Source organism: Diplotaxodon limnothrissa, linkage group LG11 (assembly GCF_057381915.1).
Source record: "Diplotaxodon limnothrissa isolate DT_005_m linkage group LG11, D_limnothrissa_male_GT1.1, whole genome shotgun sequence".
Lineage (NCBI taxonomy): Eukaryota > Metazoa > Chordata > Actinopteri > Cichliformes > Cichlidae > Diplotaxodon > Diplotaxodon limnothrissa.
Genome location: NC_140606.1, coordinates 27,726,652 through 27,791,523, shown reverse-complemented (window position 1 = coordinate 27,791,523; position 64,872 = coordinate 27,726,652). Strand labels below are relative to the sequence as shown.

General features: G+C 40.8%; 4 protein-coding genes across 5 annotated transcripts; all 4 read left to right on the top strand.

Annotated features, from left to right (window-relative positions):
• The first annotated feature begins 8,972 nt into the window (after positions 1-8,972).
• Positions 8,973-12,231, top strand: LOC146623000 (uncharacterized). Its single transcript, XM_085365600.1, has 5 exons — positions 8,973-9,451; positions 9,600-9,675; positions 10,029-10,107; positions 10,460-10,643; positions 10,772-12,231. Exons 1-5 carry the CDS (start codon positions 9,101-9,103, stop codon positions 11,342-11,344), a joined length of 1,263 nt encoding a protein of 420 aa, XP_085221726.1. The 5' UTR covers positions 8,973-9,100; the 3' UTR covers positions 11,345-12,231.
• Positions 12,232-22,566: 10,335 nt separating this feature from the next.
• Positions 22,567-33,207, top strand: prpf3 (PRP3 pre-mRNA processing factor 3 homolog (yeast)). Of its 2 annotated transcripts, none has more exons than XM_085365599.1 (17): positions 22,567-22,712; positions 23,138-23,291; positions 23,886-24,016; positions 24,436-24,603; positions 24,718-24,804; positions 24,934-25,196; positions 25,316-25,434; positions 25,536-25,723; positions 25,821-25,987; positions 26,087-26,169; positions 28,411-28,554; positions 28,646-28,745; positions 28,840-28,953; positions 29,073-29,191; positions 32,159-32,236; positions 32,330-32,385; positions 32,484-33,207. In XM_085365599.1, exons 2-17 carry the CDS (start codon positions 23,147-23,149, stop codon positions 32,631-32,633), a joined length of 2,112 nt encoding a protein of 703 aa, XP_085221725.1. In that variant the 5' UTR covers positions 22,567-22,712; positions 23,138-23,146; the 3' UTR covers positions 32,634-33,207. The 2 variants fall into 2 exon arrangements, with proteins under 2 accessions (XP_085221725.1, XP_085221724.1); XM_085365598.1 differs by having other exon boundaries at positions 24,910-25,196.
• Positions 33,208-33,419: 212 nt separating this feature from the next.
• rprd2b (regulation of nuclear pre-mRNA domain containing 2b) lies at positions 33,420-49,995 on the top strand. Its single transcript, XM_085366511.1, has 10 exons — positions 33,420-33,615; positions 41,963-42,092; positions 42,222-42,409; positions 43,545-43,597; positions 43,731-43,857; positions 45,148-45,323; positions 45,505-45,790; positions 45,933-46,190; positions 47,703-47,867; positions 47,960-49,995. The coding sequence occupies exons 1-10, from the start codon at positions 33,420-33,422 to the stop codon at positions 49,993-49,995; spliced, it is 3,615 nt and encodes a 1,204-aa protein (XP_085222637.1).
• Positions 49,996-54,606: 4,611 nt separating this feature from the next.
• tars2 (threonyl-tRNA synthetase 2, mitochondrial) lies at positions 54,607-64,541 on the top strand. The gene is made up of 18 exons (XM_085366512.1): positions 54,607-54,813; positions 56,144-56,325; positions 56,406-56,520; positions 56,854-56,975; positions 57,337-57,445; positions 57,862-57,926; positions 58,011-58,089; positions 58,645-58,791; positions 58,874-58,972; positions 59,670-59,839; positions 59,912-60,074; positions 60,542-60,679; positions 61,118-61,195; positions 63,047-63,147; positions 63,649-63,750; positions 63,853-63,925; positions 64,071-64,185; positions 64,289-64,541. Exons 1-18 carry the CDS (start codon positions 54,730-54,732, stop codon positions 64,429-64,431), a joined length of 2,085 nt encoding a protein of 694 aa, XP_085222638.1. The 5' UTR covers positions 54,607-54,729; the 3' UTR covers positions 64,432-64,541.
• The last annotated feature ends 331 nt before the right edge of the window (positions 64,542-64,872 follow it).

The following is a 64,872-nucleotide window of genomic DNA, read 5'->3' as shown; positions in this document are numbered from 1 at the left end:
AGCACAGTGTTTCTCTGAGCATGAAAAAACATGAAGTTCGATGATTTCTTCATAGAAGAATGCCTATCACAAACTGAATCAACAACAAATCCATTACAAAACTAAATTACAAACAACGAAAAAACTGGTTCTTTCACCTGCTGCAGCAAAATTATGGGAAAATTACAGATTTTTTTTGGTTTGCAAGGCCTCTCTTTGAATGCAATCTACTCTCAACACTGTCAGTTCTTTGGAACTGATACTCTGACTTTTGTTATGAAATAATAATAATAATGCCCTTTTTTAAAATAACTTACTCGTGCTTCACTACAAACAATATTTGTTATTGAGGTGCAATTGATGCAACTCTGCTTTGTACTTTTATCAGTCACATCTTGGAGGTCATTCACAGTGCAGGTGACATTGGGGGCCATTGATTTTCAAATGTTCGTCCAATATATAACCGACAGCTGTTTCCTGTTCTTGGCAGACAGGAGTGGCCTCCACTGTGCTCTTCTGTTGCTGTAGCAGATCTGCTTCAAAGTCAGATGTGTTATGATTTGAGAGATGCGCTCCTGCACAACCACTCATGTTTGTAACGAGTGGTTGACTGACTTACTGTTGCTGTTCTGCTTAAAATCTTCTGGCCGTTCTTCTCTGACCTCTGACATCAACAAGATATTTTCACCCAGCTGCTGCTCGCTTGATATTTTCTCATTTCAGACCATTCCCAATGCCAGCAGGCCAGCAGTATTCGAAACAATTAGACCAGTAGCTGTGTCACTTTTATTCCCCTTTCTTCTTGATGCTTGGTTTGAACTTGATCACTCTACTGACCATGTCTACATGCCTGAATTTGAATTTCTGACCTGTGATTGGTTGATTAGGTATTTGCATTAATGAGTATAAAGTGGCTGCTGACTGTATGTGGTGTGACTGCAATGGACCATACAGTGGCTGCTGCTATGTTCATGGATTCTACATATTTTCTTTGTCTATTTTCTGATGCATATAGTTTCACGAGTATCATTTTGCTTTTCTCCATTTAAGCAATTTTGTAAAATTTCAAGTACATTGTTCACATTTCATTTTTTGTGCCTAAAATGTTTTTACTCTACATTAGGGCTACATTTTTGCTGCACTCCATCCAAAGTCAGTAAGGTGCAGATAAAAGTAAAGAAAACTTTTGTTTATTGTTTCGTCATAAATGCCACAGCAACCCAGTATGTCAGTGGACACACTTTGAGTAGATCGGCTACTTTGAAAAAAAATGACCAGTAAAATTTCTTAAACCAGAAACAGATTCAATGTTACTGCAAAGAAAATATATGTATAAAAGAGTTATCTCTATGTCCCACATGAAAAGATAACCAAGCTAAAAGCATCCCAGTGCGATCTTTACTTTTAAAGATATTAAAGTTATACACATTTTGGAACTAAAAAAAAAAGTTTCAAGGCTTGTCTGTGTTTCCATATCTGCCGATCTGGTTACAAGCCCCTAATAAACTTGAAGAGACCACTCAAGGCCCACATGACTGCTTTGTTATGGTCAATAAACTTAACCCCCGGAGGTCTCCTGGATCCATTTCCAAGCATTAACTTCAAGGTTAAGTAATTTATTTGTGGTTCTCTCATGGATTCTAATTTTAAATAGAAAAACATCTTTTAAAAACCAGAACACAAAATTCCCATTTCTCATCTGGGGTCTTTCTGACTTTACTGTGTTTCTTCATCACGTTGGTGTAAGTCTCACATCAGGAGTGTCACTGTCACCACATCTCATATCACAGTCTCATCTGTGCAAGTCAGTAAAACAGTCTAAACAAAGGATGTCAAACTCCTTTTACAATGAGGGCCACATACAGCCCACTTGGATCTTCAGTGGGGCAGATGAGTGAAACTACTCTTTCTGTCAGTGTAAACATCTTTAATTATACATTTAATCCCTGAGATCTTTTAGTATAAGATAAATAAGTGCAGTATCTACAGCAGGTCTTGGTTTATCTTCATGACAAATGTGTAAATGTATGAAATGTAAACTACTATCCTGTAGCTTTAAAAGAACAAGTTTTCGTTGATTGATGAACATTTTCTCTTTTTTATACTGACATTTTTATATTAGACAGTAAAAAACTGGACCTTTTCCTGTTTATCTTTTAGGTAACTATTTTGGTGTAGTATCTTTATCAGCAGGAAAAGCTGTCAAATTTATAGAAAAATACAAAATTTAATGCAACCCATCATATCAACCTAGACACCTCTAGTTTTTTCTAAGAGTAACATCATATTAGTCACTGCAATTTTTAAAAAATCATCCCTTTTTTGTTGTAAATCAGTCCTGATACTATGTGCATCAGAAAATAAACAAAGACAAAAATATACTATATACACAGAAACAATTACTGAATAGTATGACAAAGTCACACTACATATGTGTGTAGTTCATGCTTGCATGTAATAACAGTGTCATAACCTGCACGTGTGACACAAGACTGAGAATATGTGTTTGTAGCTGCTTCGACTGAACCTCTTCTGAGACCGCGTTTATATTTGCTTTCAACTGAAGAGCATATTCACTGCTACCACTGACAGCATTTAACGGCCTTGCTGTTTCATGCATATTTTAAAAACTTGAGAAGTGATTTGATTGAAAACACTAATGCAATGCTTCACAGCGTTGTTTCATAAGCGAGAGATCTGTATTTCTTTCTGGAAAATAACAATTTGATCAGTTGTGCCATTCAAATGAGAAACACATCACACAATGACTATCACCTTTAGCAGTGAAGTATGTGTAAAACCAATAGCAGTGTGTACAAATACTATGAGAAAGCCTGATGTGGGTTCTCACTGGTGTGAGATTGATGTGAGAATGGCGTCAAAATGATCAATAAAAACTGTCATTAAATAAAGATCTTCGGTGTGAACACCAGGGGGAGCCCTATCCATGTGACATATTTTGGGCTTAACGAGCAGAAAATACACCCTAAAAGTAAATGTTATCGTCACTTCTTCCTGCAACACTGGAAAGATCGTTACAATCTTGGAACTGCTCCAAAGATGCCGAATAAGGAAACATCGACATTTATTTAGGTGAAAAATAGCGAATCACAAAAATAAATAAATAAACTAGTGAAAACAGAAAGACTGAGCCCACGTGAATCCACTGCTTCACTGTGAACCGCAAGCGCCACCAATTAAAGTCTCCACGCACTGATTAGCTGCGCAACTACTTTTAAACTGGATATAAATCGCCCTTTAGGGAACAGTTCCCTTTAAAACCTCAGAGTCAATCCAAGCAAGAGTCTTTTGATCTAGATTACATCACATTGTGGATTCAAGGATAAACTTCAAAGATAAAACTGAAAAGGTTACATCACTTACTGCATCAAGCATAGAAACAACAGGATATAGAATTTAATTAATAAAATCACTGATTGCAACTATTTATCCCTTAAGATAAACAAAAGTGTGGGGGGAAAAATCCCACCAGGTCTGCTCATAAGTGTTTGAATTATTTGCTATTTATGTTTGTTGTTGTTTTTTCGTGAAACTCTGATCTGTTCTCTTCCTCGGGTTGTTGACAGCGGTTTGTGTGACTCGTGACTATTGTTTCTAACATCTCTGGCACTGATCTCGCGATTTTAGTTTTCTCCACCTCCTCTGTCTGTCTCTCAGCTCCATCCTTTCACACAGTGCACCGGAGCGCTCAAACGTGAAGCACTTCAGCCAAATTATGCAACACTGGTAACACTTGCCGCTCTCCCATTGGCTGTTGAGTCTTCCACTTGGAGGTGTGGCTAAAGTGCTTCCACCTGCCATTTGCCAAGTCTGTGCCGAGGGCGTGTCTGCCGGTTTCATTCACAAATCTAGCAGCGGAGCGTCTCTCCGACATGTGAAGATCCCTCTGCTTATTCTGTGGCACACATGTCTGCTCCGCAGATGTACGCCTGCAGCCTGAACAGAAGATGGATTCTGACTAGTTCAGAATGAAACTGTAATGTTTGTGGTAACAGCAACAAATATTACTACCATAATGGTGTCCTTTAGCACTTGTGTGATAGTAACATATGAAAAGGAGTCTAGAGAAATGTCCGTGTTAAAGGCAGGAGGCTTAAAATAACTGTTGGATGTCGGTGATCTTTGAGCCCTCGGGGAGCAATTCATTAAAAACAGGTGTGATCCTTTCACAGAAATTACTGCATCAGCTCAGGAACACTTCCACAAATTATTGTCTGTTCACATCCACAAATTTTCTTTTTTTCTTTAAAAAAACCCCCACATATGGCTTATATGTGAACATAATCCAGAAACACTGCTATCTTCTCTGTGCTAACCCTCATTTAAAATGTACTCAGGCAAGGATGTTGGACAAATCAAAATTTGAAGTTCTGTTTGGAAAAATGAACACAGCATCCCACAACTAAAGAGGAGAGAGAACATCCAGTTCGTTATCAGCAGTCAGTCAAAAAATCCTGCATCTCTGATGGTGGGTGCATTGGTGCCTATGGAATTGAGAGCTTGCAAATCTGGAAAGGCACCATCAATGCTGAAAGACATATAAAGGTTTTAGAGCACCATATACTTCCATCCAGACCACATCTACTCCAGAGAAGGAGAAGCAACGTGACTTTGTAGTAGAAGACTCTAGTTTTTAAACTTGCCTGCCTGCAGTCCTGCCTTCTACAAATAGTCAATACATCATGAAATTAAAAGTACAACAAAGAAGATCCAGGACTTTTTGAGCAGCTAGAATCCTATATCAGACGAGAAAGGGACGTTATTCCTCTCCCAGAAGTCCAAAAACTGGTCTCCTTAGTTCCCAGAGGTTTACACACTGTTGTAAACATGGCACCCCATCCCAACTTTTTTGAGACATGTTGCTGCTATCAAATTCAAAATGAGCTGATATTATTCTTGGGTTGAAATATTTGATATGTTTTCTGTGTTCCACTGTGAATAGAACAAGGGTTCATGAGATTTGTGAATCACTGCATCCTGTTTTTATTTACATTTTACTCAGTGTGCCAGTGTTTTTGAAACTGACATTGGAAGCTGTAATCGCACTGTAGTTGCAAAATACATTGTGAAAGAGTTTGCGTGATACTTTGGAACTGATTCCAAAAAGCATGTCTGATTTGCCCAAAGGTGAGTGCACTATCACTGAGGAGCAGATGTAGTAGTTAATAATTGTGAGGCAGGCGCTAAAGTACCAGGCTTCAAACCAAATAGTAACTTATTTAAAATTTGAAACAAAGTTTAGTAGTACTAAGCAGTTTCTGCCTGTTCTGCAATGAAAAGAAATATACTGTTTAGACACTCAGGTACGTGCACCCAAACACATAATAATTACAAGAGGGATGTACAGTGTGTTTCATCAAGTTCCTTTATGGATATTATTTCATTGTGATATGGCAACATGATCGACATTTCCTCTAAATCAGAGGAAGCTGAAGGAGAAGGTAGGGCAGGGTAAAGCAGCAGTGTGTAGTAGTTTCCCAGCTATCCTGACATGGTCTGAATCTTTGTCTTTCTGATGGAGGACAAAGATACAAAGAGCACAAAGAGTGTATACTGCAAACTGTCTCCACTTTATATTGCAGCTCTTTGTGTCTTTGTCTTCCATTAGACCAATGACTTTTCAGTCCTAGTGTCTGATTCTCACCTCACCAAACAGGAACTTCAACTTTCACTACCTAAACATTTAAATGCTTTCACACTGAGTAAGAATGTATGTAGAAATGTCTTCTACGTAAAGTAATCGTGTAAATGTTTAATTTAGCTTCTATAATTAAGCGCTCTCACATCCCTCTTTGTTTCCCTCTAAATCATCTGCTGAATCCTTTTTATTACATTCATGCAATAGTCAGTTTTTACTACAATCAACCCAATGGAGCAATGCTCTGATTTCCACCTCAGGGACCGGTTTGACACACTGAACTTTGACCCACTTAATTGACAAACACATCTTCCATAAATGATACTTCAGCTTGTCAATACAAGGACTGATAATGAGAAAAGAGAAAAAAAAAACATGGAAGCCAAGTGGAGGATGGGATTTGAAGGGGATGGTCTTCAGCAAGCATGAACTCAAAGTAGGTTCAGTGAGTTCATGTGCTGTAGAGGAATGCTCACGTAGCACACATACGACCTTTCCCCTGGTTTATTTTTTGCCAAAGTTCACCTGTTATTGTATCCTGACAATAAGAGGGTCCTGTTTGCGCACCTGATGTTAAGGTTACTAAATACTGAGGGACTTGACATAGTTGCAGGCCTCGAAGATGGTAATTGTCAATCTAACAAGGACACAGCCTGTTGTGTACGTTGAGGAGGGTCAGTGGGTTCATGTGTATGTTAAGCATGGGAGTGGGGGAAGGGTAGGCCGTTTATCATAGGCTGAAACATGCTGGGGATTTCGGATCTAAAAATACTAGTCAAAGCCAGTAAAATCGTGGCCTTACAATAAAGCCCAATGAGGAGAGAGACCAGCAATAAGATAAGTATGTAGCATGTGACAAGATCATGTGTATGATCCATGTACGTTGGTATAATGCATTGCAAGTTTCAGAGGGAGGGTCAGTGAGTTCGCTGCTGTAAGGCTATATATCATGGTACTGGGAGGTGATTTGTTATCTGTATGATTGCATGCAGCAGTGTGTGTTTTTAACTTAAACATGAAATGACACTGACACAAAGCAGGCAATCACACTTTAAATACGATATTTCATTGTTTGGAAAATTTATCACCTCAGCTCTCCTTCCTACTTTCATCCTCTGAATTCCAGTTTGTGACACTAGACAAACGAGTTGGTAAGCTTTAAACTGAGGAAAATACAAAAATGTTCACATGAGATTATGTAAAACTGCAAGAAATTTAGCAAATAAACAATATCCGTCTAATACTGCAAGTTATGTAACCCAAGATAACTCAGGGTGAAAGAATTGCAAAGCCTTGTCCAGGCAGAGTGACCATCATTATAAGAAATGTGATTTTCTAGTCTGTTCTGGGCAATATAATGAAAAACGTCGCCCACTGTTTATTTAGTTATTATTTTACCTTTGAGAGGCCTTATTTGTAAGCGGTTTTCGTGCTCCATGCGTGCCTTCTGCTAAACCTCTCAAGTCCCTTGTTATATTTATTTATCAACGTGCGTTCTTACGCTCTCGGTATGAGTAATTTTTGCGCACATCTCGTGCATAGAACATACTGTGCACATCTCGGGCCGACGTGCGTGCCTGCGTGTGTTTACACCCGCTCGCTATAGTAGAGCAGCCCAGCCCAGACGCCACACTCACGGGCGACACATGAGTGGGCAGGACCGTGAGTGCCGGGGCCGCCGTCCAGTCAGCGGAGATCACTGCGATCACTGGCTGAAAGGTTCAGCCAATGGCGCGCGCCGCCGTCGACACGGCAGCCAATGGAGTGCGCGCAGAGCGTGGGCACGTGGATTTGCGCACATGTTGACGCTTGTAAACTGCCGAGAGAAAGAGGCAGCACAGGCACAGACCGATGAACGGCAGGCCGGGTGGTGTGTGTGTGTGTGTATATGTGTGTGTGACAGAGAGGTGATGCTCGGCGTCCCGATGCTGCTCCAGCCTCGGAGTGTGGACTGACGGACCAAAAGTAGAAGACAGAGCCATCCTCCACTATTATTAGAATCAGCTGTTATTTTTAAAAGCGCTTTACTGAAGGTAAGAATTTTCAAAAGCATTTTTATCTTTTTTGTTTGCCGAAGTTGGCAGCTTAGCCTGAAGGAATTTCCTGTCCTGTGCGTACCATCCCGGTATAATTTTAATATATCCTAAAGCTGTGTTGCCTAACGATAAATTGCTTTTAAACGTTATAATGATTGCTCAGATTTTCCTTCATGTTTAAGACAAGTAACTGCTATGGATTTATGTTAGTGTCTGATAGACTGAACGGCTTTAGATGGCCTGAATGTACAGTTCTATTAGTTTCTCTTGCTGGCGTGGTGGTGGTGGGCACAGACACAGGCCGGCAGAAAACACCTGAGTCGCAGCCTCATGGTCTACCTGTGCAGGCTGTGGCAACACATCCACCAATCCAATCCTACCGCATCTCCATCCAGCTGGGGCTATAAACTAAGTAAGGGGTTGTACATAAACAGAAATAGCATCAGATTGCCTCACAGTATTTGAAGCTGTTGACTCTTTCACGTTAACAACGTGCCATTTGGTTTGACAGCCACCAGACATAAAATGTAAATGGCAAAGCACGCTGTCTGAGCGTTTCTTTCTCCTTTTGCGTTTGTGTCAGTCTCCTTCATTTGTGAGTGACTTTTGACTTTATTTTTCTGACGCTGATAAAGAGTTCTGTTGGTGTATTTCATTGCTGAGCATTTCTCAGTTTCCCCTGAAATCTCCCCCTCAGTATTGGTGGGATCAGAGATTGAACAAGCTGAGAAAGAAAGGGGGAGAAAAACAAACAGATGAGAGAAAGGCACATGGCCAGAAATGCAGAATGTGAAAATGTGAGAAAAAGGAGGAGGAAGAGGGCTTGGTTTGGAGAGGAAAGGAAGAGGGGGCACCGGGCTTGTGTGCATAACGAACAGGATGAGCTGAAGGCAGAGCGGAGAGGGATGAGAAGCATACAGAAATACAGCCGAGAGGAAAGAGAGTGGTTTGCATGTGTGTGTGTGTGTGTGTGTGTGTGTGTGTGTGTGTGTGTGTGTGTGTGTGAATCCAAGGGGGGATGGAGCGCAAGCCTGAGACGGAGAGGAGGGGCTAGAGAGAGCACTGGAGGCTGTGGCAAAGAGAGAGAGCAGGCCTATTCCGATTTCACTACTCTACAAGCTCCCATCCCCCTCACACATTTTACTCTCCTACAGCCTCCAATCTCCTCAATGGAAGCCAGACATGCACTACTATTGTGTGCCTACTGCCTACCCCCAGTCCCAAACTAGGGCAGTGCTATACCCACCATTTTGAGTAATAGGGGTTATAATTTTTGGTAGCGAGGTAGGAAAATGGAGTATTGCCAAATGCTAAGAACTGAACTTCCTCTCACTTCAGATGTGTTGGTTTTCAATGTTCCCTTAAGCCACACTTGTGTTTCTTTCCGTCATCCTAATCTTTGAGCTTTCTTTCTGTCCCGATAGGGATGCAGTCGCAGGGCAGCACCTCCTCTCAGCCCTCCTTTGATTCCCTGAGCTCCAGTGACAGCCTCTTGTTCAGCGATTCAGAGCAGGCAGAGGACGACACAGACGTCTTCCTGACAGACAGCTCTCCATCTGTCATCATCGGGGGGTCGGGCAGCGCGTCAGCAAGTGGAAATGGGGGGTCAGACAGTCCCGGGTCACAGTGGACGTGTGACGGCTTCACCGACAAAGAGGAAGAGGAGGACTCGTACAGGTCACAGAGTGGCGGCAAAGCGGCTCACGTCAGCCTGGGGAAGACTGATCCGGCGAGGCAGACTGCAAAATCACAAGGAGATCTGCTGTTTGCTCAGAAGGTAAGAAAGGTGATGGGCAGAAAAGGAGAGTGATGAGAAGAGGGCTGACATAGCAGTGTGCGTGCAAAGGAAAGCCCAGCAGATAGCCTCAGACAGCCAAGCCTAACCAAAACCAACTCGTAATCTGTCTTCCCTCCTCCTCTGTCAGTGTGCTGAGCTGCAGGGTTTCATCGGGCCCCTGCTAGAGCTGCTGAATGGACTGAAGAGGGGCCGATTCGACCGGGGTAAGCATCCTTTCTTCACTGTCTTCTGGGAGGCAAGTGTGTGTGTGCGCTCGCTGGCTTCTGCAGTTGTTGAGGCTGAACACAGGTTTACATGATCTAAGTGGCCTCAGTCCATTGAAATAGTAAGTTTTCCTTCAAGCAGTAGTCTGTATTGATGTAGCCTATCAATGCAGTCCACAGTGCTGTGTGTGTGTGTATGTGTGAAGCGAGTCTTCTCGCTGACTCAGTAGCTTGCAAGAGTTTACCGATATCATGAGTTAGAGCGTGTGTGCATGTGTGAGACCGTGCATGCCCACATATGCATTCATTCAGTGTGAATGCTGACTGAAGGATTATGTTCTTTTGATTGACAGGCTTGAGTAGTTTCCAGCAGAGCGTGGCGATGGATCGTATCCAGAGGATTGTGGGGGTTTTACAGAGACCTGACTGCGGGTAGGATGTCATCCAAATTGTCCCACCATCCATCAGCCCTCTTTTTCTCACTCTTATCAAGTCCTGCCATCATGAGATGTTTTAGCTGCATTTAAGAATTATTATCTTTATTAAACTGTGAGTTGATCTTAGATATGCAGTGCATGGTGAGGCAGGATGTTTTATTGAACAGTCCTCAGGCAGGTAGAGTTACAGCTTTCACTGTCAGTGCAGAGAAACACCAAACTTCAGATGAAATTTTACCTAGATCTCTGTGCAGGATCATAAATATCCACGCCTGTTCCTACTCAGCAGCAAAGTCGTATTCCTATCTGCTCCTCACCTAAATTTTGTTCCTCTTTCTACATCATAGGGAGAAGTATCTGAACACTCTGCTCCAGGTGGAGATGATGCTAAAACTTTGGTTTCCCCAAATTCTCACTCAGCCTGTGTCTACAGCCTCCAGTGTCACCACATCCCCTGCCCGATCCCTCCAGGAAGCTTTCGGCTCCACCCCGCCGCACAAACACAGGGATCAGTTACATATTCCCGTTAAGGTGAGGACATACATTCCTGACTTCTTGCTGCTAATACACATAAACATTTCTCCACCCCACCAGCACCACAAATTTTACAAAAACCTCCCGTTCATATTCTGAAAATTACTCTCCTGTTTATTTTCCAGAAGCGCAGACTCAGCTGGACGGGTACAGACTCTCCCACGCCTTCCCCTGTACCTCTCAAGTCCCCCCATATCAGCACAGGAGAAAACAGGGTGAAGTCTGATTGCAGAGAAGGTGGACCTTCTTCCTCCCCATCACTAGCAGCTGATGCAAATCAGAGTTTGGCACATGCAGCCAGCAGCAGTCAGCTAACTGATGACAAAAATGACGGAAAAGACGGAGACGGCAAGGAACCAGTGAAGGTGTCGAAGTACCAAGCGGGTCAGAGCTCTAAGCCGAGCCTCACGTGGGTTCATGTTGCGCCCATCCTGTCCCCACGAAATACCTGCCTCTCACACGATGCCCTCACAGCCAGCAGGAGGTTGAGCCCGGCTACACAAGACAGCTCCATCTCCTCCACCACACCTTACAAGCACCCCAAAAATGTGAAGAAGCCAATCCGGTGCCAAAGCCAGCCTGTTGCTGGACAGCAGAGTGAGAGGGGGACCACCGAGGCAACTCCGGGTGAGAGCCAGTCTCCTCCTGTTACACTTAAGCCTTTGCCTGGGGCGTGTCCCACCAGCTTGAAGACCTGATGTACTGAATCAGCAAAAGAACTGGCAGCCTTGCTTTGTTACACCACTGGGCTAAAAGCTGCTGCGACAGGAAGAAGGGAAGAGGCTGAAGGCCTGTGATTATACTTGCATTAATGAGAGGAAGTGAGGAAAGAATTGTTGGTGATAGATGTTGAAAACAATGACGGATAAAAACATAACCTATCATCCAGACCACAGTTAAAACAGACATTTCAAACAACAGGACATAAACAAGAACCGTTATCACACTTATAATCGAAACTCGTGCGGAAAGGTGGTTGTCAAGGTTCAAAAGCAATGTACAGGTAACGAGAGACATTCTAGAGTATTTAGAGGAGTAAATGATCGCTCCTCTTCAGCATGAAGGCAATCAATACAAAAAGAAGAAATATTTATGTAGGTGACTGTTTCAACAGACATCTAACTTGAAAGAAACTGTTCGAAAATGGAACAGCCGATGTCAGTAATCAAAATAAAACCTTCCAGTGTTTATTTTGATGTGGTTGATGAGTGAGCTGATTCTAGTCTTGCAGCAGAAGACACATTTTTCTCTACATTCTTTTGAATGGTTTGAAGAGGAAAAAGCGACACTGGGGGTAACTAAAAAAATCTTGTTGCTAGTGATGTGAGAAATGAGGTGTAGTGTGCGCCGTGTCGGAGCCATTGGAGACGGTGGAAAAATGACATCACAACTCACGAATGTAATCCAAGAATTGTTTAGACACTCGGCTGGCAGATCATCAGCATCGAGCAGGAGTGACATCGCAGCGACCGGTGGTCACATAACTTTTCCTGTCGTGCCGTGGATCAGATGTTTCCGACGGCAAACCGACTGGCAATCAGTCTCATTACAATCCGAGACTTTTAATAGACCAGCGTATGGAGTTAACAAGGACCACTAAAAGACATGTCTATTGATTCAATTACACAGTTAATTTATTCATGTGTTGATCTGATACTGCATCTATTTATTGTTTGTATTTATTGGGCAGCTTATCACCTGCTGTGCGCTTGCATAGTTTGGCCTACAGTTCTTTTGAGGTGACTGGGAAGATGCTGTTGACATTTTTTTTGTGGTTTTTATTGCTATCGTGAGGAGGGCAAAACAAAAAGGACGTGAAATCTTATGATTGGTCTCTTGGACTACTGTGCCTTTTTTACCAAATAGGATGTGTTTTTCAAAAAAAAAAGCATTCTGTGCTCTCAGTGCATTCATACTGTGTTTTGATTGTTTGCATGTGTTTCACAAAACCAGTGCACAGTCAAACGCGAAAGCCAACGTGTAGTCACCCTTCTTCTAAAATCGCACACAGCTTAAAAACCAACATCATCAACTGTGATTCTTTAAAACAAAAACAAAAAAAAATGGCATCCAGCTCTTATATCCCAACATCTACAGCTCACCTGAATGGCCTGCATCTCTGACTAATACACACACCAACAGCAGTGGCTACTATTTGTCATGTAGTATTTAAGTGTCTAGCCTTCCTTTGGGGCTTTTCTTTAGGTTCTGATCAGGAGAGAAACAGACTGAACGGCACTTAAAGATGGTGCTCTTGAAAACTTGAAAACATGGTGAAAATATAAATGTAAGGGAAGAAATCTTTCTTTGCACCACTCTCTACCGCTGCTATCATCGTGCTGATTTACATGTATCATTGAAGGCTTGCTCTTTAATTGGAAGTCCACTCACAGCATTCATTTAAATGTTGAAGGGGTTCTTAGTAACCCGACTGGATTAATCTATATTGTAAATATTTGGACTGATATTTTTGAATTGGTGTGAGAGGTTCATATGTTATTTACATAACTACAAATGGGGTGGGGGGATTTGCATTACTAGACTCCTCCAAAAAGCACCACACGTGAACACAGAGCCACCGGCAGCCAACATGTTACTGCCTGTTTGTTTTTGTTGTTTTTCTCAGTACGGAGTGTACAAACCCTCAGTCACTCTTATCCTGCTACAATACGCCAGATGTTGACTCTTGATCAGAGGCTGGGGGTGTCTTCCACCACACTCCTGTTTTGGTTTTTGGGTTCTTTTTTTTATACATTTGTGGTATGACAGAGAAGCCAATTGCACTTATTTTTCATTATGTCCTTTTTCATGTGTTTTCTACTGCAGCGACCACTGCTTATTGGTCAGAAATAATGTCTTGTTTATTTCAGCTGCCTTCTTCTTTTACTACTACAACTACTTATTACATTTTAAAAGCTGACTGTAGTTCCACCTCGCCTCCCTTCCCCCACTCTGCTGCACTCGTCTGCCCCTGCCCTCTCCTCTCCTTTATCTCCCTCAATCCCGTAGTATATTTTCTTTCTAAACTAAACTCTGTCTTTCACTCAACCCAATTCTATGTGATATTACACTCCTTTTTTTTTTAAATATTGATACAATCAAAGATTAAAAAAAATAAAATAAAAAAAAAACTTTTAATAAATGAAACCAATTTTTGAAAGATGAAACTGCCTGTGTGCTTGTTTACGCAAATCTTCATGCATTTATTTTGTTTTCTTTTGATTATGCAGCTCCCGATTTGGAAAGCAGCTTTTAATAAACAGATGTGTGACTCGATGGGGTGCAGATTTACAGACTGTATATTCTGAAGGCTGCGTGAGTGCACGAGTGAGTGGGGGTGAGGCGGAGACGATGAAGGCAGGAAGAAGAGGAGGGGCAGTGGGGTGGTGAGACTACAGCCTCTGTAATCTGACTGAGAGAGGTAGGGGGGCTGGCTGATCCTCCAACCAGCTGCTACATCAGAGTCCAAACACTACTTTAGCTTATATGTGTGCTCATGTGAGAGTGTTATAATGAGTAAATACCTTCTGGAGGTTAGCAGAGAAAAGTTGGTGGTCTCTGTAGCGCGGTCCTGCATTTCACACGAAAACAATTACCCACAGGCTAAAGTCTGATCTCTGCAGGCGACCACCGAGAATTTTAATTCCCTCTAGAAAAAAAAAATCAAAAGGTGAGAATGAAAAATTGAGTGGCGCGGCGCTGCATCACCCACACCGAACGTGATGAAAGAAAATGAAAAAAATTCTGATAACCCAAACACACACTGGGAGGTTGCTAGGAGTAATGTTATGTAACAAAATGTGAGTTTTACTTCAAAATAAAGAGAAAGTAAAAACTTTAAAGTTATGAAGCTGTGTACTAATTTAACTTCAATCTGTCTTTTTTGTTGTTTTCAAAAAACATTGCTTCTTTTATCCTTTAATATTTAAATCTGGAAGTTCTGATTCTGTTAATTTCACCAATTCTCAAAGAAAAATCTATGACCAGAAAATCAGACGCAACAATAGATGTTACACTGCACAAGGAGCACAACTGTTAATTTCATGTATTAACCATCATTGCACTCTCGTTCTCCTTCGCCCAGCATCATATCCTTAGATACTGCATGCACACCAGGATGAGAGTGGCAAATTTTGGGAGGGTGTGGTTTTGACTTCTCTCTCATGCCATGCGGCACGTATGCATGCATGCATGCGCTGCTCCCCCCCCCCGTCGCACGCTCTGACACACTGACTGGCTGATTTGGTGATGGGCTTGTCTCTGACACAGTGACTATGCTACGTTACAACAACACAGACAGCCCTCCCTGCCTCCACCCTCCCTCCCCCTCGGCCCCCCCTTGTATCCATGCAGTTTTTAGCAGAAAAAGCCCTTGCCCTCCATCTCCCCACCGCTGCTATTCTCCCCCCCTCTTTCTACTCCGGAGGATGGAAACGAGGGGCAAGAGGAAAAGGACGAGAAGAGGATGTGTGGAGGGCACAGGGACGAAACTTGACCTCGCTACAGTTTTGAGAACATTTTTTTTAACAAACAAAATATGTATAATTGTTCTTTTTCTCCCCAAAAAAGCTACATTTGTTTTTTGTTTAATCATTCAGTTGGATTATAATATTCTGTTTGCGCAGTATATTTTCACATAATTAACATTACAGCACTGTTCACATTCAAGTTGTTTTCACTTCTCCGAGCATGTGTTGGCTTAATTTAGCATGTGTGTGTCCATCAATAGGATTGCACATAATGAACTTACTGCGGCTCTTATCCCTTGCTGTGTAGGTTTTAATTGTGGGCCCACATCCTGTTACTGGTTTTAACAAGTTGATGATTTAATGGTGTCCTTCCAGTTCTGCTCTGTGCACATAATGAAGGGAACGACACAATGAGGTGCTTATTCACTTATTCTAAACACCCCTCCCCCATAATTTCACTCCAGTACGACTCGCGTGAGGTGAAGTCACTCTCTGACTTTACAACTACATACACAGCCTCTTACTCACCATAAGTCCACAGGGTTTTTTTTAGTGCAGACTTGACCAAAAAAACAGCCTGAATGCTCAATAAACCTGCCCAATCCTGAAATGGAAATCAGAGACATTTCGAAGTCCCTGCTTCGCCGGAGATCACAGCGGTGACGGGCCCTTGGTGTGCCAGGTTGAAGGGGTTGCTCTGCGCGCCATCTGTGGTCTCCATCTCTGTGAACAACGTAAAGACAGAGACACAAGGACTAAATTTTCAAGGGCGCACGTGTGTCTCATCATGACATTGTGTGTGTGTGTGTGTGTGTGTGTGTGTGTGGTATTTGGGGCACGGCTCAGCTACAGGCAAATAACATCCTCATCAGTTTCTCTGGCCTGAATGTGTTCTCGGGAGTCTGCTCGCGATGACACCATCCCACACGGCTGCTTAATTATTCAAGTACACTGAGTGAAAGGGAATCACCAGGTTCAGTATACTCATGAGGGGGGAAAGAAAGACACAGATGGCAAGCAAAGAGGGCTATAAATGAGACAAAAGTGAGAGATTAAAGCTTACTCCCTCTGAGTTAGAATGAACCACCTGCACATAAACTGAGATCCTAGCAGCGTATGCTCGAAGTCAAGACAGCTGAGCCCCCTGAGAGTGTATCTTCCAAGATGATTTACAACCCCTGTCAGACACAATGAAATAAAACTGGGTCAGCATGATAAAATATACCATAACCATACAGTTGATGAATCAAAAAGCTTTGTGTGAGAACAGGGGGGATAACTTAACTAAAGTCTTAAACTTTGCTCTGTAGTTAATTTTTGGAGAAAAGCAATAATATACATTAATAGCTGATATCAAGTTCAAAGGCTGTTAAGACTGAAAGGAAACACTTAAGATTCAGCAATAAAAGCTTTGCAGATACCGGACTAGGATTACAAACTAAATACCTGACATTCCAGTAATATAACAGATTAATTCATACAGCTCCCATCGCATGCCCCCATGATGCATTACTCTTGTTTTAGCTGCACAGGCAAATTGAAATCACTGTGTTTGCCAGTGTGGGGTCAGGGCATGCGTGTGCGCATGTGATGCTGTGTGCGTTTTTGTTTTTCCTGTGTGCACTTGTATAGAAATATCTGTGGTATTGTCATATTATGTGCTGAGGTGTCATTACATAATAGAGCTGGCTGGAGAGAGGGAACGGGGGGCGGGGGCTGTGGGGTGTGCAGGGCAGACGGCTCATGGGAGGGATTCAGGTTGGCCACGGGTGGTCGTAGCAGAGTGGGTAAATGTGAGAGACAGTGGTGTGTGAGGTGTTTACTGTCAGGCTCATCATTTGATTATCCACAGATTAAGGTAGCATTATTGTAAATTTAATGAAAATAATTACCCATGTTGGGTTTTTTGTTTTGTTTTTAGCCAAAATCAGAGTTAAAACCGAGAGAAGAGCTTTATATGTAAACCTGGCATTTAGCAACTCATGTACTACTTTTAGGCTGATCAGTGAGAAAGTGAAGCCCAACAATTTAAATTTTTTTTAAAACATATTATTTGGAGTCATGTTAATAAGTAAGTCATGTTTGCTTATTTGTCTCACTTTCCTATCAGAGACGGTACCATAATTACAAAAAAACTCAATAGTTTTGGAGTCTTTTAGCTCATCTATCTTCATCAGACTTTTTTAAGCCTCATGACGTTCGAAACTGCACGTCTTACACTGTGTAAAAAGCTGGATGGATAAAATGTTTTCTTAACTTAATGAGGAAAAAAATGAAATTCTTGTTTGTGCTCCAGAAAAGCATATAACTCTAGGAAACTCTTAGTGCATTAGACTCTTAGTTGATTAGACTATTCCAAGCCTTCCATCAGGAACCTCTGGGCAAATTTAGATTCTGGTTTTACTTTACTTTGGTCATGTTCAGTCATTGGTTCGTTTATGTTTTTATCACTAACGAAATATTGCCAAATAGTACTATCTCACAAACAGAACTGGAAACTATTATTCATGCTTTTGTTTCTTTGAGACTGGATTAGTGTAAATCATCACCACTTATTTAGTGTATATCTGTGTGTACATAGTGTATATATTAGTGTAACTCGTTATTGACCAGCCTACACAAAGCATCATTGGACCGTTTGTAGATGCTGCCAGACTTCTGAACAAATCACCAAAGTTTTCTCATGTCACACTGCTACTTTCCCAGCTCCATTGGCATCCCATTGACTCGAGAATACATGTCAAGATTTTGGTTCTCACTCATAGGGCTCTGAATGGTCAAGCACAAGCATACATCTAAGAACTTTTACATCTGTATGTCCTTAGCAGATCCCTAAGGTCATCTGACTGAAGCCTGCTGTGCCACATGCAAGGGTAAAAACTAAAACTTAAAAACTAAAGGTGACAGAGCCTTCTCTCAGTTGTAGCACCAGGACTCTGGAACTTTCTCCCTTTTAGTTTTAGGTCTGCAAACTCTGTTCAGCTTTTTTAAAAGCAACTAAAAATCTTTTACAACTGCTTATAATTAACTATTTTGATATACTAATGTCTGATGTTTTTGTTTTCTTTTGTTCAGCACTTTGTAATCAATATCTTTAAAGGTGCTACATAAATAAAGTTTTTACTTTGTGTGGAAGTGGGGAGTGTGGGGAAGTGGCAGTGGGGAAAACAATTATTTGATCATCTGCTGAATTTGAAGGTTTGCTCACTTACAAAGAAATTAACAGTCTCTAATTTTTATCGTAGTTTTATTTAAATGGACAGAGACAGAATATCAATCAAAAATCCAGTAAAAAAAAACAAACACATAAAAGTTATAAATTGATTTGCATGTCACTGAGTGAAGTGAGTATTTGATCCCCAAGCAAAAAATGTGTTACTGTTGGCAAGCACAGTGGGAAGATATTTTTTGTAATAGGTCACCAGGTTTGCACACATCTCAGGAGGGATTTTGGCCCATTCCTCTTTACAGAAACTCCAAATCATTTAGGTTTCTTGGCTGCCACTTGGCAACTTGCACCTTCAGCTCCCTCCTCATATTTTCTCTAGGACTGAGGTCTGGAGGCTGGTTAGGCTACAAAATTACACCATAATCACACCAATATTTGTCACCTTCTCAACAAGCTTCTTGCTGATGGTCTTGTGTAGATCTACAATCTTGTCCTTGATGTCATTTGACAGCTTTTTTGGTACTGGTAGCCAAAGTTGGATAGAAAAAAACCGATTCTGTGTGCAGGTGTGCTTTCTAAACATAGCGAGTTAAGTTCAGGAGTATCTGTAATTGACTGAATGTAATTTGTGTGCCACATGGACACGCAGGCAATTTGTGGGAGGCAGAATTCTGAGTGGCACTTATTTCAGTCAATGGCATGCAAATCAATGCATAACTTTTATGTGATGTGTTTTTCTGGATTTGTGGTTGATATTCTGTCTCCCTCTATTAAGATGAAAATGACCATAAAAATTAGCAACCATGCATTTTTTTGTAACTCAAAGCAAAATGTACAAATTCAGCAGGAGAATCAAATTTTCCCTACGGTACATTTAGTTGACTCTTTGACAACTGAATTCTTCTCTGTTTAACCACGCTTTCTATTGAAATTCTATTATTAATTCTATTTTTATTGTCTTTTTTTATTTTTGTGTCTTCTACCATACTTTTATATTGCTAGCACTTTATACATAAACATCACTTACTTTGTATTTTGTCACTCCGTGAGGGACAACTTCATTTTTATTGAATGACTTTCTTTTTTGTCTTTAGGTTTGTTTAAAAAGAATGTGAAACACTTGTCTGGTTCCCCCTTAGCGAGGTCAGGCCTCTCCTAGTGTCACTGCAAACTTTGCTCATTGCAACTGCTGTAGTTTGAAGTTTGTTTGGCCTGGCATGCCTGGTGGAAAGCATTGCCTCTGTCTGTCAGGTCCAGCTGCCTGTGTCAGTCAAAGAGTCCATGAACCTAACTCCAGCATCCAGGTGGCTCTATACGATAGTTGCCTGATAGATATTGTTAGAAAAGGGCCAAAACATCCCTCGGGATTAACTTCTTTTTGGAGTGGGCCTAAAGTGGCCACTGGAGGAACTACTGCAGTTTTTGGCACTTCCATGCTGGCATCAGTTTTCAACTCCAGAGGCAGCTACATTTGTACAACACATACAGTGGAACGATAGTCACTGCTACTTGCAAATGTCACTAAATAACTGACAGCCAACAAGGTCAGCAGCAGTTATTCTTGGGCAATATATCAGTGAATACCTTAGTCTAAGGAGCTTGGAAAGAACTTCTTTAAGTTGCTTGAAGACATTTCACCTGTCATCCGAGAAGCTTCTTCAGTTCTAAGGTCAAATGGCGGAGAGTCCCAGATTTAAACCCAGTGGGAGTTTCCCCCCAAAGAGGGACAAAAGGACCCCCTGATGATCCTCTACCTAATCACATGAGCCAAGGTGTGAAAATGGGTGTGGGTCACAATCAGCCAGAGTTTCGGGTGAGCTCATTGTGAAACCTGGCCCCACCCTATCATGTGATTTCCTGAGGTCAAATGGCCCAGGGTGTGAGTGGGCGTTAAGGCGTCTGGGAAGGGAACTCAAAACTGATATTATAGATGGCAGACAGCTGGTGTCGTAAGCCATCGCCTCTGTTCAAAGATGGTCGCTCACAGTGGACATAAATGGCTTCTTTCACTCCTCTTTCAAACCACCTGTCTTCTCTGTCCAAAATGTGAACATTGGCATCCTCGAAAGAATGACCTTTGTCCTTTAGATGCAGATGAACTGCTGAGTCTTGTCCCGTGGAGGTGGCTCTTCTATGTTGTGCCATGCGCTTGTGAAGTGGCTGTTTGGTCTCTCCAATGTGTCCCACACCTGTTTTCACACCTTGGCTCATGTGTTAAACTATCTTGCTTAAATGATGGTAAAATACATTTAATTTTCAATTGAAGTAGTTGCTGAATATTTTTCTGAAATTCAGCTAATATATAAATCATTAGACTGTTTCAGATCAAAACATTGCATTGCAACTTGCGTTCAGCAATTTAAACAAAGAATAATTTACGACACTCAATAACCAAAACAAGTGATCAGTAAGACCTTGTTTTTGGGAAAACTAAATATATGACATTCTGATTTTCCTCAAGGTCACGGAGAAAAATGGTATCAAAGTGAAAACAACAAAAGGCGTTTGTTGTGGTGGAAAAAGCATGTAATCAAAATGCCTCAGATTTCCATGTATTATTCTGTGGTCCTAATTAGAGGCTTCCTTTACACTACTTCCATATTCACACAACTTGGGTTGTAGTGTGCTTGTAAACATGGACCTAAATATTAAGTACATGGGTGATGAATCGGCAGATGATGACGATGGAGGTGTGCTGTTTGGTAGGAGTAAATGAATACACCCGTAATGACTAGCTGACATTTTGGTGATAGAGAAAGAGCATGCGTTGTAACTAAAGCATGCTGCATATGCACCTCTTCCTGATGGTTGCACGTAGCATTAGCACTGTGAGCGAAAGCGTGGATGTGGCTTGCTGTAGAGAGAGCGAGTCATTTGGCAGCCTGGTATAGCCTCGGGCTCTCTGCAACTGATTCATGCTCACACTACTATAAGTGCACGCAGTTGACCCACATCATGCAAAGGGAGGGAAAAAAGTCAGGAGGCAGGCGTTCAGGGGAAGGAAATGGAGATCATCTGATAATCTCATGTTTTTACCAGGGGACTGGGTTCACGACTGAGCTGCGGTTAATAATTAGGCAATATTTATGACTAGTTTGAGTTCTGTGAAAATCATTGAAACACTGCGCTTTTAATATGAAGACAAAGCCCTATCATGAACCTTGTAAAGGAGAAGAATGTGAATACTCTCTGCCAAAGCTCTTCTTCAGCTATTCAATTTGGATTTTTATTTGCAATTCAGATCACTCTCTTAGTTCCCAGAATGTAAAACATTAGTTTTAATCCAGCCTTAACTAGTTTTGGTATTTGAAGTTGCCAGGGGAAAGATTTAACCTCTTAACAACCACCAAGTCACTGCTGATCCACTTAGTGGTAGGCTTATGCTGAATTTTACCAGCAAGATAAAGAAGCATAGTCTCAGAAACTAGAAGACATAACCTTCTAAAGCTGGCATCTCACACACATTTAGACTTTACAACTGCTTTGCTATAAGACTTCAATTTGAATGTGTAAACTAGAAGCGTAGAACTGAACCTAACCATAACCCCATTATTCCAGTACCTAATTATTCCTATTACACCTAATGTTCAGCTAGAATTTCTATAAATATATTGCTCTGCAATTACATGATGCCAAAAACTTGAAAGTCATTTAGCTTAGTTTGATTTAAATGGACAAAAGACTGCGTGTATCACCAGACAAATCTGCTAAAATAAATAAATAAATAAATAAATAAATTGTAAGAACTTTTTCTATATATGTTTTACTTCTTCTACCATCATTTTGTGCTGTTGGAGAATTTTCCCTTAAATTTAAATCCAGGATCCAAAGACTGCCGTGCCTCTTATAATATGACCCAAGCTAAATAGGCAGATTCATTAATGTGTTTTCGCTGGTGAAAATGAAAACTGATTGGGGCTTGTGTAAGGTTAGTTGAAGTAAAATGGGCTTGAAAGTGAACACGTCAGGACTGTGATAAAATGCAGTGTGCATAGTCACACCCACAGGACAGTTTTAATTCTAGAAAAACCCTGAGCTATGGGCATAATGCTATAACGACACAATGTTAACGTAGTCAAGGACGAACTTTAACGGATAAATAAATTTCCTTAATCCTCAGATTTTCAAAACTATTTGGGAGAAATACGTTTTACCTTGTGGAGAACATGGCTATTTCCATACATGTGCAGCTAGGTGGAAACACCGCACACTTGAAACGAAACGACTCTGCGAAAAAGTCCACGAAGAAGAAGCTGTATCCATTTCCTGTTCCGGGGCTTGAAACAAACGTCGTGCGGACGCGCGTCTAAACAGAAAGTTTTGCAGAAAACTTGGCACGTTGAGTGTTTTACGCGTCTAAGTCTTCATCGGTTTTCTTTTTACCTCCACGGCTTAAACGGGCTGACTACGACAGAAGAGTAATCTAAGGTTTGTAAGCCTCATGAAGTAGTTATTCCCCGGTGATGGTAGCTCGCGTACAGCGGTGTGCTAACGTTAGTTAGCATCTAACCAGGGAGGTTTGGCGGATGTGATTGATTTAGCAATGTATGTTGCTACGGGCTGGCGCTTTAATTTAATCAGTCTGACTTAACACTCATCAACTAACAAAGTGCAGCAAGGTCGGAGTGACTGACTGTTGATGTGGGAGTTTTTATTAGTTGGAAGCTGGTGAACGTCTGTGTCAGAGCAGCTGTAGCTATGTGGATAAAGGACGGCGGGTTTTGGAGCTCATGTTTGGGACTATCACATTTGTGTGATATATGACTAATTAAGGCCAGAAATCACGAAGATATTTAAGTGATAACCATGCTCAGTAGCGATAATCCATGACATAAGTATTTGATGTTCTGCAGGATTGGAGGATGTCTCTTCCAAAGCGGGAGGTGGAGGAGTTGAGGCCATGGGTAGAACGCACTGTGAAGAAGGTGCTGGGTTTCTCGGAGCCCACTGTGGTGACTGCAGCATTGCACTGTGTGGGAAAGGGACTAGACAAAAGGAAGACCATAGGTAAGTACGGTGAAATATCTCTTATGTACTTAGAGATCTGGTGACGATTCAGTTCAGCCAAAAGTGCCTCTGACATCAGAGGCATATCCCAGGGTGATTTGTTTTACCGGGTTACAAAATGCACCCATCACTGAAGAGAAACGAGTCCAACAGCTGTCTGAAAACCTATCTGGCCTTCTTAGGAGTATTTGGCATGACTACCAAGCTGTGGGTTCTTAACATAGTGCAGACAGCCAGCCCAAAAAATGATGGTGTGAAGATCTGCGATGTAGCTATCAGCAGGGCTTGTTTGCAAAGGTAATAGATTTGCTGTCCAGTTAAAATACTCATGTCATTTGTTCATTCAAATGAAAGATTGTGAGTACAAAGAAAGCTGCCTATTGCTTTTATTTGTTTGGTTGTTTATTTATTTATTTATTTCATCTGTCTGGGAAATAATTGCTCGGTCTGTTAGACTGACTTCTGCAGGTGCTGTAGTTTAAATGTCAGTATTGGGTTTTCATAGTGTGTATTTTTATGTGGGTATTTAAGCCATTCTGTGGTAACATTATTTTCTTTTCAGAGTGTTAATTATTTCATATTTATCATTCTCAGACCAGCTGCGTCCTTTTCTCGATGACTCTGCTGGAGGTTTTGTAGAGCGACTTTTTGAAGCCCTCGAGGAGAGCCGCAGCACACGTGGGAACAAAGGATCTGGAGAAAAAAACCGCAAGAGAGAACTTAAGGTAGCCTAACATCATAGCAAATGTTTATGCTTTATATTATCATTATATAACTGAATAACTAGATCTGAAGGTGTGGAGTTTTCTGACAAGAAAACTGACTATATTAACACGCTCACATGCAAAAGTGACCTGTGTTAAAGAAAAATAAATACATTACATTCAATGCATGCAGTGATTAGACTGATTGTGTTAAGCCTCAGTTTGATTAACTTAAACCTCAATGTAAACATCCCCTTACACTTGATTTACTCCTACATTAAGCTTAATTGAGGTTTCACTCAGATGGCACTTAACTTTAGTTCTACATGGACTGCACTGACACAATACTGATTATTCTTACGTAAACTTTAATTGCTGCATAAGATATTTATTTTATTTTTATTTTTATTGGTGTTTGTGTGTTTGCCGGCTGTACTCAGGATGTGTTTGGTGAAGAGGCTGACACAGGCGCAGCGCGAGAAACTCCCGAGCCAACAGATGGCACAACGGCAAAGAGGAAACGAGTCCCCCGTTTTGAGGAGGTGGAGCAACCTGAGGTGATACCAGGACCTCCATCAGAGAGCCCCGGCATGCTCACCAAAATACAGGTACATAATACTTGGTGCAATAGACAATATATATATATATGTGTGTGTATATGTAAGTATAGTCGGTTTATTTTCTTCGTCAGTCACCTCTGAATCCTTTTGCTGTCCTAACAGATCAAACAGATGATGGAAGCAGCCACAAAACAGATCGAAGAAAGGAAGAAACAACTAAGCTTTACTGCTCCAGCTCCTGCTACAACAGTAATGAGATTTCTTTCCCATAAAAATACATACTGAATAAAGAACTGTAGTCTTTTCAGGTTTTAAATTCTATTTAAAACCTTTCTAACTTCTTTCTGACTCTAGCGGTTGCCTGTTCCCACTTCACAGTCACAGCTGGATGGCCCTCCACTCTCTCGACTTCTTGGCACTGCTGGTGCTGCAGCAGCTGGTGGTGGGTCATCCATCGCTCCCTACCAGGCTGCCAGCTTCATGAATGATGCAATTGAGAAGGCCCGTAAAGCTGCTGAGCTACAGGCTCGCATTCAGTCCCAGTTAGCTATGAAACCTGGCATCCTCGGGGTTTTGGGGAACACTGGGCCACAAAACTTTGTGGCACTAGCTAATCTACATGCCATGGGGATTGCTCCACCGTAAGTGATGTCAGACTATAAATATACAATTTTAAAATGTGCACAAGACATGAAAAAAGTAGGTGATGTCTTTGTGCTCAATTGACATTGAACTGCTTTCTCTTTATGTGTAACTACAGCAAAGTAGAACCCAAGGAGGTGAACAAACCGACACCTCTTATCCTGGATGAGAAGGGAAGAACTGTAGATGCCAGTGGCAAAGAGGTTGAACTCACACACCGCATGCCTACGCTCAAAGGTACATACATGGATACACTGATCCAGTATTTGTACACAAACATACACAATGTGTTTTCTTTGTTTTGATATTCCACAAAACATGTTTCTTTCCCTGTGTAGCTAACATTCGAGCAGTAAAGAGAGAGCAGTTCCGCCAGCAGCTGAAGGAGAAGCCCGGAGATGACTTGGAGTCCACATCCTACTTCGACCAGCGTGTGCCTGTTCCTCCAGCTCAGCGTGCACGCAGGACTTTCAAATTCCATGACCAGGGACGCTTTGAGAAGATTGCTCAGAGAATCAGAACTAAGGTTGGTACAACCCTGTCCCAGTTGTTTGAAAGAGAATATTTAGAATTTAAGAAAAAGAAAGTCATCATATGTCTCTTGTCTCTCTTGTATGGATCAGGCCCAGTTGGAAAGGTTGCAGAATGAGATTGCCCAGGCAGCAAAGAAGACAGGAATCCAGGCTTCAACCAAGCTAGCACTGATTGCTCCTAAAAAGGAGATTGGAGAGGGACAGGTTCCCAATATTGAGTGGTGGGACTCTTTCATCCTGCCTTCCAACATAGACATGTAAGAAATCAAAATTTGATCTTAAACATTGAGTTTGCTATCAGGAATGTGTGGAATACATGGCAATAATAATGTTTTTTTTTTATTTTTAATTTTAAGAAATTCAGACACAAAATTTGAAGCGTTAGAGCTGTTTGGTGTGACCAGCCTGGTGGAACATCCTGCCCAAATGAGCCCACCAGGTAAGTCTATAGGAGGTAAAATGTGTAAGTTAAAAGAGATTTTGTCCTACAAAATCATTATTAACTGTTAAAAATGTCCTTATGCCGTAATGTGCAGAAGTCTTGAGCCACCACTCAGTTTAATTAATTAATATTAATATATTTAGCTATTAAAATGGTAAATGGGTACAGTGAGTTATTGAAACTTGTGCAACCATACATACAAATACAGTATATTAGGGCTAAACAGAGGCTTTACAATTCTAATAGGCTTGAAGGTCAATATGTGGTATGAGCAACATGCAACTAGTCTTCAGGAAAAGTTCTCCAGGGTTCTTGAAGGATATTCAAAGCTCTTCTTTGGATGTTGGCTGTTTTTGTTCTGCTCTCTTGTCAAGATGATCCCACACTGCTCCGATAATGTTGAGGATGGGGCTTTGGGGAGTCCAGTCCATGACTGATGGTGTTCCACTGTGTCTTTTTCTGTCCAGCTTTTGCTGCATCGGCAGCGTGTTTGTCAGCATTGTCATGCTGAAAAATAAAGCTGTTGTCAGTAACATGCTTTCCAGATGGCACATTCATAGTCTATCAAAATCTCAGCAATTTTCTGTGTTCGTAATTCCATCAGTTTTGAAAAGCTTTCCAGCACCACAGACTGAAATACAGCTTGAAACCATAACAGAGCCTCCACCGTGTTTTACAGATGGATGTAGACACCACCAATGTTCCCTCTAAGCTGCACGCGTGCGCATTTGCGCACTGCTGGCACGGTCTCTGCGCACAGAAAATCTGCATTGCGCACAAAAAAATAATCTAACCTGAATTGAAATTAAAATTAATACTTTAACAATTCTGTTTTGCAGTGTTAGTCAGTAAGTGACTGGCTGCTCCCGTATGGGATTAGAACGATGCCACCTTCTCCCATAGTCCAGCCAACGATGCGATTCACATTCGTATATACGCAGCTAATCAACGTCGTTGACAGGCTATGACAGCGTCCTTATGTGCCGACACCGGTGTTTTAGCTAGCAAAGCGGCTGATGTGGAGTGAAGCCACGTTAAAGACAACATGTACAACCATTGGAGATGTGAGCAGGGCAGACGGAACAATTGACGGTTTGGTTTTCTTCCTGAATACTATCGTTGTTTATATTTACTGCGGGAAGAAACTCTACAAACTGCGTTTTATGAGGAAAATGCTCGAAAGCACTCTCCGCCTGTGAGCAAAGACAAAACCAAAAAAAACCCACCCTTTCCTATTGGTCGAAAAATGTACCACGTCGACCAATCAAAAAATGATATGGCAACATGGCATTTAGTTGTTTAGGAAGGGGGAAGTTTTAGGAATGACGGCGGTGTTTTGAGATGTGAGAGATTTGCAACATTTAGCGCAAATCTTGTGTAGTTAGTGTGTAGTGTAGTCAATAGTTTTGTTGTGTGTGTCAGAACAGTGAGGCGACTGCTGAATGTTACAGGAGTGATAAATCTCCTGTTGTCAGGCCTGCAGGTATCAGGCTGTTGTTCTCCTTTATCTCATAGTGGATAGAAATTATTTTTGGAGTGGCACAAATAATTTGTGTGGCATCAAATTTGATGCAGAAAATGCCTTGGCTGCATTTTTAGGTAAACAGCTGCAAAAAACTTTGTTTGCATAACTCAGTTACTTTTTTGAAGAAGTAACTATATAATTAAATTGCCCAACATTGGTCATTATATACTGTATTTTGCAGACAGAGAGTTACATGACTCCATGTAACTTGGATGGATTTGATGCTGGTGTGACCACAAGGCACACGTCTACTGTTGCTCACAGTGGTCCAAGGGACCGTTCAAGGAGTTTGTGTTCGCTCAGACATATGAAAAATTAGAGGGAACATTGGACACCACCTCTCCCCTGATCTTCTCTGTGCATATAGATGTTGATATGACCTAGTCATTTCAAATTTGGATTCATCACGCCATAAGATCTGTTGCTGATTTTCAGTTCAGTTCGTGTGTAATTTGGCATACTTCAGCCTATCCCTGTTTTCATTCCTTATGAATCGCTTCTTGACAGTTTGTTCATCTGCTGTAGGTTTTTAGGTTATTTTTATTTCATTGTATTTTTTTAAGAACATACTTGAAAAAAAAAAAGAATACATAATAAATTAAATAATAATTAAAAAATAACAATTCTTAACATAATCACACACCCTTTCAAATATCTTAGTGGTGTTTATGTATCACTAGCTGTTATATATTCCTTTCTTTTTTCCCCTTTAGTTGACACAGATAAGCCAGTAACTCTAGGTGTATACTTGACGAAGAAAGAACAAAAGAAACTTAGACGGCAGACACGGAGGGAAGGACAGAAAGAATTGCAAGAGAAGGTTCGTCTAGGACTGATGCCTCCACCAGAGCCCAAAGGTACGCATGTGCAAATCACCACAATAAATAAAAGTTATTATAATGAAAGATTAAACAGAATTCAACTGATGTTTGCTTTGATTATTTTCAGTGCGGATCTCCAACCTGATGAGAGTCTTGGGGACGGAGGCGGTTCAGGACCCCACAAAAGTAGAAGCACATGTTAGAGCGCAGATGGCCAAGAGGCAAAAGTCAGTAACACAGATAATTTCCATATTTATCCTTTTGTTTATGTTTGTAGAGGCTTTCCCTAGGTTTTGTCTAACATTGCCCTCTGCATTTCAGGGCCCACGAGGAGGCCAATGCAGCTCGCAAGCTCACAGCAGAGCAAAGAAAAGAGAAGAAGGTCAAGAAGTTAAAAGAAGACCTCACTAATGGTGTTCACATCGCAGTGTACAGGTGTGTGTTTAAAGGGAGCAGCGAGCTCATAAGTAAAATACAGTAGTTAATAGTAAAATGTATAATGCTAAGTATGTTTGTTAGGAAGTGTGACTGATTTAAGCATCTTCCCTACTCAGGATTCGAAACCTGCAAAATCCTTCTAAGAAGTTTAAAGTGGAAGCCAATGCCAACCAGCTATACCTGACAGGCACAGTTGTTCTGCACAAAGATGTCAACATTGTTGTGGTGGAAGGAGGTAAGTGATGACACCGACAGATGCCAAGACATGTTTTATTGCTTATTACCCTTAATGTAATAAACAATTTTCAAGTTTCCCTATTCCTCACAGAGTGTTTAGCAAGCGTTTGCAGACAAGTTGGCTTCTTCCATGCAAACTACAGGCAACTGCAGCAGCCTGTTAGTAACCAAAGCAGTCACAAGAATGTTTTTGCTGCTGCACAGTATACCTTTTTGTAACCAGAGCCCCCTTGTGACTCCCAGCAACTGCTGGTGAGTCTCCAATTGTTCTAAGCCTGTGTCACTTAGCCCTTAATGAACAGATTCTTGTATCTATAGATACATGTCTGATTCTGCATTGGTTAGCTCTCATGAACGATCTCTAGGGCTAGGTGATATGGCTTAAAATCCATATTGCGGTATAATTTGAAGCATGTAGCGATATATATCGCGATATATATTCTTTTCTTCTGTATAACATATTTTACACACTATAAGGCACACTTAAAATCCTTTAATTATCTCAAAAATTGACAGTGTGCCTTATGTATGAATTCTGGTTGTGCTTACGGACCTCGAACCGATTTTATGTGTTACACGGTGCGCAGAAATCTGTCAAAAATGTTTTAGTACGACTTTGGTAAGCTATGAAGGCGCACTGCTTGATGGATTGCCGGAGTATTACGGCTACCGTAGTCAGGAGCCTTGCAGAGTAATCTGGGTCCAAAACTCCCTCTCTTCAGGTCCCAAAGTCAAAAGAACACTGCGGCATCACTGAGAATTAAAAACTGTCTAAATTATTTCATCTTTAATAAAATGATCAGTGTTGCTGCTTTATCAGGTGTAACAATTAAGTTCAACATCCAGGCATCCATGAAAACAGAATTTATTAAACTGAACGGAGTTAGAAGTTAGCAGGAAGTTAGCTTGCTAGTTTCCACCTAAACATGATATGCCATGTTCTGACTGAGAGATTAATAAAAAAAATTAAAACGTACAGCTCTTCTATCACTTCCAACATAAATGAAGACAGAAAAGTAAACAGCAGTCACTTTTGTAGGGTTACTGAAATCGGACTAGCTGGTATATAATGATGTCCTACGTGATCGCTAGCAAAACAGCTACATTAGCATAACATTAGCACAGTGAAGCTGAAGGATGAACGCTAACTTTTCCCCACTTGATAAAAGTTAACGTGAGGGATTCTGGTGGTTAGGGACAAATGCAATTGCATGGCAGGATGCTATAAACGGACCAAACTTCAGTCAGGAGAACAACTGAGATAATCCATCCACAATACGAGGTTAGTCATTAATATACTGCAACAACATGGGAATAGAGCAGCGGCGAGAGAATTCAGCATTAATGAATCAACGGTATGGAAGTGGAGGAAGCGCAGTAATTTGCAAATGATGTTGTTTGTAGCCACTGCAATGCTTTCGACCAAAACAGGTGCAGCTCGATGACACCCTTAACATGCGCTATAGCGGTAGAGGGGTGAAGTCAAAATCTCTACCGTTGGCCAAATTTATATCGTCTCTACCATATACCGTTTATACTGCCCATCTCCATAAAAATTGTACAGCTATATGTATTTCTTTTTATGAAAAGGTTTTTGACTAGAATTCTATTTGTTAAGCTATGCAAATTTCCAGACATTTACTATCTACTTTTGCATGTGCAAATATAGATGTTAGAATATAGAATGAGAACCAGAAATGCAAATAAAAATTGTCTATTCTGCACCTGAAGTTTCTGCAAAGCTCTTTTTAAAAGTAATCTGTAGATGATTTTTTATAAAGCTGCTCGTGAGCCCTTAATCACAAGCTTTTCCCCACTGCTAATTTGCCTAACTGCTAGGGTGTGAAATGTTAGTGAGAGCCCAGTGTATGAATGTAATCATTTAATTCTTGGAGTTGTTCCCTTTGGTTCTAAACTACTGAAATCATGTAGAAGGCAATTAATTGGGTTCTACAAAATTTCTTTCCTGGTACTGCTTCAGAAATTAAAGCAATGGGATAAACACAGTCAGAGTTTAAGGTCTGTTCTATCCACTACTCGGTGTATTACATTTGGGGCTGCTAAAGGATTTCATAATGAAGGTTTGGGATAGACAGCTGCACGCTTTGTGCTTCTCCTCCTCCTCATCTTTTTGGTTGCTCCCTTTTGGGGTCTCCACACCAGATCATCTGCCTCTATCCCTGTCCTAGGGGTCCTCCTCTGTCATACCAACCCTTGCATGTCCTCCTTCATTACATCCATAAATTGTCTCTGTGGGTCCTTCTTTTCCTTCTGTTTGGCCGTGTCATCTTCAACATACTACAGTTAGATTGTTAAGGTCATAAAAAGTTGTCTGAATTGTTTTATGATGTAAGCTACAAGTCAAAAACACGTCAGTCAAGCAATAAAGTTTTTCTTTATGTATTGCTTCTTACCCTCTTCTACATGCATTTTGCTAGTCCATGTCCACAACCTCTTAAGTTTGCATTCATATCCATAGTTTACCTCTTAATTTTTGACATTCGTATCTCTTTTAAAATTATTATTATTCACTATTAGCATTTTAATGATGTATCCAAGTCAAAGTAATGTAAGGGCCTATCTCTGCTAACACAGGGTGGGAGGTGGTGTACAAAGGACAGTTTGCCAGTGCATCATCACAACAAAAATAAAAACAATGAATAAATTAGGAAGCGCTTTCATAAAATATATATAAAGTGATGTACAAATTTACCAGAAGAGCTATTTACTTTGACACTGTCATGGAATTAGTGGCTCCATAGTGTTGGGGTTTATGCGTTTGCCCCACAAATGAAAGATCTGCAGCTTAATCCCAGGAGGAGAGACAAATCTCTTTGGGATTTACAAGTAGTTGGCTTAAAATAGTGCTTTAATGTATTAGACCCTTCATTTCAAAACAATGAATAGAATAAGAAGAGGACTGGATTGGAATTGGGCCTAAGTCTACATTTCTCCTTCCTTTTAGGGCCCAAATCGCAGAAAAAGTTCAAGAGGCTGATGATGCACAGAATCAAATGGGAGGAACACAACAGCAAGAGAGATGGTGAGATTGTTTTGAATTTTGATTCTTTATGCAAATGCAAGCATATACAGTATTTTAGTGAGATGAAAATCTCTCCCTTTTATTCCTAATTAGATCCAGATGGTGATGATGATACGAAGAGGAACAACAAGTGTTGGTTGATTTGGGAGGTGAGTGAATATTTTGCCTTCTGTTGCGTACTCACTTTTAATTACAATTTGTTTTTTGTGATGTTGCTCAAGTGTAATGATTCCTTTTGGTTCTTTAGGGAACAGCTAAAGAGCGTAGCTATGGAGAGATTAAGTTCAAGCAGTGCCCCACAGAGAGCATGGCCAGAGAACACTTCAAGAAGCACGGCACTGAACACTACTGGGACCTAGCGCTGAGCCAGAGTGTGTTGGAGACCACAGACGACTGAAACTTGTCAGCGGAGTATCTAGTTTCAGTCAGGGCTCTCTTCCTACAAACCTCCAGATCAACAGCCTCACAGCTAGCCAGCCTTCACTGCTGACTGCTGCAGGGGAAAGAGGCGATATCAAGAGACTTGAACATTGAAAACAAGGAACAGTGACCCTGTGTGGATATTTTTGTGAGAATGTGTGACCGATCAGGATGTGTGTAGGAACAGTATGTATGTAGGTCTGCATCAGTGTTCATCTTTTTGGCTAGTAGACTCTTCTGTTAGATATTTCCTGTATTATTAAATACAGTCTGGCAGATTGCATTATGTTATGGAAATCATTACATGAGACATGTGATGAGATGACGAGAAACTGTCAGGTTATGTAAAGATTGAAGTTTGGTGAAAATAAAACTGCTTTGACTAAAGCACTTCAATAAAGAGATGCCCCACACATTTAGAGAAAACTATCTTTCACAGTTTAAAATGCCTCAATGTGTTTAGTTTTTTTGTTTAGGTAAAAGGAGGAGTTTGACTCAGTTGTTGCTATAGTTCTCTGTACAGTGACCATCTCAAATAAACCAACTTTAAGCGCCGCCTCCACCATATTTTCTGTAACTGAATTATTTTATTAATATATAAACTATATATTAGGTTTTGGTAGTGCACTGTTTTCTTTTGCGCTTGTGCTTGTAGCTCTAGTTTTGCTCTCCTAATAAAGTAAAACAGGGGGGCGTGTTTTACCCCCAGCAGTCCTCATTAGTTTAGCTCCTCCATCCCCAGCAGCACCACAGAGTTGGAAAGATGGCGGCCGGTTCAGGGGCTGCAAGTGGTCACGGCTCACGCAGCTCCACCGCTGCTCTGGAAGCGTCTTTGGACCGGCGTTTTCAGGGAGTTTCAAACACTATGGAGTCAATACAAGGACTTTCAGCTTGGTGCATTGAAAACAAGAGACATCACAGCCTTATCGTCCGCTACTGGATGAAGTGGCTCAAGAAATGTGAGTAGCTTGTCACTGAAGCTAATCCGCTAGCTAGCGCATTTTAGCCATTTTTCAAATGCATTTCTGTCTGGACCAGCTACCAGTTTGCAAAACTCGGCTGCAGTTTATTGCGTTAGGGACAAAGTTGTTTAGTGCACAAAAGAGCAATAATTTACCCCCTGAACGAAGTTCAAGTTTTTTGATATGCAGCATATTTATAAGCTAACGCTGCCGTTGCTTGAAATTAGCTGCTAATGTTAGCAAAGCTACTGCTAGCGATGTTTACAGTCGGGCCTCCCGGGGTTCACGGCACTGCGCTTTTAAGCCGAAGAGCAAACATGATAAAAATATTATTTTTAGACTGATTTAATCAGCTGCATGTTAGCTTTAGTTGGTGCATGGTGGTTTGAGTTGTTCCTGACGGCTGGTCGTATCGAGCATAGTTTATTTAGAGGACGCGTGAAGCGATAAAGGAGCGATCCACTTAAATTAAACTCGTATGTCCCTTTCATTGTTATTATATTATTAATTTTTACCGACAAGCTCATTTAACATTTATACTAAAAATGCAAAATTAACTAGACTAGCTGTAGTTCCAAACTTTCCAAACAAACGGTGATAACGTCGTTTAAACTATCTACACTTCATTTATCTCCTGTCAGATTAGTATTAACGATAATGCCATATAGTGGGTATGTGCAGTGTAGATATCGTGTAATACACTTTAATTACAGCACCTCACCCTTTACTATTGGCTTCTGTTTAAAATGTGTTAGATAGTTATTATTTTGTTCTGACGTGTTATAATCCCCGTTGACATTCCCATAACGTGTTTAGACTGGTTTCTAATTAAATATATCTTAAGTAGCAGAGTACACGTGCGCAACAGTTCTTACATTAGAAGTAGAAGTTACGTTGTTTGATATTAAATCCTGTCTAGTTAGGTTAAACTTTTATCTAGTAAGGATGTAATTTTGTGCCTTTCAACCTCAATGCTAGATATCTGAAATGCACTTTTAAATAATAAAATTTTATATCTGTACCAGTAATTCCGATTTAAGATGTTGAGTGTAAAGAGGTCTCATAAGAGGCATGAGTCTTATCATTGTAGCTTTCTTAAATCAACATATACTAATATTTTGCTACATCAGAAATATTTTGTTAATATGTCAGATATATTGGAAACACAATTGCTCATAGATCTTGCTTTTTATGTCTTATGCTTTTTATTAACTTTGTATGTTCCCCTTGTGGATGCGTTGGTTCTCTGTCGGTACTAAAACTTCCTCCCACAGTCCAAAGACATACATGCTGGGTTAACTTGTGGTTTTAAACTGGATGTGTGTGTGGATGGGTTTTGTCTCTGTGTGTTTGTCCTGTTATGGACTGGCAACCTGTCAAGGACTCACATTATTAAGGTCTAGTGACATCTGGTGTAGGCTTCAGCACTCCCCAAAACCCTAAATTGGATGTAGTTCTAGATCCCAAAACATGTCATGGCCAAATAATAAAAAATAAATAGCTGCTAGTTAGTTGTGTTGGTTAAATGCTAAAAGAGCCCTCCATAATAGAACAAGTTATCAAGAGGGAGTTATGAAGAGTTGTAGCCTTGAAAGCATTTCCTTAGTCACTACAGTCATCTCTGCTTTTGCACTCTAACACTATGTTGACATTTCAAGGCGGCACTCTTATCTCTACTCCCTCCATGTACTTGTATCTTATGAGTTTTTATGAATCCTCCTGCATAATAAATCTAATAAGACCAGCCGGGATCGCAGTGTGGAGCAATTCAGTGGAAGGGCAGTTAATCAGCACACTTGTCTGCCAATGCCAAACCGTGCGTTTTTAAAGAAACGAATTCAGATCAACACTAAATGTAATGGCTTCTTCCTTTTCCTATTCTCCACCTTGGCCTGGTAGTTTGTTTGCGTAATCTTGCTAACAAAAAGACAGCTCACCCAAAAGCCGAGGAGGATTATGCATTTTGGTCAGTTGCTAGGTGAGCTTTTTGTGACAGATTCTCATGGATGATGATGAGATGTGTTTGAAAACTTTGATTCTTTGCTTAAAAAAAAAACCCCCAAACAAACAAACCGAATCATGTTTTGAAAATGTAGTAATGCTGTTTTTAAAAGTTTCCCTCAAGTCCATATAAATTTGCACCTGTTTGTATTATTTAGAGCTAGTCAAAGTCTCTGCAATATACTTTAGTTTTTTCACTCCCGTTTCTTTAATTTGTGCCCCTTAAGTGTCTACAGTACATTTGATAAGTCTCTCCCTCCTTATCCGTTGCTATTAGAAATACATTTGCTGCCTTTATCTTTATTTGTATAGGTTTTGATGGGTTATGGGCTGATTGTTATTTTTAAGCCTGCAGTAAATAAATTTCATCAGCTTTGTAGAGTTGTGTGGGAAGAACAAGGCAGGCCAACTGCCCTACATATTCTGTGCTTCTTTATTTATGTTGGTGCATGCATGATTAAATGAAATAGATGCTTGAAGTGCTGGTAAAGTCATATTGAAATAGTGCTTCTGTGTTGTTGTTTCTGTTGTAGATTGTTCAGATTCACAAACCAAATTTGGTTCCTGGTTGATGACTTTCCTGATCCTTTCAGGAATGTTCACTGCACCTTTCAGGAATGTTTTAATGAGCTACTGTCATTGTAGTAGCAGCATTATAGCCAGTGACACAGCATAAGTAACATGTAAACCCGTATGTACCCTGGGTAGTGTTTTTCCTGGAAACTGTAAGTAACATAACTACTTAACGTTTAGTGTAGTTATTTTTATTTTTATTTTTTTAAGTAAACTTATCTTTGTAACTCTTCAGTTGCTGCATAATAAAACTGAAGAATATTTTCTACCTAGGATGTTATCTCTGTTTAGGTTTTTAGCCAACTGCTTAATGGCCTAAGTAATATTCATCCTGTCATATGGAGTGCAACTAGCGAGTGTTCCAGCACTGCTCGGTGGAGACATTTGTTTATATTTGGTTGAAGCATCACAGCTGCTAGCAGGTCCTCTTTCATTCTGTTGTTGTACTTTATGTTTTTTTGTTTTTTTCAAGTAGAAAAGTGTGTGTGTGTGTGTGTGTGTGTGTGTGTGTGTGTGTGTTCCACGTTTAGTGGAAACAGTTTTCTTGCATATATTGCAAAGTACTGTAGATTGTTGGAGGTTGTTGAAGCTAATTTTTCACATACTAAATCTTAATAATCCTAACAATTGCTTTCACTCTCAGACATGCCTGGGCTTAATGCTGTTGTTGGGCACACTCTGTAATAGAAAACAAATGATGTTTCTGTAGTAATATATCATTTCAGAATTTGTACCAGTGTTATCATGAATGATATATGATAGCACAGCCCTAGTAGTCATAAACTCCAGCAAGAAAGTTAGCATGAACTAAAATTTAGAAAGCTGAAATGAACCATCAGTATTTAAGCATGTTTTCTAATCTTGAGCATGTGATCTATTGGTATGAAAATAAATAAAGAAAAAAAAGTGCTGAAAACACACAAAATCAGCAGACACACTATTGCTGCAGGCTCTTCTTTTGCAGGCTCAGGCCCTGTGTTTTAGAAAGCTAATCTGTCCAATGGGACGTTCTGTTTCAGTGGCTAAGTCCAGTTACTATGTGGGCATTTTTCTTTTCCTTTTCTTTTTTTATAATTCCCACCCTGCATGGCTGCCCACAGAACAATGATGAGATTAGCTTATGCTGACAATACAAATGAACTGCTGTGTACCATTTGAGCTTTTGTGTGCTGATGGAGACCAGAGCAAACTGATCAGAAGGGACTTTGTTGTAGGGCTGCAACTAAAGATTATTTTGGTAGTTGAATAATCTTCCAGTTTTTCTTTGATTAGTCAATGATTATTTCAGTAATTCTCATCTCCTCGTCCTGTTGGGCAGACCTTCTCTTCTAGGCTCCAGTGCCTCACCTGCTCAAGTCTGCCCACCTGTGACTGTCATCCTGTTGTCTCATCCCACAGAAAATTAAAATAATTACCCAGGAAACATATGAATTTGAAAATAATAAATAAAAATATTAGATAATACAAATTAAAGTGCTAGTAGTATTCAAACAAAAAAATAATAATGTGCAAAAAGGAAACCCAAATGACTTTTGTCCATAAGTACAAATCAAGCTTCAAATTAAATTAAAAATATTATTTTTCTGGTCCAAAATGACAAGTTTCCAAATTTTACAGATGATTCGGTTCATAAATACACGTTTGTAGAGGACATGCTCTGGAGTGAGGCTTGCTCTTATCTTTGAGATAATGTTCCCGGCTGCTGATAACCATGCTAAAGATGCTCTCTGTCATGGAGAGGTCAACCCGTCTTAACTGTTCTCTCTCACTACTCATTTGAGTGAGGCAGCACAATACATGTAATGAGTAACATTTTTCAGTGGTCTGAGTGGACGATGATAAAAATGCTTGAGGGACCTTTTTTTAGATGCAAAAGTGTCTGTCATGGATAATTCAGACCAACTACTGCACCACATAGACAACAGGCAGTGGAGTTTTGTTTTTTGTTGGGGGGTTTTTTCAGGCTGATTCAGTTTTTATGCCAAGTTTTAAGAAAGGAAATCTGTCAAACTGTGGTACCTGTTTTATTTTATATTTTAGTTGGGGGGTTTTTAAACTCAGTTTTGTCTCACTTTTCTGTTCAGTTCTGCTTATTTTAAACTCTTAAGCTTTGTTGTCATATTGAAGTTTTGTAGACTTTGAGTATTTTTGTTGTTGTTGTAATTTTCCAACTTTTGGGCTTAATACTGTATCTTTTACCTAATTGTAATTTAATGCATTATAGTATAGTCAGTTTTTCAGTTTATTAGAATAGACACACATCTTGATCTATAATACACAAAGTATTTTAATGTAGTTCTGGGAGCGGGCTCTATACTTTAAGGTACAGCACTGTGGTCAACTCTGTGTTAAATGTGCTATTTAAATAAATTTGACATAACAAAAAAGGTAATGTGTAATTCAAAAGGAACATGACTGAGTAAATTCTCAATTCAGTTAAAGTTAAAAACAAGTGGGGGAAAATCACTTCTAAAGTAGAAACAAAGAAGATGAAAAAATTGAACACAGTGAAACAGTATTACATTAATTAAACATTCATTGTTCCTTTATCTTGTCTAATCATGCATAATATAGATTCTAAAATAAATCTTTCTCAGTTTTCTGCCCAACAATACTTGTTATTAAAGGATAACAACTAACATCATGATGTTGAATAGCAGTATGTATACTTCGTCCTACTTAGTGACATTTTTATTATTTCACACGCAAGTCTCTCATAAATAAAGTTTTAATGTATGATTTAGAGCGGAGTTTGATAGGGCTGCTCAATTAATCGAATTTTAATCTCGATTACGATCTGGGCTTTCAACGATCATTAAAAAAGACTGAGCCGATTATTAGCCCCTCCCTCGTGCTTTACTCTCTCGCTGCTCTGTGTGGCAAATCGAGCGCACCTCTCTGCATTTCGAACACGTGTCACAAGAGCAGCGGTCCCCAACCTTTTTTGCGCCACGGACCGGTTTATGCCCGACAATATTTTCATGGACCGGCCTTTAAGGTGTCGCGGATAAATACAACAAAATAAAACTAGTACCGGTACCGAAAAAAAGAAAATTTATTCATAACACACGTGAAAAGACCCAGGAAAACCGAGTAAACGATAAAAACGATAACAAAATAATGCTGAAAACCGATAAAAACCCTGAAAACTATACATTTCACACCTGAGCCTCAACTCTCACGGCCCAGTACCAAACGACTCACGGACCGGTACCGGTCCGAGGTCTGGGGGTTGGGGACCACTGATTAAGAGGACCCGAGGGAAGCTCGGAAAGCTAAGCAGAAGTTATTTGGAGAGGAGAGTGACTGCCGTTGGTTGAAAAGAAAGGTAAAAAAAACTTCAGTGGTGTGGAAACATTATGGGTTCGCGGAGTCAGACGTGGATCAAGTAGACATAGTGTGTAAACTTTGCTACAGTGTCGTAGCTGCACCACAGAGCAACACTGCAAAGTTCACTAAACATAGATGTTTACATTTTTCATTTGTTTTTTATATTGCAAACATTTGCACTGTTATCAGTATTTGCACACTATTTTATATTATTTTTTGACACTCTTTAAAGTCATTATTCAATACATTGTTATTGTTAAATAAATATCGTCAAATAATCGAGATCTCAATTTCAGTGAAAATAATCGTGATTATCATTTTTGCCATAATCGAGCAGCCCTAGAGTTTGAAGAAAGATCTCCTGTCACACAAATTAAAATTTGATTTGTTTGCTGTTTGGGTGTTTTCACTAATTTTCATACAAAGATGTTGTCCCTTAAGTTCTGTTCCTACAATTTACACGTTCCTAAAATGCACGGCATTGGTTGTGAAAGGATAATTAATTAATTGGTGGTTAAACTCACCTTCCTTGCTGTCACAGCACTACTGGGAATGCACATGCAGAGATTTAACGAAGCCACAACCTCAGTTTCCACAGGTTGAGAATTAGGCCGCTCAAGCTCCTCGTGCTTAGTCACAGACTGACACTGTGTCTTTACTGTTGTGCCACAGGTTTCACTGATATTTAAAATTGATATTATGATGGAACTGATTTAATAGTTTCAAATTAAATTTAAATGCATAATATTGTGTTTTGTATGTTAATTATTGCTATTAAGAAACTACTTAAAAAAGGTTTTTAAAGGTTTGTTTTACCAGCCTAAAATTTGCTGACTTTTGGGGGTTTAATTAAAAGGTCAGCAACTCAAAAAGTTATCTTGGCACAGCTTGCTGTATATAATGGAAGGTAACAAGGTGAGAGCTGAGGCAGAGGAAATACTTTCACCTCCTTTTCTTCTTGTTTATTGTTATTATTTTTTACTGGTAGATTATTGTGTTTATAAAAGGCTGCTTCTGTTTTAGACTGAGGTGATAATCCAGTCTAATTCAAATGTAAAAAACACATTAAGAGATTTAGATATTTTTAGATACGACATTTATTTCCCAAAATCCAGAATTTAACCAGTAGTATTGTTTACTCCCTAAAGCAGCAAAACTCATTGTGTCCTGCCACTATTGTATTCCTTCTTGAAATGGAAACGTATGCATAAGTTGACTAATCCAGACCATCACAAGAAGAAACGATCTTCAGCTTTTTGCTGTAGCTATAGTATCTCTACAGTGATGGTAACTGAAAGTTTTCCAGTTTTCCAGGCCTCTTACAGTAATGCGGTAAAATAAGTCAAAGATGTTGTGGTTTAGCCAGAGAAACAGTAGAGATGTTTGGTGTAGACTGCAGATGGCTTTCACGGGTCATCTGTCCAAAAGTTCAAGTTGACTAAATTGGTGAGCCTTTCAGCAGGAGGATGATAGTTAGCAGAGTCAGAAAATTCACCAAGGAGCGATTTAAAAAGTGACTTGAAAAATAATTGAATCATATTTGATTTCTTTTTAAATGTTTTATTGAGATTTGAAATTGGATATACATGCAAGAATTTTTTTCTGGAAGACTTTGACTTAAGCTTGTTAAAATTTTCAAAGACTGGTGAATAAACACGTACAGAAGTCATTTCGGCAAAAGAGGGCAATGCTAGCTCCTGAGGCTAAGACTATACCTTGTTGTTTATTGAATAAATTACTGAATGTGTATGTGTATGTGTTAGTCCCCATAGGGAAATAGTTCCTCTGCATTTAACCCATTCACCCAGTGAAGCAGTGGGCAGCCACCAATGCAGCGCCCGGGGAGCAGTGTGTAGGGACGGTACCTCAGGGTAGCCGTTCAGTGGAGTTGAACCCCCAACCTTCCAATCATAGGGCCACCACTCTACCTACTGAGCTATCCCTGCCCCCTTGTTTTTCCCTTGTTGGCGTTCAAGTATACTGCTTTCATCTGTAAGCACAGTATCTAATGTTGGCTTGCATTCACATCCAGCAGCAGCTTTCACTGGATGTGCATGTTTCCACAAAAGCAGAAATTTTGTGTTAAGGTAACAGTTGCAAAGTTGCAGTAACTGAGTCACCAGAGTGGTTGAACTCTGGCTAGTCAGTGGTGTAACTTGATGAATCGTGACAGCATGTCCTTGACAAAAATCAAAAACACCATTTTTGAAACCCTGCAACGAGGAAACTCGTACATCACCTCAATGTCCTCCTTTGTTATGCCGTTTGTGTTGCATACAAATGACATCACAACCCCACGCACCTCAGGTTGTACTCAATTGCAATGGGAAAACAACCAAAATTGAATCGGGTCAAACCAAGTAGAAACTAGTGTAAATAGGCTAATAGTGATCTAAACTCCAGATTGAGTCCTTTATTTCTCTGCTTTTCTTTTTTTCAGCTGATAACAATCACCGCTTGAATCTTTTCTACCTTGCCAACGATGTGATACAAAACTGCAAAAGAAAGAATGCCATCGTTTTTCGTTCAGCCTTCTCAGAGGTCCTTCCTAATGCTGCTCAGCTCATCAAGTAAGTACATAGTGTTTGTTCTACGGTACTGTCCAGCCATCACTGCATTTTGTTTCTCTTCTAACCCGTCATGCCTATCACTGAAAAGGTATTAAGGTCTGTGTGTTGTTTATCATTTTACTCTGTTAGAGATGGGAAGGTTCGCAGGTCAGTGGAAAGGATCTTTTCCATTTGGGAAGAAAGAAGTGTGTATCCCGAGGAGGTCATTGCCCAGTTCAAAGCCAACTTGAATAAAAAGGAAAAGGAGCGAGAGAAGCAGAAGGAAAAAGAAAAGGAAAAAGAAAAGGAAAAGGAAAAAGAGGCTACACCTGCAAATGGTCAGTTTGTCACTTCAGAGTTTTGTCAGTGTGTTTTTTTTTTTTTGTTTGTTTTTTTTGTTTTGTTTTTTTAAACCAAACTATATATTCTTTACTAACATGCCAGGAAACTCTTATTGCATGACTGTGTTACGTATGGTAGATGCAGAAATGACTACTTAGGAAGAACAGCAATGTCCAGAAAAAGAAAGACCAGAACTTTCTTTACTTGAAATGATGACAAGGTGAAAATGTTATTCAAAAATATTAAAATATATTAAATATATTTATAAGGTCATCTTGGTAGCAGGAAACAGGAAATTAACAATCTCAATGTAATGCTGTAAATATTATGCTGTAAATACTGGATGTTTAATTAGTTGGTTTTAAAGTCAGTTATTCACTTCATGGTTATTTTAAACGACGAAGGAAAGTGAAGCAAAATTGCTGATTTCAAGTTATTAGAGTATAAAGACACATTGTGAAGACATGGGAGAATATGATTAATTACAGTTGGTATTGGGTTTGGCTTAAGCTGCTGCCCCTGCAACCCAGCCTCTGAGGATGGATGGATGAAATAGTTTTTTTTGTTTTTGTTTTTTACCCCTCATCCATAAGAAGCTGATAGGATATTGTCGGCACCCTACTGGGCAGGTGGGCAGGCAACATGAACTCCCAAGTTTGTGAATGCGATAACTTGAGAAATAGTCACCTAGGATTTCCGAAACTTTTTCAAACTAAAAACTAAAGTCTCAGTGACCTTGACCTACCTCAATAAATTCAATTCCTGTTTGGTAGTACACTCCTCTGGTCAACCTGCTGGTAATTGGGAGTATTGTAGGTTGCTAGTTATTAAATTTGTACATTGATGAGCAATATAAATTTTAAAAATGCTTCAATAAATTTTAAAATATAACTTGGTGGCGCTGCTGAATAAAGTATGTGTGTGGGAAAACGCTGTTCAAAGAAAACTGAAAGTCAGCAGTTTAACGAAAAGTCCGTTTGAGGTGCTAAAATACTGAGGTAGTGTGGGCACTGCTGAAAACGTATTAGTGTGGGCATAGGTTACTAAATCATCCTTAAGTTAACGCTGTCTGTTTGGAATATTTCCAGATACCTTACAGTGTTTTTAAAGTAATTTATTTTTACTCTCTAGCTCCTGCTAATTCCAAAGCTGCCCTGAAGTCCAAGATTGTGGCGGAGTTCACGGTAGGCCTTCTTTGTGTTTTCCTGGATTTTTCTTTTTTCTTTTCTTTTCTTTTCTTTTCTAAAAAGCCTGAAAATCAACCACGATATAACAACATCTTGTGATGTTAAATCATCTGCACTCTCTCTCTTCTAGCCCCACTCCCTCATTGAACAATTGTTAAAATATAGGCAAGCTGTTGCCGAAGAAGAGTTTCAAGAAAAGCAGCTGTCAGCTCTCCGGGTGGATGTCTGCAGCACGGAGGCCCTCAAGAGACTTAAAGGTCAGATGTCACTGGGCTTATTTGTACATCAGTGCACACCTGTTGTCTTCTGTACTTTCTCTTAAGTCTCAAATATACTGGATTTTTATGTCCTTGGCATAGCCTGTCAAAACAAGTATACATATCACTAGCAGGGGTCTTCCTGGCTTCTTACAGGCCTTTGGTGTGGGCATGGAGGGTAAAGTTAAAAACAAACAATAAAAACATGGACTTGTGATGGTTTTAGACAACACACCTGTACTTTAATTGTACCTAAAGTCCTTTTAAAATAGTTCTCTACAAGGCAACACATCCCTCACTGTCACAACACTTTATACTCATATCAACAACTCAAATTGTCGCACTTGTTAAAGTGAGCCAATTCATTTTCATCTGATATTTGCTGTGTTGCTTTTACTTTTGTATTTTATTGTAAATTAGTCTGCTTCAGCTATGTTACAGAATCTAAAAATTTAGTCTCATCTTTCAACATTTGTCCTTTATGACATGCAGCACACTGAAGGAAACTGTTTGCTTAAGACATGCTCATAATAAGAGAAATCTATCTTCTCTTAAGCGAGGGTGCTCCCTGATGTAGTGTGCGGGCAGCAGAACACGTGATTAGCACTAGCTTGTGGTGGACGTACGGGACTATTAGTTGTGCTGCTTGCATATTGACACAATCTGAAACCACAGTGCAGGTTAAAAACCCAAGTAATGACCAGTCTGACTGGGACAGACATTTGTGTTCTCACATTCTGAAATGCATCAGCTCAGCTTTATCACCAGGGAGTTTTTTTTTGTTTGTTTGTTTTAAACATCTCAGTGCAAAACTCACTAATGAACTGTGCTTAGTTCCCTGATATCTGAGCTTATAAATGAAATAATTTAAACAAATTACATGTGGAGGAGATTTGAATTCTCCACATGTATTTGAAATGTTTTTTAGTACTGGTAAGTTTTTCTCTAGCCTCAGCTGAAAGCTCTTGTACAGCCAGTACACACATTAAACACACACCGTAAACAATGGCTGTTAAGTCTTTGCATCTTATTTCTGAAAAGGCCCATGTACCATTTCTGAGAATGGCATCGGTGAAAAGGGTTCATGGATAGGTCAATGGATTATTCTTGTTAAGCGGGATGCAGTTCTCCGGAAAAAAAAGTGTGTTATTTATTTATTTTTCCCCTGATGCATTCGGCATCAGCACTGACCTTCTGACTGTTCTGTTAGCTTTTTTTCTGATTTAACTTGTTAAAAATTGAGTAAACCTTGTGTTTAATGGCTTGCTTGTCAACTGTCTCTTGTGTTAGATAAGGCAGGGGGGAACAAATTTGCCAAGGACTTTGAGGATGGCAGCCTGAAGCTGCAGGAGTTTGTCAGCTTCCTGGAGAAAGAGTTGAAAGCAGGACCTCCTCTGCTGGAGGCTCTGGGAAACGCAGATATTTTCTACGAGATGCAGTACAAGGAAGTTAAGATTGTGGCCAATGTAGGTGTTGTCTTTTGTAAGATGTAAAGATATCAAAACAATTAGAGTTAGTTGGTCTTAAAGTGGAAATATTCAAGCATTTGTATTTAAAACATTAAAACTAATTTATTTCATTGATTGGTGATCCAGCTATTCCACTGTTTGAGCTTAATTTTGTTTCTCTCTTCGACGTTCTCCTCAGGCTTACAACGCATTTGCCAATCGTGTGGCCAGTCTTAAAAGGAAATTGGATTCCCTCAAGTCCACTCTACCTGGACCTGAGGACTCTCCCATCCCCTCACCATCTGAAGATGCCCCCTCCCCCACTGGCTCTGACTCACCCTTTATGGCAATGGTGGCTAGCAGAGCCCAGCTCGATCCAGATCTGGATGGAAAGGCCATGGATGAAGGAGAAATGCAGAGTGACAACAGAGACATGGAGGACATGGATATGTCTGACGAAGAGACTGATGCTGCAACTGCAGGGGGTGAGTGTCCTAGATCTGTGGTTGTGCTATGATATAATTTTTTGTCTCCAAATTAATTCATTAGAAAGTTAAGTTGCAAAGCTGCAAACTTGTGATTCAATTTTGAGAATCTATGAGCTCTTTGAATTTCCTTCATTCTCAGATGATAAGAAGGAAAAGCCAGCCGCTGCCATGTCTAAGGCTGCAAAGTCAGATGCGCCTTCAAAGCTTCCAAATCCGCCTGCGAAGGCCTCTAAGAACAATGCTTCTGCTACTACCACCACAACCACCCCAGTGACTCCCACATCTGCTACTCCTACAAGTACCCCAGCCACCCCTCTGGGTGTCAATCTGGCCAAGGTGGACCTGGGAAAGATTACCTCCATTCTCAGCTCGCTAACCTCCGCCATGAAGAATACAGGTATGTTTGTGGAAGAGGGACAAGACTTTCTGTGTTATGCTTGGTGGTTATTAGACAAAATTTAAAAAAACAAGACAAACTGTTCTGTTTTGTGAAAAAAAAATCCAGGACTAGACGGGCTTTAAAAGTGTTACTTGATATTAATTTAGGCCATCTTCCTTCTAAGATCAGCTTCTTATGTTCCTCCAGACTACTTTCCACATCAACAGCAAACATCATTTGTGGGCCATCATCTGTGGTGATGAGACTATGATATTGAAACTTGTAAGATCAGGACAGTTACAGGTTTGTGCACTGTGAACTTCAGAGAGTCAATGTGAAGTTCTGCTCTAACATTTTAGGGCATGTCAAGGAAAACATTAGCGCAAGCGCCGTGAACTGAACTGTGGTGTGTTCACCGTCGGCCATACATACCAGAAGGAGCCGTTTAAGGGGACAGACCTGGACTTCAAGTTCTGACCTAAAAGATGATCAGCTATGGATGAGAATATGATTTTTGAAAGGGAGATTTTAAATCCAGGAATATTTTTAGGTTCTTTTTTTGTTTGTTTGTTTGTTTGTTTTTTAAAGCCTCTCTGCTATAAAAGCTTCATTCTCACTCCGCTGAGTGGGCAGGTGGTTTAGAAACCCAAGTTTGTGAATACAATAACGCGAGAATGAGTTCATACTGTAGGTGCATCTACTGAAAAGCTCAGATGAGTTTTAATGTCAGTGACCTTGACATCAAGGTTAAGGGTCAGTGGTCAGGTTATCTGAAAATCACCTAATTTTCCAGTTCATAGCATAGGTGCATTTACTAGGAAGCTGAAGGGTAGAACTGGCAGCTGCCACTATATATTTTTGTTATTTTTTTCCCCATGTGCTTAATTCTAGAACTTTCTGATTGTACTTTTTGTTTTATAATAATCTGTATTCATTACAACATTTTCAATTGAATGTCCTAGAATTAACTACATTGATCACTTATCTTTTCAGACTTGAATCTAGATGTTATTCAACCCTGACTGTGCTCACAAAATATGAAATGCTAATTGAAATTATCAACAAATGTGCTTATGTTTCTCACTCATTTTAGCCCTCCCTCAAGAGCCTGCAATGGGTTAGTGAAGCAATGTTAACAGTATTTCCAGGAATATGTAATGACCTCTGCATTACATGAACAACTCTCTTGGAAACTGTAAAAGTGGTTGTGGTTAATTATCTGTGGAGCCATTTCCAAATAAGCCGCCATTACATTTTTCTGTGTAAAGAAGACGCACATCACCCAGCGTAGCTCAATGATTTGTTTTTTTAAATTATGTCTGGACAACAGGGGATCTCTGTGGAACAGACTAATGAGCAAAGTCAGTTGTTGACCATGCAGCTCATACTTGCTGGTTAACTTTAATGTTGTTTTCAATTTATTGTTGGAACACAGAACATTTTTTCCAGTTTAAGACGTTTTGTTTGATTCAGTACATTTAAAATAATTTTGTTAAATTTCTGGGGCTGCTTTGATCTTTCTCTCTGCAGCAAGCCCATCACCTCGTCCATCTCCTGGGACACCCACAACCCCATCTGGCCAATCAGCAGCCTCCAAAGGAACCCCTCCAAGCCCTGCCTTGGCCAGTATCCTGTCACGTGTTGATATCACACCTGAAGGGATACTTAATGCTCTGTCTAAAACCAACACAACAGGTAAGATCCATATATTTGGCTTATTGAATTTCTTTAAGAATAACTAACGAAGTGACCTTGTTTCAATATTTGTCACACTTTGTTTTTGTCAGGTTTGTCCTCTTTCCTGCATAGTGTGACTAACACCACCTCTGGTGCTGCTGCTGGTACACGAACCTCCCCAGAATCAGCACCTTCTAAAGCTCTGCACACCAGCACCCCGACCACCCCAACTACCCCAAAAACGAAAGCTGGTCTGGGGAACAGCCACAAGCGAGAAACACCTGGAAGAATCAGAGACTGGGGGAGAGAGAGACAACTGTCCCCTCCTCCTCCACCACCTCCCCCCCCTCGCCCCTCAGCTCCTTCTGTCTCTCCCCCCAGCTTAGAATCCAAAATCAACAGTTTCCTGCAGGGTAATCCAGGTTTTAGTCTCGCTCTTGGTGATGTTAGTCCTGATGGGGTGGATGGGACCCCAGTGAGAGACGAGGCAGCCGGCACCCCAACCCAGGATGAGATTATGGACACACCTGCAAGTGTGCCAGAATCTGTGGGCTCATCTGGAGGTCATAACCTCTCACCCACAGCCTACCGCAATGAACCCTGGGATGCAGCTATCACCCCGTCGGGAAGCGGCAATGATGGAGACTTCCTGCCCACCTCCCGATATGGCGCTGGAAGAAAGAGCGGCACAAAATTAAAAGACAATGAAGTGATGCATGTGAGGAAGCTGGTCTCCTCTTCTCCTAGTAATGACATGAAGGGTAAGAAGGATGATCAGCAAAGTCAGCTAAGGATGATGGGAAACAACAGAGCAATGGGAGAGAGGAGGCCCTGTGCCAGCTCTCGTAAGGCAAGCATTGGTTCAGATGAAGGAGGTCAGTGTGGAAAAAAAGAAGACAAGTTAAAAGGTCAAATGTCTCCAAGTGGAGATGGGAAGGAGGGGCAATACCATCGTATTGAGACACTCGTGTCACCCTGCACCGAAGGGGCACCCATTCAAACTCTAGGCTACTCTAATAGACCGCTCACTGGAGAGCGCATAAAGACAGTAGAGAGCATACGCGTGATTGGTCGAGGCTCTCGACGGGGAGGAGGACCTGGAAGTCGACCAGGAGGAGCCATGTGGTATGAAGAGGAAGGATACCTGGAAGCTCAGCCTCCCTCACCACAACTTGTCCCCCCTCCTCTTAACATTGGCCCAGGGGGCACAGAGGACATGACCCCCTCTATGCCTCCTCCTCCCCCACATCTCCTACTCCCCCCACATCTTCACCCCCCTCCGCCCCTTCCTCATCTTCCTCAAACTCAGTATCAGTTGCCTTACCACACAGAGAACATCCAGACTCCTCCTCCATCACACCTCCACCAAGTTCCTCCTCCTACATCTCCCTTCTTCAGCACACCTCCAGCAATCCCTAGACCCCCTCCACCCCCAATACCACAGCGCCATTCCCCTCCACCTACTCACCCTGCTGTACCCACTGCAGTCATGGTAGGAGGGGTGATGGTCCCTGCTGACCGGCCTCTGCCACTTCCTCACTCAGTCAGACCTGAAGCTGCAGAGAGAGGTGGAGTAGGGCCAAGAGGAGGCAAAGTGGCCCCCCCACCCCTCATGTCATCGTTGCTAGGCGAGCCCCCTAAGCTTCCCCGCCCCGGCACAGTAAAAGAGCCCTTTGTTCTCTGCCATGCACCCCCCCTCCACCGTCCAGGTACCCCTGGTGTTCCTCCACCTTTATTGGGTAGAGTGAAGGAGCCTCTGAATCTACCTCTTCCATCCCCGTCTCCCTCTCCCACATCATCTGCAACCTCACCCTCCACACCTAATTCCCCTGCAGTTGACACTGCTCCTTCGCGCTCACTTACCCAGTCCGCTGCCCTTCCTCTCCAGAAACCTTCTGCTAGTCCTCCAGGGCAGCCCCGCAACCAAAACCCTAACCCTGTTCCCCTCCTCACCTTGCCTACTCCTCGGCCTCCAATCCTCTCCGTTCCCATCTCACAGAGATCCCTGCTGCGAGGCCGAAACCCTCAGCAGCATAATCAAGATCTACCCATAGGGGGGTTTCGTGGGGGAAAGCGCCCCGGGCCTCCATTCACAGGTGGTCCCTTGCATGCACAGAAGAGGCCTTTCCTACCCCCACGCTACTGAAGTGGTCATCTGCGACAAGCTGAATGAGAAGTGCAAGCCACACATCTAGCAGTGCAGTGTGTGTGTTAGCCCTGCTGGTATGAGCCCAGATATCTTTACTCTGTTAATTAGCTTGAATTAAAACTACCTTAGGTTGTGTGTAAATAGCTGATTTAAATTGTCTTGCTTCAGCCAGGTAGCCAGTCATCTAACACTGCACAGTAAAGCTAAGAGGTTATCAGTTTCATAGTGCAGATTGTTATGTAACAACCAATAATCTTTTTTCTTTTTCCCCCACAACAATTTTCCGTGCACAAGTTTCATTCGTTCTGTTGCAGGAATTGCATACCTGTAAGAAGAAAAAAGCAAAATAGTTCAAGAAAAATGAAACTACATTTCAGCCCTTTCAGACATGCTGGTGGCTTCGTTCGTCTGTTACAGTGACGGCATTCTGTCATTCAGACATGGGTCGCTTTGTTTTTAATGTTAATGTTCCTCATGGCTTAGGGACATAACCACGAGCTACATGGGAATTGCCATACTGGATTATTATGTGCATCCATTGAAGTCTTATCCACAGACTTGTGAAGATTACTTATCTTAGCCATTGTTCCCTAAAATAGAGGTCTTTATATTTATGTCCATGTCTGTGCTGTAGCAAGTGATGGCTATTCCTGCCCCTCCCTCATAGGCTGGAAACGTAAGTTAATCCAGTTAAAATACGATGTCTATGTTATATAGCGCAATTGTGAATATTACCACTGTACTGGATCCCACTTAGTAAAATTATAGAAAAGTGACTAGAATGCTTATTCAGACATGAAGCGAACAAGTTACAAGAGATAATTGAAAATGAGAGCGTGTCTGAAAGGGGCTTCAGAGTTTTCCTGTGTGATATTTTTTTTTAATTATTATTATTATTATTTTAATCTGAGAAGAGAGATGCTGGATAAAAGAAAGATGGGTCTCATGATATTGAGGAAAAACAGGGCTGTAGTTTGGCTTTTTGGGAAATGCGTTTGTTGGCTTTTTTGTTTTGTAATGAAGCTCAATATCACTCATCTCCAGCATGCTGTAGATGACGCTTAACATAAAAACTGTAAACAGTTGGAAAGCTAGATCAGGAAAAAAAACATCTAATTTCTTTCACCCATACAAAACGGACCTTTTACAGGGGATAATGAGCATGCAGTGACTTCTGAGATAAATTTCACAGCAACAGCACAACTCTAAGAAGTCACAATTTTTTTTCAAGAAGTCCAAGCTGTTTTGCCCGTACTTCCAGTCTTTGTACTCTGCTAAGCTCATCTGTGTCTGCATCATATTTAACAGATGAATAAGAATTACTGCATTTCCCAAAAATGTCAAAGTAAAACAAAAATGTCGGATTGAATTCATGACAGTAATCTCTTCTTCCATGAGAGAGAGAGAGAGAGATTTGAAGTGATTTGTTTTTCAGGTGAGATTAAGACTTATTTCCAAACTACCCGCTGTAAATAATATTCTTCTGCTCAACCTTTTTCCACCCTTCTGTCACTCTCACTGTATATTTCTAAGCTTGTAAATATAAAGACTGAGTTGACATAGCCCCCCCCCCCCCCTCTTTTTTTTTAAAATTTTTTTTTAAAGCTATTATCTCTGTACATGAGGACAGTGATCGTTGTTCACGCACCCCGTCTTTACTGTGATCGAGGCCTTGGATAAGCTTTAGCCCAGAAGATTTTCTCTCCAGTACCTATCATGTGTTTATGTCCTCCTTTTGCGAAACCACCGCACAGAAGAGGAGGCTGAAGATAATTATGCATTTTTATTTCCTATATATAAATGTCTACCTGTGCGCGCTTCACATTAGACTGAGTCATGAAGATACTCGGTAGTGGATGATGGGATGGGAGGGAGTATTAGACTTTGAACCACACCCTTGCTAGGCTTCAATATGTACTCTTGAATAAAATCCAGAGTTTCAATTCAACTGGGAGGGGGAGGTATTTTTATTTGGTCACTATCCATCACTTGAATTGCGCTGTTTGACTTTACCTTTCAGATTGTTCTCATGCATTTGCACAGCTACCATTACATTAACATTTAAAGCCTTTGTTTTTCAGCTGTGCTTTCTTGCTAGGTAGACTTGATGCTTTTCCATTTGTAGGAACCCACAGATGGTGTTTAAGCTAATTAGGATTGCATGTAAAATGGTTCATTTGAATACTTCCAATTGTTTTGGCCCTTTTCTCTATATTGCTAATTTCATGCTTTTGCTTTCAAGCGTCTGTGCTTACCTTGTGCTCACATGGGCTTCACCCTAAAACACTTGTGCACCTCTCACCACTTTTAAGAGGTAAAATAACAACGAAGAAAAAGATTAGCACGATGGCCTTAATGCTCCCTCTTGTCCAGAAATTGTTTCCATAATACTGACCTCTCTCATACATTGGTAGTAGTTTACCTCTACAAGTCAGAGGTGCAGTGGTCTCACATCTCTAGTGTTTGATTCAAGTGTGTGTTGAAGCTGTGGTGAAATTACAGTTTTATCAATATGCTGAAAACCTTCCTGCATAAAGTCTCTGAATACATTGTTTAAAAAATATACCCAAATGTAACCACAAAGCATATTTGTCACTACAGCGTTGGCACACTGGTGTTTTCCTGAATGTTTATACGTCTGTTACCACCCTCTGTAAATTGTTATCTTCACAGTCACATGTAGGAGCAGCTAATAATCAGTTTGCAGTGTTCACATTGCACACAGAATAATTGTAAAACATCTTCAAGTTCACCTTCTCGTCCCTTCCTCGTGACCTTAAGATAACTTGGTTTGACCAATTGAAAATGACTGACAAAACTACCAGCCTGTTTGTGTGTGTGTGTGTATATATATATATATAAGTTGAACTGCTTTCACTGCTGTTCTCATCAATGATGCTATATCACCGCCCTTTGAGTGTCCAATCTTTTCTGGTGTGATGAACATGCACACATTCTGCAGCTTTTATTTTTGTCACAGTGAATATATGCATACTTAAGGGGGGAACTATATCTTATGATATTATTTTTAAGGATCAAAACTATTAGAGGGGTAACATTTTCAGTGCATTAATGAATTGACTTAAACCAGCCTTCACATATTGGCAAATCTTTTTTTTTTTTCTTTTTCTTTTGCTTTACAGACTGTAATCAGTCTGCTCCATTTGCCATTTTCTGTATTTGTTGTTGTTTTGGTTCATTCTGTTTAAAAAAAAAAAAAAAGCTTGCACACTACACCACACACTGTTGCTGGAAAGCCACACTTTACAATCAAGTTCATTTAAAAACCCTGTACCTATTTCTGGACCATATTTGCAGAGCTCACTTGAGACATTGTGACTGAGTGATGACTCACCTCTAGTGTGTAATTAATATGCCCACAGTAAGACCAAACAGTGGCTGCACAGTGTTCAGCAAATAATTATTTTTTACATTCATTTAATTTAACATGATGCAGGATAATTTATTCTTGTTGTGGATATTTTCTGCTACACATTAGGGCCCCTGTTCCTGTTAATCTGCTGCTAAAACTTTTAAAATGTCATACAGCTGAAATGTAAGGTCTTCAGTGCTTATTAAGACATCTGAACCTTTAGGGAAAATACTAGATCGACTTTTTGCCCTTATAGAGGCCAACAGACATGTGGCGTGTGAAGCATTTTAATTGCAAAAGGCTTTTACCTAATTTTAACATGGACATGATGTTAAACCAAACACAGTTTTAAAACCTTACCTATAATATGGTTTAATCTGCTAATTAAGGTGATGTCACCAAGTAATTGCTGGGGTAATTTAAAGCTGAATGGACTGTATTTACACTGTAAAGTCCAGTAGATTTCTCTCATAGAGCTGTAGCTCCCCCAAGCGGCAGAGCAGAAGTACTTCGGCTGCTGTAGTCTTTAAGTCGTCCTTGATGAAGCCGCTTCATCTCTCCGTTGGGTTGTTTTACCCACAATTTCTAAATCCAAAATATAATGACGCTCCTTTTCAGAATCAGCTGGTTTGTTTATTAATATTCTCAGCTTTTTAAGTCTGTTCACAAAATTAAACGGCCAGTGAATAGTTTTATAATTAAAATTATTTAGAGCTTTTGACAGCGAGTCTGTAGAGGGCAGGGTTTAAAATATGTCCCTTATTTTAATAAGAGCTGCAGTGAATGTGGTTTTCGGTGAAAGTCAAACTGTATTCATCTTTCCTCCCTCCGTGTTTTAAAATAAACTTGTACTTTGGGCACTAAACTGATGCACACTTGCAGCAGGCTCGGGAAGCTAAGAGCACCGATTCTGCTGCTCAGCTTGTGGGCCCGTCGTGATGCAGCAGGTCGGTGCTTCTCTGAAATTACTTTGTTTTGCACGCAAGCTCTCAAACACCGTTTTGCAGTGTTCTCCACAAACGAGAACTGTCGACGCATGCGCTGTTTCGTGTAAATTTCAGCATATGTGACTCCAGTCTGAAGCGCCTGACCGGACAGTGCGTAATTTTATTTTTGAAGGCTAGAGATGTTTTCCCCCATCGCGCTCTTTCTATTTCCCCTGCGTTTAATTGCGCGCCCTGGCGTAGATGTCAGGAGCGCGCACGCTGAGACGGAGCTCCGTCATAACTTTTCAGTCTTTACGTCAACGCTGCTGCCAGTAACCCGTGCTTTCCGGTGTTATGGCCGCTTGCAGTGAAGGGGACAGTTATATGTGGTAATGGTGAATGAAGCGGTTGTTTTAGGCAGGGGTGTTTGGTATGGCGGTGACGCAGCTGCTTCGGCTTGTTACCTGTCGTTCGACAGCTCGTGCGACCCTTTGCGCGCAGAGGAAGTACAGCAAGGTGCGGTAAAGCAGTGCACTGAGTGAGGCTAACGTTAGCAAGCAGCAGTGTTTTCAGTGAGTGTTGTGAGCTGCTGTTGATGCTCCTGTCTGTTAAATGTGCTAATGGGCACATTTGTCGTGTGGTAGCTAAGATTAATGTGCTTTTAATTCAGTTTTATCGTAATTTTGTTTCATGTTTTGGCTTCTTTTTTTTTTGATAGCCATACCCGGTTTGTTAATGTATGGGAAATGGTGATGAATGCAAAGTTATAACTTTGTTTTTAATTCAACTTAAATATTTATTTCATATTGAATTATCAGCTATTGTCGAGATTGGATTTTTCTCTTTAGTTTTCGCTGATATAAATATGTTAACATTATTGTTGTTGTTGTTATTGTTATTATTATTATTATTATTATTATTATTATTATTAATATTATTAATCATGTTTTTCTGACACAAGATTTTGACAACCAGTATTACAATACGAACAAGACTCATTTACAATAAACTTTAAAAAAAAGGGTCCTGATGCTTTTTGTGTTGACAAATCAGCTCAGTACTAAAACAAAGAACTTTGTGGACTTCCTGAGGACTTTATGGAAATTTTGTAAGAAAAGTTAGTTTTTGTTTTTTCTAAAAGTCTATAGAGTTTTTTTTGTTTACGGTCAGTTAACTACGTTTTTGTTTTTTTTGTTTTGTTTTTTTGTTATAACCAACTAAAACAAGTACTGATATAATAATACATGGGTAAAAACTTTTGGATTTTCTTTAAGGCTATTCCTAAAATGTTAATTCTGTTTAATTTTACCTTGGGGCCATGGTGATTAAAGGTATTATGGCTTATTAATTAATTAATTGAACAAGTTTAAAATCCATTCCAGTTCATTAATTATGTCATGCCAACACCTCCATAGTCTTATAAAGTAGTCCTTTATACCCTTCATAGATGAAGAATTGTCTTAAGGTGTTATTACAGCTGGTTTGGAAAAGCCTTCACTGCGTTAAACTGACAGGTGTTTCAAATATTTAGTCCATCCCATGCATATTAGTGATGAGTCTGTGCAGTGTAAGCTAAATAGTAAGGTAAACATATTGAGGGGCTATGCTTGTGTATGTCTTTGCATTATGTTACTCATTCTGTTGGGGCAGTAAGATAAGTTCAGAATATATTATTGTGTTGCTAAAATCCTAAATGCTTGTCTGTCTCTCTTAGCTTTACTGCATATGCACTTAATTTCTGGAGGTCTTATTTGACGGGTTTTCTGTCATCTTCAGATTTTAGTTCTTTTGTCCTTTTGCTTCTTGTAAATAATTTCAAACCAAATCTTTATTTTTTGCTTTACAGGTGAATGCATCTCCTGCCTTATCTGAACGACTGCAGATCTTTGAGGCTCTCAGGGAAAAACGTGGAAATGGGAAGCGTTTTGAATCGACAGAAATGCCCCTCCGTATCCGGCTGGTTGACGGCCGGATAGTTAAGGGAACAGCTGGTGTCACCACACCGCTCTATGTTGCTCGGAGTGTGAGGTAAGTACCCAGTTTATACTGTTTGGTTTAATATGTTTAACTGTCGTGATATAACTGTGCTTTTGCACGTGTTGTTTCAGATTGAAAGGAGCCCTGGTGAGTAAGGTGAATGGGGAACTCTGGGAGCTTGGACGACCCCTAGAGGCAGACTGTGAACTACAACTTCTGGGGTTTGATACAACTGAGGGAAAGCAGGTAATTACACAGTTCCCCGCTGTTAACTTCCTTTAAGTATGTGCAGTTTCCCCTATTTGACCTGTAAGTGTGATGTTGATGAAAAATTTGTTTTGAAGGTTTTTTTTAAAAACATTTTCTCACCTCATTCAGCATCATCATAAGTTAGAAAATAAATAAAGATGTTAACATGCCATGTAACATGGCAAACAAAAATTGAAACGACACTTTAACTGGGACCAGCAGTAGTGGGATGAGAGCATCTTTGTGTTTCCTTGCTGTTTTAATCTACCATCCCAAAAGTACAGTGTAGATGTCTTTGGCGCTCACTCATTACGACCCTTGATTTCACAGGCAGCCTGGAGAACAGGGGCGTGCGTCCTCGGTGGAGTCTTGGAGGGCATGTTTGGTGCTGAGGTGTGCAGAGAAGGAACATCAGAGTTCGGGCTTTTCTGTGATTACCTGTTGGACAACAGGTGATTACTATCTATCAGATATGAGCTCTGTCAAAACTTAATCTTTGTGTGCTCACAAACGCAAAAGAGGTGGTGGTAGTTACATGATGGTTGTTATTTCAGTTTTTCAGCTTCTTTTTGTTTTAAAGGGAAAAAAATCCTGACCTTTCAAATAAAGTGTATATTTTTTATTCATGAGTTTAATTAGTTACTAAATTGTATTTATATGCATGCTGTGTATAGCTGTTCATTATTATGTGCTGCTTTAATGACACCGTTTCCACCTTATGTAACTCGTGCCGGCTGTTTGACCTGTATGGCATGCTCCTGATTCTGACTAAACTGCAGCTGAAGTTTTGCCTGAATGTGACTTCATCTACAGTTTTTTGTCTCTGAGTGATGTGGAGGCGAGGTGTAAGGAGGCGGCAGCACTCAAACGTCCTCTCTCTAGACTGGAGCTGAGTATAGAAGAGGTCCAAGAGCTATTCCAGGTCTGCAACATGCTCTGTTTGTTATAATATAATATTGATGACAGACATTTTCAGTGCTGACACATCTTTCTTTAATTCTTTATGTAGAGGAGGTAAGTCTTAATTATCAAATCACTGTGGCATAGCTGTTCAAGCTCCTTCCTCACACTTTTAATGCACCAGCTTATATTACGCCAGGAAGCAGGAAAGTTTTGTTATTTTATATTTATTTCCACTTTAAAAAAAACACTGGTGGTGTAGCAGCATTGTGCCATGCTGGCTTGAAGCATATCTGAGTAACCTTTGATAGGATGTGAATAGCAGTTATGTTACTCGCTTTTTAAGTGTGACTCCTGTTTTTAGTCCAGCTGTGATATTTGTCTGTCCTCGTGTCCATGTTGAACTTAAAATCGGTTTTCTGTGTTTTCTTCTTACAGAGCAGTAAGCTGAGGCTGCAGTTTGCTGAAGAGCAGATGAATGGCGCCACTGTCACAGTATACAGGCACGTAGGAAAACTTCTTACCTGCCAGTGATTTAAAACACTCACCAGTAAATTAACTGGTTTCAACCATTCTGTGTGGCTCAGGTGTGGAGACACTATAGCGGTCTGCAACGGCCCCCTCCTCCCACACACAGGCCTCCTCACAGTCTTCAAGATGCTGCAGGTATGTGTTTGTGTATCCAGTCAGTGTATTCAGTCCTTTGCTCGTCTTTCTGTTTTCTCTTTTTGTGTTTTTGTGTTTCACTGCCAGTTTATCTATTTTATTGTTTTGCTTTTCTTAAGCAAATCAAGAATTTGTTCTATTCCTATGAAAACTGTATTTCATATGGCAGTGCTATCACGATTTTTCACACTCAAACACTATATGACTGCAATGAAAGAGGCAGTGCCATCTCATCAGTTAAAATCTGTTTTATTTGGACCTTCGTGGCTCTCTCTCAGATGGGACACATGCTGTGTGAGTGGAATTTTCCTCATCCATATTGATCCAGGGAGAGAGGAAAGTTTCCATACCAAACTGTCACTGGGCAGACTGGGATTCCACAACAGAAAGGGCCTGGAAATATCAGCAGCAGGATGTTGTGTTTGTCAGAGGCCAGATTTCTGTTCTGGGCTCTTAGAAACACACGGCCATCCGTCCCTCTCATAACTTTCTCTTTTGCCACGTCCATGTTCACCTATTATTTTCTCCCCACTTTTCATCTCTGTACCATTCCAGCTGTCCTCTGTGACCCTGGCCAACCAGACAGAGTCCTCTGGTTTGACACGACTGTTAGGTGTGGCCTTTCCAGGTGAGAAAGAGAAGGAGGAGTGGGAGAGGGAGCAGGAGGAAGCGAGGAGGCGGGACCACAGACGCATCGGGACGGTAAGACGGAAACCGTACATGGGTACAGAAGATGATGCCATCTTAAAAAGTGAAATAAGAACCTTTTCATGTTCTTCCACAGGACCAGGAGCTGTTCTTCTTCAATGAAGTCAGTCCAGGAAGTTGTTTCTTTCTGCCTAAAGGAGCCCACATCTACAGCACACTCACAGACTTCATTAAGGTGAATTATTTGTTTGAGCTTATATTTGAATCCCCTAGAACTGCACCATCACAGCCTTGTTACACCTGTAGAAAGCATTACAGATAAGAAACTGTATGAATATAGCGCAGGGACAAAGGGTCGTGGATAAACATGTCATCAAACCTCATATTTGGCCTGGGCCTCTCACTGCTTAGTTGTGGCTTTAAAGAATGAACACAGCATTACACAGGAAACATTTTTTCTCTAGTTAGTTTGCCTGTTTGTGGTACATCAAAAGTTGTTTAATCAAAAATCAAGAAATAACTGTATAATGGTTCAAATGAACTATCTGCTTGCAGAAAAAACCTGTTAAGTGAGCTCCGGCCCTTTTCAACACCGCTTATGCAACTAAAACCAAAAAATGCCCCACAAGCTTTAATTTGATTATTCAAAATCCAACTGTGACCTTAGTTGGTTTTATATAATGATAAAATGCCGCTTATGCAGGAAGTTGTTCATTGAGTGTGTGTATTTATTGAATGTTGTCCATTTAAACGTAATAACACGCATCAACACGTGCTCTGCTGATTGTAATGCTGAGGTCATACGTGTTCATGTCAGCGGTCAGGATGTCAGCCTTTTTAGCCTAAAGTCTCTATGCTGTTTGACCCTGTGACCATTTGACCCTGTCCTCCACTCATTGTCACACAAGTCCTTCCTTCCTGACCTCTCATAGTGTGAATACCGAAGGCGAGGCTTCACTGAGGTCGTGACCCCAACGCTATACAGCACTGCGTTATGGGAGCGCTCTGGCCACTGGGAGCACTACAGCAAGAACATGTTCACTGTGAAATCAGAGGACTCTCAGACCTACGCTCTCAAACCCATGAACTGTCCTGCACACTGGTGAACACACACACCTTACCTACCTGTGCTCGGGTGCCTTTGCAGAGACTGACTCTCCTTTGTTGTGTTCAGCCTGATGTTTGAGCAGCGCGTTCGCTCGTGGAGAGAGCTCCCTCTGCGATGGGCCGACTTCGGGGCGCTGCATCGTAATGAGCTCTCCGGCGCTCTGGGAGGTCTCACTCGCGTTCGCAGGTTCTGCCAGGATGACGCGCACATATTTTGCACACCTGAACAGGTACGCAAACAGGCAGATGATCTCTCGTTTCTAAACCAAGGCATGTTTAAGTGGGACAGACGCTGTAAACGAGACCCACGTGGAACCGCATTTCAGTGATTAGATGGGCTGTGTAAATGACTCCTGAGACATTCCAGGAAGCTTTAGCCTGGATGAATGAAGGTCTTTGTCCTTTTCAGACTTTGCACCTCCGTATGTAAGCCTTTGTGGCTCTGCAGTAAATCTGATCCCCTACATGGAGTCCTGCAGCCTTCCCATGATACTGTTCCTTCAGCCTTTCTGTTTGCACCTTGTTAATTCAGAGACGGTGGTCACATGATGATCACCACTATGTCAGCCTGAGAAATTCGATCTTGGTTTAATTTTTACACTCTCAGTTGTTGTTGGTCTCTCAGCTGTGTACACTTTTCTGTTATTATTATGTCCTCATGTTGACCTCTTCCTGACTTTTCTTTCTTTTTTCCCAGCTGGAAGAAGAGATTGTGACTTGTTTGGACTTTGTGAGGAGCGTCTATCAAGTGTTTGGGTTTTCCTTTCACTGCCTGCTGTCTACGCGACCCACGCCGTGCCTGGGGGAGCCTGATCAGTGGGACACTGCTGAGCAGGTAAACAGACACGTTGACACACTCTCCATCATATTGTGTGCTAAAAGCAGTCCTACACAGACACAGCTGTTCAACGTGTGTGTGTGTATATATGTGTACTCTTGAGTGGCAGCCAGGGGGGAGGCATTTCCACTTAACCTATCAGTTATGTAAGTGGTACTTTCCAGTCGAGAGCTGCTTTGCGTCAGGCTGTTGGGTAGATGTATATCTCCAAATCCCCCGAGCACTTTTTAAATGGGCACAGCAGCAATCTAAGCTGATTCAATTGAGTGTAATTTAACATAACAGTTCTGAGCCTGCACAGTTCAAACACAGACATGGCGATCATAATGTGCTTTAATGTACTTATATTCTGTCATGCAACTACTTGCTTATTGTGGACTTTGGTGTGTGTGTGTGTGTGTGTGTGTGTGTGTGTGTGTGTGTGTGTGTGAGAAGCAGTTAGAGAGGAGTCTGCAGCAGTTTGGTGAACGCTGGGAATTAAACCCAGGAGACGGAGCGTTCTACGGACCAAAGGTCAGTGAGAAGGAAGACGTGCACTTAATGGACTCAGGAGTAAATGTTGTTTATCACTGTTTGTTTACACCAAAGCATCGTGACATCAGTTTAGTCACTTCCTCCTTAATGTAAAAAACTTTAAGGGAATGTGTGTTTTGTTTTGTTTTGTTTTGGTTCTTTTTGTTTGTTTGGGGGTTTTTTTATGTTGAAGCACTATTAAAGATTTACCAGGAGAGCTGATTAGCTTAGCATATTGACTCAGAAATGGTGGAAGCAGCTACTTTTGGGACAGCTACCAGCACCTCAAAAGCAAGCCAAGAAATGGTTTTAGGGTGGTCTCCATGTGGGAAAATTCTTTATCAGGTATAGCAACTTCCGAGTCTTAACTGCCTGACTTGTATCCTCAAACTGGAAAAAAACATGACTCTAATTCAGTCCAACTAAAAACTAAGTCTAACAGCTGGGTTGTTGCTAATCAAATGCACTTGACTGACTGATCATCAGAAAGTGTTGCCACTTCTTTTAAAGCAGAAGTTCTGACAGTTGGCTGGTCTGGCCACAATAGGAGTGAACGTCCCAGGAAATTCACCCCAGGGTCAGTCCATGCAATGTTCAGAAAAACCCAAGGTCTACATCTCAGACTCTACGGTACTCAGTTAGCATGTTAAAAGTTGTGACAGTACAGTTATAAAAAGACTGAACAAGTATGACTTGTTTAGAAAGCCTCTTCTATCTAAAAAGAACAAAAAACAATGCTTAGATTTGCAAAGTTCTGAATAAACCAGAGACCTCTGTAACAATGTCCTTTAGACAGAAGAATCCAAAGTGGAGATGTTTGGTCATAATGCTCGGCAGCACATTTGCAAAATACCGAACGCAGCATATCGGCACAAACACCTCATAGCAGCTGTCAAGCTCGGTGGTGGAGGGGTGATGATTTGGGCTTGTTCTGGGGCCCCAGGGCCTGGGCCCCTTGTTGAGATGACCAGATGCAACAGGACAACAACTTAATGCACTGCAGCAAATCTACAATACCCCAGTTAAAGTCCAGACCTCAACCTGATTGAAACTCGGTGTAAAGGAGAGTGGGCTAGGACTCTACAGTTGTTGCTCTACCAGCTACTGAATACTGGGCTGCACTCAGTTTTTTCCACAGTAGTCCAGTGAAACCTTTGTTTCTCACAAGCCTGTAACAATGTGTTCATCAGCTTAGAGGTGCTGGCAGGTAGATCATTTTTCCATTTGATACAGAGCCAAGCTTACATTTTCTCTTCATTATCTCTGAAATCTTGGGAGAACAACAAACAAGAGCATTTCTCAAGTTTTGACAATAATAAAATTAGATTTAATGATTTTAATTCCTCTAAAGGGGATTTATTTATGTTGCAACGCAGATTAAGACATCTTTGTTCTGCTTCGGCTCTGCACAGAGAAACTACAGACACGAATTATTGTAGTTCACAGAATATTTAGAGGTTTTGTGTGCGTTTGCTTTTGTTTGTTTGTTTTTGTTTATTTTTAAATAAAATTGAAACGACAGTGCGGCAATGACCTTTGCTTTTTTGGGGGGGGGGGGGTTGAGACTTAATTTATCTTTCCAAGAAGAAGTCGGCCTCAGATAAACGTCAGCGTGCTCATGTGGAAGCACTGAGAGGAGGCGATGGGTGAAGTCAGGTTGAGCTTAACCGCTCGTTGAAACAGAGAAACGTGTATCCAGGATTTTTAAACCACAATCTAAGCAGCTAATCAGCTTCTCTCAGAAACCCATTTCTAATGATTCAGTGCACAAAAAGGTACTTTGTCTCAGAGCGCTAAACTGGAAGGGAAAAGTGAAGCCCGGTAATAACGCACGCCTTCATGTTTCATCAGATTGACATCCTGATCAAAGATGCTATTGGCAGACAGCACCAGTGTGCCACGATCCAGCTGGACTTCCAGCTGCCAATCAGATTTGACCTTCAGTACGTCGGGTGAGTCACTCATAAATTTCAGTAGTTGGCATTCAATCTCTTTAACATTCCTGCACTGATTTAAACCACTACTCCTTTACAGTTGGCCACTTCTTTTTGTTGAGAATGCATCCTTGTGTATATATATATCTATCTCCAGTAATCACTCGGGATAAGATGGCACAAGTCTAACTTTGGGAGCTAATTTGATGATGAAACATTAGCACTTTATTGGATTTATCAGCTCAAGTGTGTCGAATTTGGTCCACATCTACTGAAGTGTTTTTGATTATAATCTGATTAGATTATATGTTCAACAATAGATTAGTGTCCCATTGTAGAACAGTTTATAGGAAAAGTAGGTTAGAAATAAGCAACAGAGATCTGCATATTTACTTCCACTCAGCTACTTCACTTCAGTATAATGTAAAGTTCACAATACTGTCAAGAAGAGTATTTGTGTCTGTAGCTTGGCCACGCTGCACCACCTCCTGATCTCTTTTTTTGTAACCTTTCTCTCAGACGAGACGGACAGTTGCACAGACCAGTAATGATCCACAGAGCAGTGCTGGGATCGCTGGAGAGGATGATGGCCATACTGGCTGAAAACTTTGGAGGGAAATGGTGAGAAGATGATAATGCACAAAATCTGAATGTACCCCGTTAGTGGGATTATTGTCCTGTAGCTGTACGCTAACCTGTCACCCCCCTCTGTGCCTCACCCAGGCCTCTGTGGCTGTCTCCGGCTCAGGTCGCAGTTATTCCTGTGGGGGGCAACAATGAGTCGTACGGCAGGCAGGTCAGTGTCTGATGGAAATTTGCTTCGGGTGCATAAGCAGACAAAGTGAACTTTCATCCTGCCATGATTAATTTGTTCTTTAATATAAGAGGTAGATTACAGATACAGTCTTAAAAGAATGAATCCCTCTCTCTCTCCTGTTAAGGTGGTCCAGCAGTTCCATGAAGCTGGCTTTATGGCAGATCTGAATGACGATGAGGGAGCCACCTTAAATAAGAAGATCCGCTCTGCTCAGCTCGCCCAGTATAACTACATATTTGGTAAAGATGAATAACTAAGAGGCTACTTAAAATACTAAAGACTGCGACTGTTTTTCAGTACTGTTGACATATTTGACAGTCTTTTGTGTGTGTTTCTGTGCAGTGGTGGGTGATAAGGAGCGTGAGAGTGGAACAGTGAACGTGAGGAGCAGAGGGGGTAAACAGCTGGGCAGGAGGCCGACAGAGGAGGTGCTGATGTCCCTCACAAAGCTACGGGACACCAGAAGCAACCTCGATGAGTTTTGATGATGTCCTGGAAATAATGACTCACTGATGAAATGTTTGTTTTACATGTTCAGTCTGTTGCACTTTGGCTTTGTCTGAAGAAGCAGCTGGTTAAAGTTGGAATAAAAGTATAAAACACTGATGTTTATGTTCTGCACTCATTGCTGATTTTGTCCTTTAATGGAATTTGCTGATTAAACTGTCCTGCAAAAAAGAGACTGGAGAGAGAGAGATTTAAGGCTATTTAAGGATCGCCACACTCTTAGAAATAATGGTGCCAACTATAAGCACAGAGTCCTGCCACCTGCTCCCATAGGAGAACCCTTTGTGGTTTCTGCTCCAACCTTTTTTCAGCCTTTTGAGAGGAAACGTAACACAAAGGAAATGTGAAAAGTTACACTCAGTCTCTGGCGGTGCTATCCAACACTTCTTACTGTTTACACAAAAATGTGTGAGTTATAG

Excerpts from the sequence above, each read along its gene's own strand:
- LOC146623000 (XM_085365600.1), top strand. The coding sequence starts at position 9,101 with ATGCAGTCGCAGGGCAGCACCTCCTCTCAGCCCTCCTTTGATTCCCTG. Across the intron at positions 9,676-10,028 it reads GAGGGGCCGATTCGACCGGG|GCTTGAGTAGTTTCCAGCAG; the intron begins GTAAGCATCCTT and ends TTTGATTGACAG. Across the intron at positions 10,108-10,459 it reads TTACAGAGACCTGACTGCGG|GGAGAAGTATCTGAACACTC; the intron begins GTAGGATGTCAT and ends TCTACATCATAG.
- prpf3 (XM_085365598.1), top strand. The coding sequence starts at position 23,147 with ATGTCTCTTCCAAAGCGGGAGGTGGAGGAGTTGAGGCCATGGGTAGAA. Across the intron at positions 25,435-25,535 it reads CCGCATGCCTACGCTCAAAG|CTAACATTCGAGCAGTAAAG; the intron begins GTACATACATGG and ends TTCCCTGTGTAG. Across the intron at positions 28,954-29,072 it reads GTTCACATCGCAGTGTACAG|GATTCGAAACCTGCAAAATC; the intron begins GTGTGTGTTTAA and ends TTCCCTACTCAG.
- rprd2b (XM_085366511.1), top strand. The coding sequence starts at position 33,420 with ATGGCGGCCGGTTCAGGGGCTGCAAGTGGTCACGGCTCACGCAGCTCC. Across the intron at positions 45,791-45,932 it reads TGATGCTGCAACTGCAGGGG|ATGATAAGAAGGAAAAGCCA; the intron begins GTGAGTGTCCTA and ends CTTCATTCTCAG. Across the intron at positions 47,868-47,959 it reads GTCTAAAACCAACACAACAG|GTTTGTCCTCTTTCCTGCAT; the intron begins GTAAGATCCATA and ends TGTTTTTGTCAG.
- tars2 (XM_085366512.1), top strand. The coding sequence starts at position 54,730 with ATGGCGGTGACGCAGCTGCTTCGGCTTGTTACCTGTCGTTCGACAGCT. Across the intron at positions 57,446-57,861 it reads AGGTCCAAGAGCTATTCCAG|AGCAGTAAGCTGAGGCTGCA; the intron begins GTCTGCAACATG and ends TTCTTCTTACAG. Across the intron at positions 60,075-60,541 it reads TATTTTGCACACCTGAACAG|CTGGAAGAAGAGATTGTGAC; the intron begins GTACGCAAACAG and ends CTTTTTTCCCAG.